The following is a 72089-nucleotide window of genomic DNA, read 5'->3' as shown; positions in this document are numbered from 1 at the left end:
AAGGATTAGGGTTAGGACGGAAATAAGTGGTAATTTGTTGCTATTCAAGTTACCGACACTGACGGTCTGTTATTCGTTACTTATTAAATCTTACGGGCGAAATCAAGTTCTGTGACAAACTGGTTACGAAAATTTCACCGCGTGAGCGATCGATATGCCTGTAACACCAAGTCGCGAAAGATGGTTATGTCCGAGACATTATCTCGTCAGCGATCGCGGGGTTTTGCAAACTATTTCACACCTTTTTTAAGTGTTAGTTTGTGAGCGTGGTTATTGTTGATATTCGAACGCCGTCTACGCCGGCTCTGTGGTAATCTAATCACCCAAACATTACCATGCGAGTAATTCCTAGATTTTGCAAACTATTTTCACGCCTTTTTGTTGAAAGTACGACATACCACCCGCGGTCTATACCCGAAAGTACGAATCATCGCTGCGTCCATAAGAATAACGATATATCATTGTCGTACTCACCGTAATTTGGAATATACACATTAACTAAGGACCAATCACATGACTATTTACTTGATACATATTCAACACCGCGCGAGAGTTGCCTATACTCGATAGTACGATATGCCGACGCACCCATAAGAACACATGGCGAATCAACACCACAGCCTATACGCAAAAGTATGACATGCGAAAGTACGACGTGCGAGAGATGTCTATACCTAAAAGTACGATATGCCAACACGAGTTTCCAATACGACATGCCAACGCAGCCTATACCTAAAAGTACGATATGCCAACACGAGTTTCCAATACGACATGCCAACGCAGCCTATACCTGAAAGTACGACGTGCGAGCGCACCCATAAGAACACATTACGATGTGCGACCGAGAGGGGGGTCCAAAAGTACGATGTGCCACCACGAGTTTTCCATACGATGTGCGACCGCACCATAAGAGCCCCAGGCAAATCACGACCGATCTACATAACTACTAACGATCGTACGTGATGGTGCTTTCAAGGATATCGAGCGAGCATAATGGTACCCAGAGTGGAATGATTTTAGCATCAGTCGTAACACTGCAACTTTTTAAGTGAAATAGGAGGGGCCAATATTGGTTTCACATCATCTTCTTTGATTGGACGCCATAGACTAGTGACAATTTCACCATAGTGTCCTACAGTAGCATGGACATGGGAAAATCTCGTTACTCACTGATATTGGATTACATCATTCTTTCGATTTACAGTGACCTGTCGAGATACCAATTTTTATCAAATACAGTGTTAATACAGCAATACAGTGTTAATAGTGTCATAAATTGCCTTTTTTGTATGATGTGAATGATGTAGCCTGATGGCAGTTAGCCATGCGATTTGCTTGTGTCCACAACACAGTGACATAATGCTTTCACATACACCAAACAACTTACTTTGTCAACAAACAGGAAGCTGCCATAGTTGTCATTGAAGAATTGAAGATCGTTGGGATCCCGACCATCCACCCCAGTTTTTGACGACCTGAACGAGAAGTGTCAGAAATCAACTCAATATATGTTTTGACGCGACTGCGACGTCGTAAAGTAAATCAGCGACTTTGAAACCTTGTGCGGGACCCTCTAATGGTGATAAAGATTTTCAGTCATCTGACAGGAGGTAACACGGTTGGGCAAGGGTGAAAACATGACATATATTACTACGCAGCAAATTCGATGACAATTATGTTACGACAAGCAAGTGTGCAGTCATGTCCTGCAAGGAGTTGCAGGTCGTCTTTGTATACCTCTGGGCTCATTTGACAAGGAATATTCCAAGCTTGGACATAAAAATATCAAGGTTGCGGCGAGGCTGCGTACATCGCGTTGTGCAAAGGTTTCCCCGCTGACAATATTTCTGCGAGTACTAATAAATATTATAATCAATTTCTAGAATCGCCTTGCAGGCCGAGGGTTGGTCGCCTTTATATCTAAGGAAGAAATGTCTACGTTTGGAAGTATGTGCGATTAAAAAATTCAAGAAAACTACAATCTGCCCAAAAAGAACAACGTATGTTAATTTAAAAAGTATCTTTAGGTCACTGACGAGTTTTATACATTTTGAAAACTGACTTCACTTTTTGCTAACCCATGGTAGTAATTAGGGTTATTCAAAGCCATATTTCGTTCTACGCATCAGCAAGTCGTGAAATCAATTTCAACACAAAACCGTATCCCTTTGAGCTATATTAAAGCTATGAAGTCACATTTTCCTGATTAGGTCATAAAGCTCAAAATTTACATTGAGAAGCGATTGGACAAAAACGAGGTTTAACAAATAATGGAGCTGCAAATACAAGACATTTCACCAGCGCTTTATGCACCCCTGCAGAAGTGGCAACCCACATCAGCGTTTGTGGAGCTCTCACTTTCCTTACCAAAGTCATTTTACGTCCGAATCGTAACTTCAAAGACTTAAACATTTCACACTGCTACTGTACTGCAACAGTGATTTAGAATAAAAAATGGACGTGTATAACTGTTGTTGCATAGGTTTTACTCTTTAGTTCCGTCAGTGCCGATATTTGCATGTAAAACTACACCATTTTCACATAAATTCATATTTTCCAAAAAATAAAGTCATATTATTGATTTTCTAAGGTCATATAAAAATGGCCCTAGTTATAATATATATGTAATTTGTTGTGTCATGAAAAATGATTGCGCATGCCACAAATGCCGAGGGATTGTGCCGTCAGTGACTTGATCATAACACTGCTTTATACCTACGGTACCCAATGCGCATCGATCAAGATCGGGTAAATCTCCAGCAGACTGTGTTGACATCCCATTCAGAATGGCCTCGCGACGCGATTCGAATGTTCTTTTCATCCTATCCAGAATCGTTTCCTTGTGAGGTATTCTCCACTTGCCTCTTATTGCGTTTTGATGTATCTCGATGCTGCGCTCGTCGACTGTGGAGAGTATACATGTTGACTCTGTAGGACAAAATAGATCCTAATCAAAACATGACCGGTTATCGGTGCAAGGTGCTACTTCTTGCCAATGTTCCTTCTAAGCTGCTCGCATGCGCACAGACACGAGAAAAATTAGACGTAACATTGTCTGTTGGCGTTATCAGTATCATATCAAAATATTCATATTGAGGATATCTAGATCAAGAAAGCAAGATACTAAAATGCTCACATTGTATGTTGTGACTCGAGAATTCTTGCAGCGTTGACTAGATTTTTCCACAAGCTGCTGAGATTTCCGTTTGCCGCAGCGTCCATGCTTCTGCTATTCCAAGTTTAAGATGAGAACTTCTTTTTCATGGTGTCTTCTCCATTCCCTCAACTTGTTGCAGAGCTTGTCTTTCCATGATCCCTGCAATGTGGCATAGTTGAAGTAAGGTTTGGATTAAGTTTGTACAAACTTCTGAGATGTGTGTCACCAACATTGAAAAATTGGAATGTAATGCCGCCCCTGCTGTATGATATTACACATTGATAATAATCGTCAATAATTGGTGCATGCATTGCATACGTTGTAGGACTAGCATATTGCATGAACGTGGTTAGGGGATGTCATTATCAGTGACTTGATCCCAACACTGCTTTATACCTTCCCAATGCGCATCGATCAACATCGGCTAAATCTCGAACAGACTTTGTGTTGATATCCCATTCAAAATGGCCTCATGACACGATTCAAATGTTCTTTTCATCCTAACCTGAATCTTTTCTTGTCACGTAGTCTTTTCGCCCACTTGACACTTATTGCTTTCTGCTGTACCTCGATGCTGCGCTCGTCTTCTGGAGAATATACCGATGCAGGTTGACTCTGTAATAAATATCTTCATTAAAGCCCAGCGAATTATCAGCTTGCCGGTAATAGCGAGTCAATTTATTGCAGAAAGAGCAAAAGTTTTTTTAGGCCCAACTATTTCGTAAGAACAGACAGTTCCAACCAGAAATGAAGATAAGCAGTAGCCTAAAATTCTAAGGTAATGGGGGAAAACAGGCAATTTACATATACGAGATCACAATTTCATCAAAATTAAGATTTATAGGGTTAAAAATGTCAAAATTGTCAGAATGTCCGATTTTATCGGTCAAAATCTTCGGTTTTTAGATAAAAATAAAATCACCCTAGGAGAACATCACATATTCGTTGAAGAAGTTCATATCAACATATTCCAACATATTCTATTCGGGAAACAAAAAAGTACTAACCTATGGTAGATTAGTAATCTATATAGACCAGGAATGGCCAACCTTTTCGGCTGAAGGGCCACATGCAATTGACGAGCGAGTTCGCGGTCCACTAGCCACGCCAAGCGAATAAAATTTTCGAAATTTATAAATAAACAAGGTCAATAATATTATTACTCGAGTATTGCGGGTCTATTGTATACCGCCCGCTAGACTCAGTTTGCAAGGACACGACTATTTGGCGTCTGGCCACATCGATATCGCCATTTCACCATTGACGATCTTTATGCGAGCGCAAACGCGAAAAGACTTTCTCCCGTAATTGCGAATACAGTTAGACTCAATCGGATAAAATAGGCGTTTTTTTCGTTTTCAGTAGGGGGTAGGCTACCAAGCAAGAAATCGTGCGAAAATTAAACACGCAAAGCGTGAAGAAAAATTTCGCTGCTATATTACTTTATTATAATGTACGACGACTTACTGAAAAGGTGACTGGACCCTGGATCTGCCAATGCGTCGGAACTGATATTTTAGTCATCAACATCCCAAGTGTCGCAGCCAGAATTGTAATTTTTTGTTGGCATTGCAAGTTCACAATCTGAGCAATTCATTTTCGATAATATAATAGGAAATTAGCTCACGGGTCACGCAAAACCCTCTCGCTGGCCATATTTGGCCCACGGGTTGGCCACCCCTGATATAGACAGGCCAATGCGATAATTTCAGAGCCGGAGCAGCAGCTAGAGCAGGAGCAATTTAAATTTGCGGCTGCTCTAAAGCCCTGCATAACACGGCGTGATTTTGGCTAAAAATCTATATTCGTTTCTATTACAGATATCGAACAAGACAAGATAATTTTAGTACAGTATGATTACCATGATCATCGCTTTACGACGATAATTCTGTTGACATGCATAGAATATAATTACTCACTTCCATCGTCAAACCAGTCATATTGTCCCATATCTTTGGCAGACAATTCATAAAAATCGCCGTTCAATTCAAGCGACTTGTCGTAATATTCCGTAGTGAATTTTCTGTCCAAGATGGTACTACGAACTGCACATCTCACAACATCATAAATCTCAGATAGGTGATCAACTGTGATCACCTTTCTAATATTACCATGGATGATCAGCATTTTCATATTTAATAGCACAAGAGTAATAAATCGCTAACCAGTCTGATGAATCTGAAAAATAGAACGTCATGTTCAAAATTACGCAATTTTAATTACCGGTACTTTTCTCTATCGGCATATAGTTCACTATTAAACTTTGAAACATATTCTATGATGCAGTCTAATGTAGCCATCTCACCAACAATGTTCCCTCTAAGCTGCGCACATGCACAAATGCGCAGTGCTAACACGGTCTCTGCGCACAAAAAATCCGATATGATGACCTTTTTTTAGTCTTTACGCAGTGTTGTCCAAGGGTCTGCGCAGTGAGTTCGTGAGTGTGCGCAGACTCGTCAAAAATTAGAGGGAACATTGCTCACCATACTGTAATTTACCAATACAGTATACCGGTAAATTAGAGAGTCTCTGGTAAAATATTTCACCAGGTTGTAAAACACAAAGGAAGCCGGTTTCCGTCATAGCCTCACAGGAATAACAGTGTAAATATCGCCCAAAGCCTGACTTGAGGATACCACAAATGTGACAGTGTCCGTCAAAATCTTCATAGAAAAATATTGTACCATCTTGATCCTGATTGACGACATGAATTCTTTTTTGCCGTATTTGTCACATAATTTTACAGAGCAAACTTGTCCCTCCATATCTTGCATTTGACAAAATGCAACATATTGGCATGGTATACACATCTTCCTAATATATCAACCGGCTCAACTTTCTTAGGTTCATTATTTACATAGTTAAGCTAAGACATTCCCCAACATGATATACTGTAATCGACTGGTTACCGTATGCACTCTGAAGCTATATATGGTAAGTGCTAAACGATATGCTGCCTCCACACGCCACACGTTACCGTACTGCAGTTAAATGCAGCACACCAACTATGCACACCCCGTAGGCGCGCATATGAATCGGAAACACTTTCCCCGATGAAAACTGATGTGAAATGCATGCTCTACTAACTGGACAAATACGATCAAAAACCGTCAGCCGGTAATAAACTCTACACTCAGTTCGCCAACTTTTCTGGCCGCGTAGTGATCGCCGATGGAAGTGGCTTCCCGGCACTGAAAGTTTTTCAAACCAATCGTAACGCATACGGCAATCACGTGAGCAGTGAAGTAGAACTTCCGTTTTTTTAACCAATCACGTCGGATCGTGAAATAGTGTGAGTGGTGAACTGAAATTTTACCGTCGTTCTGCAACCAATCACGACGGATACTGAAATCGAGGACCGTGAACTAAAATTTCCTGTTTTCCAACCACGGATTCGGAAATCGTGTGAGCTGTGAACTGAAATTATACCTCAGTATTTCAACCAATCAAGACCAATACTCAAATGTCTTTTTTTTTATAGATAACTAACCTACGCATAGATTCGCACCACCCATCATCACCCTTGCTCGCCGTGAGGAATTGACTACTGAAGTGCTCAGCAATCTGAACGCAGCATGATCGGTTATCAATAGCTGAAGACCCGAACCCTCAAAAGATGATCTCATTTGAAAGCTACCGTCACGCTGATTCTGAAAATAATACATTAAAATTTCATTAGGACAATGGAACTAACCCGAATTAGCCTTCAAAATCTGAAAATCGGCATCGTGCAGCGATGCAGCACAATCACCATAACAACGGCCTTTGCGTTGTTGCGATTGTTCAGAACAATGCCGATTTGCAGACTTTTGGGGTGCATTTCGAGGGGGTTCCATTGCCCCGATAAGATTTTAATGTATATTTTCGGAATCAATGCGACAGTAGCTTATAAATAAGCTCAACTTTTTTTAATTTGAGTGCTCGGATCGTCAGCGATAGGATTAGCAATTATCTTGCGTTCCAATTGGTGCAATACAATTCGAATCTGGTCCCACTGTATCAATATTGCGCAGAATCCGCGTCCCTGAAACTATTTCCGTGTCCGCCTGGTGCTCATCATAGTTATCTTTGGTTTTTATATATTCAACCAATATATTTGGTAGTTGCATGGTCTTAACATAGAATGTAAAAAACATGTTGCGTTTCAGTTTTGAACTTGATTAATGGGAAAACACGTCGCGTTTTCGGTTTTAAACGTGTTTATTTCAAAAACACGTCGGCGTTTTCCGTCGTTTAACGTGTTATTGGAAAAAACATGCAAAAAACACGTTGAATACACGGTTTATTTTTTACAGTGTAGCTACGACCCACGCTAACATGGTGTATAAGTGGACGGCTATGGCGGCAGGTACAAATGTTGAGTAAAGAATTACGAAATAACGATTGGCCCCCATTCAAGGATAGTAATATCAGAATAAGATTAGGAATAAGAACATAAAATTCTGCCATCCACTTAATTAATACAGATACTGCATGCTGCCGTTACGAGAAACAGCGAAGAACGGCTTGGTTATGATATATATCAGCAGCTGCTGATTTTTAATGCTTCGTTGTCGAAATCGTATAATGTATTATTTGACGAGTACAACTTTTCAAATCTTTGTCCAGTCAGTGTACTTTTGTACGTACTACATAGGCCAGCTGCTCGCCAAGCAGCAAAGGTAAAACTGCATTTAACTAAGCATAACCAAACATACAATAAATAGTTACTATTTGAAATTAGGCAGAGTTGTGATCATTATCCTGTTACGAGGTAATGGCGACTCAAGTGTAGTGATAACCTGATATACAGCACGGCGGGTGTAATTCTTACAATCACACTACCATCTACATCAGGGGTGTCAAACATCCGGCCCGTCAGACGATTTCATCCGAAGCCATTATGAGTCAGTGTTGGGATCAAGTCACTACCTTCGAGTCATGAGTCATCTCGAGTCATTGCAGATTTTGACTCGAGTCAAGTCGAGTCAATCGATTTTCAAAGGTGACTCGAGTCAAGTCAAGTCACTCGTTATTTGGAGGTGACTCGAGTCAAGTCGAGTCAAGTCAAGTCAAGTCACGAGTCAAGTCAAAATTCAAGTCAAAATGAATTTTCGAAGTATGAGTGATGATTTAAAGTCATTACATTTTGCTAGCTGTGTGAAAGACAGATTAATTGATCATTTTTCTTGAATCAAATAACGCATATCTAAATAAATATACATGCAAAAAGACGCTGTATCCCCCACGCACACGTATAACTGCTAATAAAATACGTGAGTAACAGTACAGCTACATGCTACAGTCAGTTATTATCAGCCAAAATATAGGACCTAAGCTTCGAGAAGTTGAGACTAATTGATATGGTACAAAAGCTTACCTACACTACCCTTCTACACATCCGTCAGAATATAAACGTAAAAACTATACATTTGCTCGATTTACATCCTACAAGAGGGCTGGCAAAGGTGAGCACTGCGAAACGTAAGCATTGGGCCGTGTAAGAAACAGAGACACATTTAGTTAAATGTTCTACTGCTACTAATGCTACTACGACAACGTAAGTTGTGATTGTTCGGTTTGCGGTCAATGTATTTGTGATATAACAATTGAGGATCAGTGAAACGTTAAGTCAGTGAATGAATGGTTGCTCTCACAAGTGACAACGGCGTATCTCGATCAATACGAATCTACACAAGATATTGTGAATTATTCGACGCCGGTTTACTTGATGACTTGAAATTGACTCGTAAATTTTGCTCCGAGTCACGAGTCAATGCACATTTTTCAAGCTCCGAGTCAAGTCAAGTCAAGTCATTTTTCCAAAGTGACTCGAGTCAAGTCAAGTCATACGAAAAAGTTGACTCGAGTCTGACTCGAGTCAAGTCATGACTCGAGTCATCCCAACACTGTTATGAGTAGATTGAAAATGTGTCCAATATCCAGCACATTTCTAACAAATGTTGAATTTTTTAGTACGGATTACTTCCATCAAACAATCCCGCAAGACAGCAAATGTCGAGCATGGTCAGGCCAAATTAAAGCCGTTTGACAGTGGCATTGTATTTTAACTCTATAGTCTAAACATCATTAGAAACAAAATCGGCGATATTAGCATCCAATTCCAACGCTGAATTTTGAGTTCTATGCCAAAAATTACCGAGACACAGTTATTCACATAAACGAAATCGCCAATGCGAAACTGTTATACTCAAGTTACACGAAAATATACTTCACATATCCGCGATCGCAGATTCGCAGTACTGTTTCCCTTCTTACTCAAAAGTTCCCGGCTTCAAGAGCAAACCGTATCAAGATTTCATATTAGCCTAATGAGCTAAATATCAACGTTCGACTTTACGGTTATATATCCCTTGCAGCCCGACCAAAACAAAGGGATCATCGAAATATGCCAACTTATATTGCCGTCCGTCTCGCAGGCGTCTGACAGAGCGCCGACCTCGAAGTCGCCTACGGTAGAGTGCCTACCTCGGATGCCGCCTGGGCTGAAGTCCCCAGCCCTTCGAGCCTAAGGCAGAGTGCCTGGGCCGTGGAAAAACGACAGAGTCCGCACCGCACACTGTTTCAGTGGTAATAACTGCTGTATTTAACCGGTACATCATCGTAATTGCCAATTTTGTTGTTTGGTACTAACGGTGTTGCTAGAATAAAACCCCTATGATCCGTAATACAATGAAAGCGTTCAAGTCAATGGATTTCGAGCTAACACTATGGCATCATTTGAATAGTGCGGCCCGCGAGCGACTTGGAGGTTTGAATCCGGCCCGCCATGCAAGTTGGGAGTTTGACAACCCTGACCTACATCGAATCTGTATTTATATGTGCGGAGACTTCTTACGCAATAGCGAGCAAAGCTAAGACTTCTGACGTAATAATAAGCAGTGGCGTTTGTAAATCAGACGTTTGCATCATCACTCACCTGTTATAATATATCTTCCTTGTTCACGAATGTTCAGTTTATGTCACAGTCCTTGTACAAATAAAAAGTAATCGTACTTTCGCAAAGAAATCGATTAGATATGGGAAGTAGTCGATTACGATTACGATTACTTCGGATTTTTTTCGAATGTAATCGATTGCGATTACGATTACTTGAAAATGCTGTAATCGTTGTAATCGATTACGATTACTAATCGCGATTACCCCATGTCTGGTTACGACTGATGCTAAAATCATTCCACTCTGGGTACCATTATGGTCGCTCGATATCCTTGAAAGCACCATCACGTATGATCGTTTTCTTACCTCTTTGCATGACCCCGACTCTCGCGGTAATGACTTATTAGATAGGCTTACCATATTTTGGAAATCTAAAAAGAGGACACTTTTTCAGAAATTTGAGACTTGCAAAACCGGAGAAGAATTCTCAAAAATCGGTGAATTTTCCCACTTTGTGACCGGTTTACTAAAAAAATATAAAAAAAAGGTCAACTTCTCGCTCAGAACTCCAATCACCGTTTTTCACTCCAAAATACCCGCCGTAGCGTCACTTCTGTGCTAATTTACGACATATCACTCGCATTTCACTCTAAATGTGACCTAAATTTTCAAAAAAGAGGACAAAATCTCAAAAAAGAGGACAAAAGGGCGTCCTCCGAGGACACTTTTAAAAAAGTCAAAAAAGAGGACAAATCCTATTAAAAGAGGACGTATGGTAACCCTATTATTAGGCCTCATACTTAATCAATTCTCAATCTCAGACCACATCGATAGTACTAAGCTAATATCATTTTTATTTATCAGGAGCCAAAGAATTATATCCGACGATCAAGTACAATACGATCCTGAATGAATGGAAAGTTCTCTTCTATGGCAAAGTTATCAAAGGGGTCAGAAGCTTCCATCATGCTATGGCCACAATACTGGCAATATACTGGCTGTTCAACATCAAGTTTGGTCCATGAGCCTCTAATTCATGGTCCGTCGTCACGAACTCTCCGAACGTTAAGTACACTGCGGCTGTTCGTAGCAAATCAATTATTGTTTCTGTACATACGTCTCGAAACTTTGTAACGTTAGGTAGACTTTGGCTGTTCGTAATAAATTAATTTGAATAATTCACCAAGAACAGGTCATTATTTTTAGCCGTTATAATTCTTGTTTCATTACATTAGGTACTCGGCGCCTTTCACTGTGACAATTTGTAATCACTTGATTAATCGCGGACCGGTCAATGTTTCAAGCCGGTATATTAATTCTTGTTTCATTACATACGTTTCGAAACTTTCTAACGTTAGGTGTGGCTGACTGTGGCTGTTCATTGTAAATTAATTTATTGAGGACGGGTCAATACTTTTAGCCGTTATTATAATTCTGGTTTCATTACATATGTACAAAACTTCGAAACATTAGATACTAGGCGGCTTACACAGTGGCATTTTGTAGTGAATTAATTCATTGATGACGGGTCAATATTTTTAGCCGTTGTTGTAATAATTCTTCTTTCATTGTATAAGCTCCAAAACTTCTTATCGTTAGGCACTCTGCGGCTTACACTGTGGCTTTTTGTAGTATATTATTTAATTTATGAGGGGCCAATATTTTTAGCCGTTGTAAGAATTTTTCTTTCATTGCATAAGTTCCAAAACTTCTTAACGTTAGGTACTCTGCGGCTTGCACTGTGGCTTTTTGTAGTAGGTTAATTCATTGATGACGGGCCAATATTTTTAGCCCTTGTTGTAATAATTCTTCTTTCATTGCATAAGTTCCAAAACTTCTTAACGTTAGGTACTCTGCGGCTTGCACTGTGGCTTTTTGTAGTAAGTTAATTCATTGATGACGGGCCAATATTTTTAGCCGTTGTTGTAATAATTCTTCATTCATTGCATAAGTTCCAAAACTTCGTAACATTAGGTACTTTGCGGCTTGCACTGTGGCTTTTTGTAGTAAGTTAATTCATTGATGACGGGCCAATATTTTTAGCCGTTGTTGTAATTCTTCATTCATTGCATAAGTTCCAAAACTTCTTAACGTTCGGTACTCTTCGGCTTACACTGTGGCTGTTAGTAATAAATTAATTCTTCATGACATGTCAATATTTTTTGCCGTTATAGTAATTCTTATTTCATTACGTATTATCCGAAACTTCCGCCATTTCAATAGTTTTTCTTGTTCTGATGCATTTGTTCTCAATATACATCATGTGATCCAACTCTGAATTCCTTGTTTTAATTCATATCCACGCTTCAGATTTTGTGCCAGTCGGTCCAAGGTGAAAGGTCAATTGAAGTCTCAGGTCAGACGTGTTTTCGAGATTACATGACGGGCAGAAACATGTTAGGCAACGAGTGGAACTAGACCTGTCGTATGGTTTTACATGACGGACATGTATTAAGAGGTACCAGGTGTAAACATGTTTATCGACAGGTTTATTTTTTACAGTGTATATAGCTTTATTCTCGGAAAATATAGGACATTACTACACTTGCTTTTAAACTTCAACATGTATGTTCTCCAGACAAAAGAACTGAAACTATAATTAGAACTCAACGTATAATATTCGTAATTGAAAGAAAATTACAAATACTACTTCTAAAAAGCGGAAATGTGTTTCATGTTTTTTGTCCAGAAAGTTTCAACTGTGGTCTGCTAAAACAGATCTGACGTAAAAAAGGTCAAAGTCCACTTTTCCAGATTAGGGCACGTTATGTAATGCTAGATATAATAGTTAATTGCTAGATTGCGAAACGGCAGTTTCAAACGTTATGGGGGCCATACTTACTGTGATTAAATATTTGATATAGGCAACAATGCGGTGTGAACGGAACCACGCAACCAGATATCTAAACTATATTCAGCGATACTTTCTCTTAAACATATTTGTCACTCAATATGTACTGTGCGCGAAGCGCAACGAAAATTCTGGGCATAACGTGACTATTATGAAAATTAAATAATGGTACTTCCTGAAAACAGCCCCGAAATTCCTTAGGCTATCTTCCTTATTGGACGATCAAACTACTTCTACTTGACAAACTGAAAATAGCGAAAAGTAAGTAAGTAGTTCACAAAATATTACGACATAGAAGTAGAAGTATCAAAAAAAAGATCTACCTGAGTAAGTACCAGAAGTAGAGGAAAACTACTTGAGTACTTCGAAAAAGTAGAAGTACTTCGTTACTGACCACCTCTGATAAAGATACATATACATATATTTTATCCCTACTATATGAAGCTTGTCCTTACTTTTTGATAGAATTCTCAATTGTTCTTTTCATCATCCCATTCAGGAACAAACATTACCGAACTGGTTCGGGAGTTCAATCAATCGCAGTCATCCTTGCGATCTGCTGTTACCGACTTCTACAAATACAATTATGACATACGAAACACCGAGCGAAATCACATCTATTACAATGAAATGTTTCGCTATGGAAATAATGTAAGTTTTCTATGCTTCTTTCATCAAACAATGACTACAATGTACATGCCATATTTCAGCTCTTTTACCAGATTGGCAGTAACCCACAGGTTCATATAACGTACAACAAGATTTACGGGTTCGTATTTCGTACATTCACTATGCGATGATCGCAGTAGGCAATATGTATAAGTATATGTAATTGGGTTGTTCAGAAATGACCGACTTTCATAAAGTCGTGGTTTACACTTTACAGTCTGTTTCCCATGCCTTATACCTGGAAAACGTATTCTAGCTAGTTAATTCATCCTTTGCATATGTGTGCGTGTGTAATGTGTGTGTTGAGCTGGCAGTGGTTCCCAACCGATGCAGTGAACAGATATAAGAATGTCGAGGCGACCGTAGTTACGATATCTCAATCTATAGTAGTTCAATCTGACATCTCCATTAGGTCATGGATTGGTTCTTTCTCTGGGCTTTTTATTTTAAAGACGCTCTGAGCACAGCAACGTATAGGGGGGGGGGGGAGAATCTAATAAATCTGCGGCGCTTTGTAACTTGCTACTGCACTGCCATGAATCCAACTGGAGCCTCCACCGTCAATATGTGTGATGTGCTAATTTGCCCATACCCAGAGTAGCATTTAGGACGGTGATAACTAATCTCTGGCAATTGATCCGTGATATTTAGGTGTGGCTGAAGTGTTCACCTTTCATTTGTCAATCCCGTCAGAACCTGAGGCAGAACAGAGACTTGACGCGCGTTGATGACCTTCTTCTGTTTATATTTGTAGTCGTATTTTCATGCCATCTCTTCATCATCGATGATCATTTTACGCCATACCGATATTACTTATTTTGATTCCTTAGATGCCAACTTATACCACGGGACACTGCCTTTACAGAAGGAGCCTACATCAGTGACGTGCGGTGAGGTTCATGGCTGGTGAGGCACGGACCCCCCCCCACACACACACACAAACAAACAAACACACACGCACGTAAAGTAGCCTACCTGATAAAGAGATCCAAAATGTGAAAAACAACAGCCGCGGGTATTGAGAGCATTTTCTTCGCACATGGATAGCCGTTGCAATTCCACATTATACAATACATGTAGGATTGGTAGATATTGTGCTAAATGGACCAGTTTAGACGGATAATAATTACTACCTCTTCAAGTACCGGTATAAATTATTCGAAGCATAAAGCAACGACAATGCAGCCTATGCAAGTAGGTATAACATACCACAATTTAACGGAAAATAAATAACAGGTAAGGGAATGTATTTGCTCCGCATTACGTATTGGCCGTCGCTACTATATAATTCCTACAAGACGGTCAAGACTTTTGTATTCCCAAATCGATAGCGCGTTTCTCTGTGCTGCGATTGTCCAATTGTTAGCGAATAGTGCATGAGGCAAATTCATTTGTGCCTCACCTGGCCATTGTTTCTTTGCAATGGCATTGTTTGTAATAAAGCCGAATGTCACCTTCCTTGGCGATTATGAGGGGGTTCTAGTGGTCTGACACTGTTAATATTTCGATTTTCGGAATCAGTGTGACGATAACATTTGATTGATACCCGTTGCTATGAATTCTGAGCTATTTATGATGAATTGGACTGTCGCAGGTGAGGCACGACCCGCCCGTGCCTCACCTGTGCCACAACTCTCCTTTGGCGCTGTATTTTTGAATAATGATTATGAAAATTGATGGTGTTGTGTGAAAAAATGTTCAAATTTAGTTATTTATGAACATCGATGGAAAATATCAATAATCATCGACTCATGGAGGGTTTTCACAATTTTGACTTATTCGCCCTGACGACAGGTGAGGCACTGCCTCACCTGCCTCATTGGACTGCACGTCACTGGCCTACATATACCTCCAATACCTAGGCAGGCATTCTCACCATCCAGAAATGAACTCATTTGGAAATGATGTTCACGTTTACAAATTAGAATTGCCAACAAAGCCAGCCATTCACATTTCGATTGTTAGGTAGCGTGCCAGCACTGCAGGTAAAATGTATAGGCACAGGGCGAAACGTTATGTTGCAGGCGGCAAATTCGAGAATTGAAAAGTAAAGTTGATCAAATTTATCAGTTAAAAATTTCCCAGCCGCTGAGGTTTATTATCGCGGTTTGTTGGAACTTTAACTGCGGGTGGCCATCAGTAACACTATTGCGGTATCCAACCTTACAGGTGCTATTACACGATCTGCGCGGAAATGCGCTTGGCATCCATGCATAATACACCTCTACACCTCTGCGTTTTTAGTGGCAATCGGAATTGGACATTCGTAGACATATTTGTGAGATGTCCGCAGAGATAAAAAAAAATACTCAAGCAGAGAAAAGCCTACTTGAGTGCTCCGAAAGGGTAGAAGTACATCGTCAGTGACCATACCTCTGTAAGACTATGGTTGCTGTTATACGCCTCCTGGTAGTTTGCCTGTGCCGTAAGCCAAAATAGTTCAGAACCACTGTTCTAGTGTGACGCGAACCATTTTTATTTTGAAAGTGTGCCGCGAGGTCAAAAGGGTTGAGAACCACTGAGCTGGAAGGAAATTGGGGATTCCCCTGAAATTTGGGTGCCTCGATTTTACCTATAGCCTACTAAAAAGCTATATATGCAGACTGCGTTATTTTTGGCAATTTTTAGTTTTTATTTTCGGGCAGTTTTCGCATCGCCATGAATCCATATTTGTATACTCGAACTACCGATGTAAAACGCTGTATAGAGTAATCTATCATATCAAACGAAAGTCGCAAGACGTGCAGTATCCACTTTGTGTCATCAAACAGCGGCAGTATAAACTGAAATGACAACGGTGATGGAAAATCAATTCACTCAATACAAAACGGACCGACTACTTCTGCAATATCTAATGCGAATATCGATTCGATATGCATGCACAATTACCTGCATTCACACAGATCACAATACCATAGATGATAACAATTCAAACTGGTTGCTGATATGTTTTAATTACACAGCCCAACACTCGCGCACGAATGGTTCACGAATCACGAGTGGTTTTAATATCCAATATAATATTAAAAAAATAAATCAAACGGTCAAACAGAAAACAATAAAGTACTGAATGTTTGCAGGCCTGTGAATGGTAGGCAATGATGGTGGTACTTCTTGACGACTGAGAAATTTTGCACTGTGTAAATGTGTATGTTCAGTTGCTCATTCATGAAAATATATCCATGTTGTCTAGGGTTACCAGATTTTGTAATCGGAAAAGTTAGTTTACCGAAATTGAAAAGAAGAAACTGATTTTGAACAATTTACTGGAAATCTTGATGTGTTGACTAAAATAAACGTAATCACTTAACTCGATTCCCGAATTACCCACTTTTTATATTTGTATTGGCTAAAAAAACGAAATTCGGGCGCAGGGGGACATTTCTTCAATTAGGAGGACAAATGTACGGTAACCCTGCTATTGTCCAACGTGATTGCACGATATGCTGCCATTTTTATTAACAAGTTGAAAGTGAATGGAATTATATATTATATAAATTACATATATATATATAATAATGATAAATGCAGCATTTGTTGTGCGTGTCGGCTTCATGAGGTAACGGAAATGCACGAGAGGTCACAATAGGAAAATTTCTTGGCATCGAGCTACATCCCTCTAATTGCTTGATATCATTTACTGCCCGGGTTGATCAATCAACAGTGTATCGTAAATCCAGATTTCAGTACTCGTCTATTTTGCCTTGATGCTAAGATTTTCATTTTTATTACGTAGTTCCTTTGAACGGCAGACCGCGTCTTTCCGAAGGGTTCACGGGCCTCAATTTGGAATTTAGCGCTACACACATAAAAATTTGACGTGCTAGAGAAAAACGGAAGTCATTTTTAATTCAGCGCCAAACAGTTAGTCCAAATCAATTGTCTGATCAAAGTCAACAAAAATTTTGTTGACCAGTGTAATTAATGTAATATGTGGATTTTATGCTTCATACGCGTACTTTTAGATTGCAAAAAATCTCTCTTACAGTCCCAACACATCAAACAACAAAATGTTTCGAACTAGGTATTGTGCCTATTTGATCGGGAGAAAGAGGTTTAGTTCAGCATGATGAGTTCTATTCTTCCGTTATGCACTATAAATTGATTTTAACATCATAGCTATGCGCCACTTTGTAACCGTTAATGTCACAGGTAATGTCAAAGTAATTGAAGTTCATGATTAAGCGAGTTGAAAACGGTCACTATTAATATGCAATGAATTCGCAATACGGGATTTACTTTTTATGAAATTAATTTTGCTAGACAGCGTATCTATCCACCAATTACCGTAATTTCAGACCCAGGGCATGATAATGCGGTTGATTCTACTTAGAATCGCCTGTGAACAAACCATTCACATCTTTGACATAGGGAAAGTCATCAACTAATCAGAGTTAAGAGATAAGTCCGAGTATCTCTTCCTGTATGCCAGGGGTCGGCAACCTTTTGCTAGTCGCGGGCCAAATTTCGAGTGTACAACCTTTCGGCGGGCCGGATTTTTTCTTAGTACTATATTTTACGCTCACTTAGGTATATTATCCTACATTGCTGCAATCTCAACCATACCAATCCGAAGACACATGTATTTACACTTCAACGACACAGAATAATTGTGACAATTGACGCAGCTTGCTTTGTGAACGGTTTTCAACTTCTGGTAACAAGTCAGATGAAACAAGAATCAGACCCTATTCAAAATGGACGTCCGAAATACGTGATTTTAGCTTGCTCTTCGTGAATTTCATTGTTCAATTCTATTGTTGACATGCGTACGTGCTTTCAAAAATCGATGCAATTTTTTTGCATTGCTGGTCAAACTGGGATAAAGACCAATTTCAAGAACGTACTCTTTGTCAAAGTCATGCAGCGATATGCTCTTTATATGAAATTTGTCATTCAATTCAACTGCATCGCATTTCAGAAAGGCCCATTTGAAATTTTCAAGCAATGGTATTGGCGTCCATATCAAACGGAGTACTGAATAGTCAGAATTCATTTTGTAGACAAGGAATGTCGGAAAAGCGGGTGAATATTCAGTAGTTAAATTTCGTATCACAGTTACAAATGTAGTGTTGGTACTAGGTTTTCTCTCCTCCAGTATAGGAAAGTGAGCATAATTTTCGTTGTACTGTTGACATTTCCAGAGTCACAGATTTGTTTTGAATGCACCTTAACATCTCATGCATGTAGTTGTTTTCCCCCTGAAGTTGCAAGTTCAATTTGTTCAGATGTGACGTTAAATGTACCAGGAAAGCAAGATGAGATACCCATTTTCGATTACAAGATTATGAGTCGGCGATATTTGTATTTTCGAGGAAAGTTGCTATTTCATTTCGCAGATCATACACTCGTGTAAGCATAGCTGCTAGACTCAATGAGCGAACATGACAGATATAGGCCTACATGACATCGCCATACTGATTCTCTGCATCTAGTGATATATGGCGTAACTGATACAGTTGATGAGACAAAAATCATATTAACAGTTTTCACCATTGTGGCCAAAACACTATTCAGGTTTTTTGTCTTGGCACACGATGCCTTCTGGAAAATCAAACTATGGACAGGCTAACTGACATACGGAGGCTAGTTATCTATAATTAAATAGTTTGAGATTCCGTCATTGCGTCTGAGATGCTCCAAGCGCTTTTGAAGCTAAGGAAGAACACCTTTATTGTCACACCCCGTTAGAGTGATCAGCCCTCTAAAAAGCATGGAACACCTTCGGCTGCGGGATACACCCGATTGATAAGCACTGATCCAGTCTAGTCTATCTCCATCTCCTACTTCAACCACCTTCGTTTTATGGCGTAACAATAGACTAATACGATGTAGGCTACTATTATATCGTAGCAATGCCGCATTTTTTTTCATGCAGCGCTGCACTGCAGATTGAAACTCATTATGAAGCGGCCGGCCGTATTCTTATGATAACTAATTATCATGTCGCGGGCCGGACGATTTCGCTTGGCGGGCCGGATCCGGCCCGCGGGCCGTAGGTTGCCGACCCTTGCTGTATGCAATTGAGTTAACGTCATCAACCTCTTTATCATGGGTCACTAACACGCGGCCCGCGGGCCGCATGCATCGTCATTATCTATCAGATTCCCCCGATACTAAATTCTGTTGTCATTATTGTCCTTATTTTCGGCAATGACGTCGGGATGATCTTGCTTCTACGTCCCGGTGTTATGACGTCATAAAATGAAGGTGCTACCGTGCCGTACAGTTCACAGTGTACTGTTGTTGTGCTCGTAGATCTGCGTCGTGTTGTGTCGTTGAGGTTGGACTGATTTGGCGTATGACACATTTTCTGCTCCGCCGGTGTAGTGATGTGTTAGTGTAGTGATGTTTTAGATAACTCGGTTTACGCTGTGATAATGCAATAAACATTCCAGAACAATGCAGAAAGACCACTAACAAAATGATTGATAGATTTATTCGCTGAGCAGGTGCAATAGAGGACGGTATAGGTAACTTGGATAAGTCAGTGTTTCTCCCCATACCCTTTCGTAACTTTGCTTTGTTTATCATTTAAAGTTTTTGTCTCTCTCCGTTCTCTCGGAATGTTAAACGACATAACATTTCAAGCGGAAACTACACAACTGGGGTTGCATATAAATCGTCGGTGTTTTAAAATAATTTGTTTGAAACATGTTTTAAACAGCGTTTTAAAAAAATGCCTTCGAAAAAAAGTTTTTTACAAACGTTGTCTGATTATGCCATAATTGTCTAAATACTTTAAAAAAATATGCAGTATGAGCCATTGAGCCTACGGACGATTTGTTGCTCCGAGCATGTAGTCCGACGTATACAACGCGGGTTGGCTGGCACTCTCGAAATCGTCGTCGGTTTAACAGTTAGTGTTATAGCATGCAGCTATGGATCATTGGTACGGAATCGGTGTTCTGATGATGAAGACCACCGACCGTAAAATCACTGCATAACGATATAGTCCTGGTCAAATATATTTTGATCCGTTTATGACAATGGTAGAAGCCCTTTTCGACGATGGAGACATTTTAACCATACATTCTCGATTTCAATTTCAATGTCAGCCCAATTTGACTTCACAATTGAAGATTCGTGACATCATGACTAAAAAAAAACAGAAAAAAATAAAAACTTGTTTTAAACAAAGGTGGTGTTTTAAGCATGTTCCTTCCAACTGATTTTTTGTTTTAAATGCAACCCTATCCACAACAGACCTTCACGATAGCATCGGCAGCCGCTACATGTTACATCCGGAGACCAACCCTTATCTTAACACTCTCTAGGTATCCCAATAATTTAGTCTAAAACTTGCTATTTGATGTTTATGCCCCGACTAAAAAAGGCGTGCTAATCGCGTGCTAATCGCGTGCTAATTATCCAAATTATTGAATAAATACACGGCACCTTTGCGAGATTTAGATATGCGATAATGGATTTGGATTGTGGACCATGTGACAGAGTATGATCTTCGCGACACGAATCGGTTGACTTATGGCGGGCAGAACATTCGACTGAAAAACAAACGTTAAATGTTCGGAATTACATAGCCTCCACCTTCGACAACTGGAACAAGGTCGCTGTGATCATGTTGGATGTCTGCATGGCCTTTGATGTAATCGACCAAGCTAAATTGTTGAAAATACTTTATCACGTCTTCGGTATTTCTGACATGTCATGGAATGAATAAGATGGTACTTAAATGATAAAAAGCAGAGTGTATATGTGGACGGCGTCTTTTCCTTTGATATTTAGATAGAATCAGAATTATATCAGAGGGTTATGTTATTGGTCCCCTACTCTACGTTAAATGATATGAGGACAGCCTGAGATATTTCCTCCGTCATTGTCACGCAGATGATATAGCCTACGCACGTCTACGCTCTGCTAAGAAATCAAAAGGATTGGGAAAGTCATCACTCAAGTTAAAACCTTTTATTGACAAAATTCAGTGCAGGATGACACAGAATCTTTTCAAATTGACCAAATAGATAAGTAAACTCAATATTTTTACTCAAACCAGACGCCAAATCAATTTACCATCAGATTGGACCAGACTTTAACCAAGCCAAGAGACTTGTGTTCGCAATCTTGGTATTCACTGTGACGACATGGAAATGTTATCAAATATACCTCAAATAGCCGTTTCATGTGTACCCCCTAGAGAAGTGGTTCCCAACCAGGGGGATTCCCCCTAGGGGGTAATTTTGAGATTTTCAGGGGGGAATCTGGCCTAATTTTTTTTCAGGGGAAATATGGCTTTGGCATTGTATCGCAAGATACACTGGGTTCGCAAGGTTTTCAGAATTTTATGGTATAGAGCTGTTAAGCAGAAATTTGTTCTTTACAATTGTATGTTTCTTTGGCGGATTTCAAGCTAGATTTATGTTTAAATGCCTTCCGTATGTATTACACCCCCCGATAAAGGGAAGCTCACGAGACAATTTCGTTGGGTCCGTGGCAGCCTCCCGACCAAATTGCTACTAGGCAGTAAAACGTTGAGCCGAATTCAGCACAAGGCCGCTAGTGAATTTGTTTAACTTTTTAAGCCAACATATGAGCTAACGTGAAAAACATACCGTACCAAAGTCATCGATTCAACTCAAGTCCAAAGCAAGCGGATTTATTTTTCGTCAGCGGCTACCAAATTGGTCCAAAACAGGTCAAATTTGACTGTAATTTACCAAAGTTTGGTGCGCATTCGCCATATTTCTTACATATCTGAATATTTTTGGCCATTAATTGCTCAGTCAACAAATGGTTGCGCGTTAAAAAGCACATTTTTTTAGTCACAGGCAACTTTTTCATAGGGGGGAGGGGGATTTTAGTTCAAATATCGGCCAAGGGGGGCACGAGACGAAAAAGGATGGGAACCACTGCCCTAGAGGTAAGGATGTACGGATCATGGTTTTTAGAGCTCCTATTCCTATCGGGTTCGCTACATGGAATTATGATTCAATCCGGATGATGTTTCCGTCGGTAATGATAAAATCTAGATCCAAAACAATCCTGTTTAGGTGTAGTCGACAGAGGTGGTCAGTAATGAGGTAGGCTACTACAATGTTTTCAGACTACTCAAGTATTTGTTTAGCTTACTTGCGCAACTTAGTCAAGTGATTACATTTTCAGACTACTTTCACTTTTATTCCCTTAAAAAAACACTAAGACTTTGTTACTAATTTTTTTTTGCCTATTTTCACAGTTTGAAATACTCAAATTTTCGGTTGGGAAAAACGAGGCCTGTATAGATTATGATATCACTTTTACTTGAGTAGTCATGACGACTCACTAGACCACCAATGCCCGTAGATATTTTATAATATTATCTCCAGCAATGCCGTTGAAGTTTGCTGTTTAGTATTATTGTAAATGGTGCTGCGATGCAGAAACTGGCCGGGTTAAAGTTCATAAAAAATATCAAAGTACACAAATACCAGTTACTTTCTTACGCTAGACATTTAGAATCCTATGCTGATCCGGATCCGACACTCGGAAAAAATGCGAATCTGGATCTCCTACTATTTCGGAAATTCTAGCCGGATTCCTGTACGATTGGAATCCTAAATCCTGATCCTGTACATATCTAGTACCCGCAACAGTAGAGTCATGAACTACCTATCTGAGGATGCATGTAAAGCCATAATATCATCGTAGGGGATTTCACGACTAGACAATAGAATTGCTCTGATCTTCGGGGTACACCAAAACACATCGATAAGCTACAGAACATTCAAAACATTGTGGCTCGTTTATATAATCGCTCGAAGAAGGGTGATCACGAAATGCCTATTTTTAGACGCCTGCATTGGTACCTTCTTTACGCATTCAAATGCATTAAGGAAGTAGACTGGCATATTTTTGTGAGCTCGTGACAATATGCAATCCCAGAACGGTATTACGATCCAAATCGCACCAACTTTTTTCAGCCAAAACATCGACATTCGGTGACCGAGACTTTTCTCCTCCGCCTGCCCATCTGTAGAACAATCTTCCAATTTCAATCAGATTGACCGACTCACTATATGTTTACAAGCCTAAAATCATTTACAAGTGCATTGCAACTGTACTAGCGTCCATTAATTCCATATAACTATACACTCAGTCTTTTATACATATCTTCATACTTTTTTCATATCTTCGGCCTCATTTACAGCCCCATAGTGTATGAATGATATATTGCTATATTCGTCATTCTATAAATTAATATATAATAATATTTATTATTAATATTTGTACTGAGACAGATAAAGTCCGGGGTCTGGATGTAACACTAAAAATGTCCACATTCAAACCGCTCTCCGCGTGTTTTGCACCTTTGTTACTAATAACTTATAAAAAGAATCGTGAAAAAGCTGTGCGGTATGATTTATCGTAATCGTGAGTACACGCGTGGACAGACCAACCCATCATATTGTACGGCAATATTGGCATATTTTACGAGCCTGGTTATGATTGTTTTTATGACTATATAACCACTGTGACAGAAACACTAGTTATCCAATTACTCTTCTCGCCGCTACCTCGCATCCTTTCAATGCAATGATGTGGGTTTACAACCACGATCGAGAAGTGTCCACATTTACTTTGCGGGTAACAATTTCAATTTAATTCATTGTCTCGGTGCTAATCGTGAGTCTTGTAGATAACCGGAGAACAGCATAGATATGTTTACGTAACAACTTCACGGAATGGATCAATGAGGCTGGGAAATTTTGTGCTGCAATTCCACTCGGTCTGCATGTTTACTAACAGCTATCCGTCTATCACGAACGTTTTCTACTATGTTTCTAATGTTGTAGTAAGTAATCAGCGCTTCGTGGAAAATGTATAATACGCATGGTGTAAGTATCGTTTCAGGACTGGAATTCCGTTTCACCGACGTCATTCATTAGATCATCATGGACGGCACACCACTACAAATATGGCCATGCAGTGCAAGCTACCGGTCACCCTCGCAATATTCTGATGGGATATATGCTGTTGTCAAAGTTAGTATCCACATTCGATACGATTCGACTTTTATTAGAATGAACTGAATGATCCAATCCAGCATAAGTTAGCGCTACAAGCATGTGCAGCTATGCAGCACGCTTGTATTTTTATAAAGCTACTGGCCGACGGGGCAGCGTTGCGTATAGGGTATCTACTTCTCGTGGCTTGGAATCCCATCTCGGGGCGACCTAATTTTTGCTTGTAAAACTGATATACCTAACTTCTAGACCTGTTAGTGAAGTTATCAGATCAACAAGACTATTTTACTAAGCTACACAGAGCTCGGGATGTTGCGACCAAGACCAGATCTAATATCAAAAACACATTTTGTTGTCCTAATATATACAAAAAAAATAGTGTCCATGAGGTTAATGCGAATAAAAAATACATTTTTTTTTGTGAAATAATCCTCCCATTTCCATGACCTAATAATAACACATCCATACACTTAGAACAGGGGTCACCAACACGAGGCCCGCGAGGTCATATTGTGCAGCCCGCGATCCGGTTTAAGATTTTGGAAGAACGCTTACTAAAATATTTCGAAATGGTTAAACTGATTTCAGTTTCAAAATATTATTGTTATTTTAAATAAACCATTATCTTTTATCCAATATCTCTACACCTCACTAGCTGAAACGACCGCGGCGATGGCAACATCATTCCATCGAGGAAGATTCATCTGATATGAATGGGTATATATTACCTTGACGTGCAATGGCCCTGATACTGCCACGACCGAGCCGACTATAAAACGACTTAGGACTCCCCCAAAATATCAATCATTGCAAGATGATAGTCTTTCAGCAAGTACCGTATATCGATTTCTTTTAGTCGCTGAAAAGCGTCGTCAGGTATCGTGCGCAGTACATAGTAGAAATAAAAGTGATGATCATGATACTTTTTGTTGTATTTGGAATTCTTTAATAAAGTTTCTTTCGTGGTAGCTACTGACTATTCCTTTCGCCCATGTTACAAAGCCCAAAGCACAGCGTCGTACAGAGGTTAGGTTTTAAAAACGTGGTTGTTAAGCGGTGTAGTATATTTCATCTCGATATTGCATTCTTGCTGCCCGTGGCCTCTGCGAAATTGGCAAAGTGGCGAGCGAGCCGATTTGAGTTGGCGACCCCTAACTTAGAAGCATGTTTCAACAATGTAATTCACTGCTTTTCATTTCGAAATAAAATTATTTCATAGCGTTAGTACTTTTGACTCAGTCGGACAATATATTCTCTGCTTCTCGTCTGTCCCGTCGAAAACAATAATTGCCCACCCATGGCATAGTCCAGTGGTTCTCAACCTTTTTGTCTTCGCTGACCCCGTGTGCACCGTCGCGGACTCCCCACGGAACATCCAAGTTTTTTGTACAAATTTAGCTCTATTATCGTACAAGTGTCATCTGTCGTGTGTAAATTTTAGGTGTAGGGTAGTGATGGACAGCAATAAAATGACTATTCTTGAAATTAACATAATACTACTTATGTGGAAATTGGAAAAACTTTTATTATTTCAAAAGCCAATTCTGTGGCTGCATTTCTTGAAATACGCTGTCGAGTCTCAAAAATCCACGCCGTCGATTCGACATGAACGAGTGCCAAAAATCCATTTCCACAAAGATGGTGATGAATGTTATAATAACGCGTAACGCTTCCGACGACATCTTCGGGTATGATCACAAGTCGCAATATATATGGCACCAAAACTTAAAATAACATATTTTAATGAACATATAACGTCCAGCCTAACGTCTAGCAGCTAATTTTGAACTTATTCTGGTATAGCGATTATGTATATCACAGGAAAAAATAGATTTTTGGAAATAAATTTTTCCAAAACCCTAACAAAACATCTCAAACAGCAATTTGTTTAATTAAGCTATTGGCAATTTGGCAATTAAAATGAGTTTGTACAGTAGAATATTTCTTCTCAGATGGCCTTTCTGTTTGTGTCATTTGAAGTTTTAACAGTAATGGAGCGGACCTGCGTCGTGATTTCTCTAATTCCAAAATTCAAAAAGTTCAAACAAACTGATATGATGCAATACACAATTCGTCTACATATGGTACCAGTTCGGCGTACAATTTGCTCTGACGAGTAATATAAATGAATAAATTGCATATGGCCTATAGAGCAGAGTCGCAGGTAGTTTAGCGTGCAGGGACATAGAAAGAGGATGTGCAATACGACTACGCCACGACATCAATGGTGGCTGGTTCGAACCCCAGTTCGTGCTAGTTTCTATGTGTCTCAGGTAATATGCGCTCCTCCTCGTCGATCACGCTGTAGCCTACTAAGTGTGTCTTGAAAAAGTACCAGAACACCGTAGCCAAAGCCACGCTGCAAAAAGTCTGCACCATCAAAGACCCGAAATTGGATGCGAGGGAGTCTGAGACTGAACAGTAGAAGTGAACTATTATAGTCCTTGCAAGTGAATGAAGAAGAATACTGCGAGATATCGAAACTGATCCACACTACAAAGTCTCGATACACAAGCCTGGAATGGCGATAAGCGTCACTGAAATGTCTTGAATTAAGACATAAATACAAACCTTCTTCAAGTTGCTTGTTGCTATATACGCCGCTTTGTTCCTATGGTTGAATTTCCATTCATGCTATTTATAAATTTTCATTGTTGGGTCATAATTCGCCATTTGGTTTTGAATCCATCTCTGTTCTGTATCCTTTATCGTGCCGGCTGCTCTCGATAAGAGGCACGCGAAAAGTTCTTCGAGTCAATAAATATGAATTTACTGTTAAAAGCCGTATAAAAAATGGAGTCTTGAGGTGACTTTGTGTGAAGTTGTTGCTGTTGACTTGCATTGGATCGGAGCGTTTGATGCATCTATTTTGCCTTCCTCCGACGTAATATATCCGCCGAATCTGCAATGTGTTTCTGGGTCCAATCGAACCTGACAGTATTTAGTCGTATTCAGTCAGAACTATGCGACTAAACGGCTACAAAGGTCCGAATAAATACGGGATTTTAGCTAAGGTAAGCACTGAGCAGTCCATAGAACGGAAATACATGGCTATAGATAAAAATCCACTAGTCTACGACAACGTATACGCTCTAAAAAATGTCTAGTGACTTCCTTCGAGGTCAATTTATTTCTGACATATCGACGGAGGTTCAATAAAACCATGCTGCGCAATCGTTGAAAGACTGGTCTCCCACACAGGTCACATCAACGTGTCGAGAGCATGTACGTACAGGTACAGCGAGTTAGACGACACCGATTACTTGATGACTTGAAATTGTCACGAAGATTTTGCTTCGAGTCACGAGTCAAGACACATTTTTCGTAACGCCAAGTAAATCAAGTCACGTCACGTCACGTCACCTGAAAAAATCGACTCGAGTCGTCCCAACACTGACATCATGTCAAACTAGACTTCAAATCAATTCCGATGTTTCATTTTCACTATACTCATCGCGCTGAATCCGGCTTCACATGGCCATGCCGAAAACGTGTCTAAAAAAGTTTGAGAACCGCTGCACTAAAATAAAAAAAAAATAGTCCGAACTAGCATCGATATTTTTCCCGATATTGCGTTGTATTTTTCGTGGACAGCTATTAAATCCACTGATTTCGTTAAATCCTTGGCGGCTCTGTATTTACATTTCCTTTCGCATAACCACAGTTATTTACAATTGAAAATATAAATATCCATCGCAATAATATAGACGGATTATATATCTACGATTTACGTTATATTCATCCTTTCGTTCACAGGACAGTTGGAGTGGAAGTAAATGAATCAGATATACGATCAGCTCTCTATAAGACGATGGAAATCATAAATGAAACAGGTTTGTATGGGTATTGAATAATAGCGCAGTATTCCGATTAGAATACCGATTAATGAATGCATGAGCCCAGGAATCATCTGAGCCTTGATTGCGCAAAAGAGTTTTGAATATCGTTTATGCCAATATAGAGTGATTGAAATTGGATTAGAAATGCGGTCTGCTCGAGTGCTTTATTTTGAGTAATAAAATTACTTCCTTTTCTTGCTGAACTTGAGTGTGAAATTATGGCTTCGTGTTTGATTCGATATTGTATTCGTGATTTATTGGTTTAGTGTTTGATGTAAACCCTCGTTTAGCTTGGAAAGCTCTACTGCTGCAAAACACCATCGGTATGACTTATACATGTGACTATTGACCGTGTTGCTTAACAGCGCATGGGACCTTAAACAGAAATAATCGATATTCTAGAATCAATCTCATAAACATCATATATTTCTGTTCACCTCCATAAAGTAGGCATAGTTGGAATAGTGAAAGCCAAAGATGTCAAACATACGCCACTGTGTTAAACTTAGATACAGATCGACAAATATATAATGCAAATATCTTCTGTAGCACCGCGACATAACTTCCGAGTCAAAAGATAGCTGGTATCGAAAATACATTTGGTCTCTCAATTCCAAGTTATGTAAATTACGTTAAATATAATTACTTCAATACTTGACCATTATTAATCTAGATTTAAGTTGATTCACTGCTGTTGTGCAATGGCCTACTTATACCGTGACTCAGCATAGTATCCGTGGAAATGCGAATTTTGATTTCAGAATACTGAACCATTGTGCACGGTTGTTGAGTGTACAGAGTAGGGATGGTGTGAACAGAGGTTCACGTTCGCGTTCTGTGTGTGAACCTCAGAAATTTAGAGGTTCACGTTCACAAAGGAACCTTGGAAGGTTCTGCACTGTGAACCTTTTTCATATACTACAATTTTCACTTCATTATAACATCTTTGATTGAAATGTATTGTATTTCAACTGAGGGTCACTCTATGTATGGCGCTGGCAACATAAAAAATTCAAGACTAAATGAGCATGCATCTTGACAATCTCAAAAATTTTACTTTCTCAGTTACAAAACTTTGCTTGAATCATCCATCTTTCAATTTGTTAATATTTAGTGACTCTCCGCTGTGAGCTTGACCCGCAATGACGCAACATCATCAGGGAAATACACCACGTAGTCAGTAGGGCTGGGCACAATGATTCGAGTACTCGAATCTGAACCGAGTAATCATTTTAATGATTCGAGTCGAGTAGTAGAACACCATTTATTTGAGTACTGAAATTAAACGCCCATCGCCACTGAAATATATTTTATCGACAGGAATTATGGTTTCGAACTATTTTCCACTGGGGAGGCCTTGAAACCTTGATTGGCCGTATCACAGCATACGAAACATAGTACAAAGCTATACGAACGATACCGGAAATAACACATTTCTGAAGTTATGATCCTTCGACAACATTGTCACAGAGTGAAATGAAGTCGGTAGGGTCGAGATAATACCCAAATATCTTTAATATGATGGCTAACAGATATTATATTCTTTGTGATGGCATAAAAGGAACATATTTGAACCTTGACCCCTTACATACTGCTATTACGTAATAATGAGTGATACTCGAATACTCGACTCGACTCGAAGCATAATACGTGATTCAGAATCGAATCACTCAGGTACTCGATTTTGCCCAGCCCTAGTAGTCATAAACGATGCTTTTGCAACCAAGCAATGGACTTGATATCGTTTTGATGTAGAAAAATCTAGCAGGTGTACGGGATCAATCTTGACTTCATATTATGTTTATTGTATCATAAAAACAAAATCGGTGTGATTGGGGTGTTGGCTACTGCTGTATAACTTGATAATGTGGTAATATCGGGAGCAAGTATTATAGAAACTCGTTTTACACTCCGCTTCACATCAACGTCGCAATACTCAGACGCCGAATACATTGTACGATCTGGAGAAGCGACGGAGGATATTGATTTTATGGGATTGTTATATCACTTGAATACCCCAGTTAACACATTTGGCGACGTTTAAAACGTCACTATGTACTTCGGCATAGTGGCATTATTCGGCTCGAGTCGTCGCTAGGTATCGTGTACAACTGTACATTAACATAGTCTATCACTTCACTGAAATGTAGGGTTGGAATTAGCAATATGACGTCACGTAACGTCATGATGTTCACGTTCACGTTCACACAAAACCTTTCAAAAATGTTCGCGTTCGCACGAATCTGAACCTTTCAGAGGTTCACACCATCCCTAGTGCAAAGCCACTGGTGATAGTGTTTTTATGAACATAAGCTGCGACCGCCTGTATGCATAGTCCATATCATTAAAAAAGCAGTTCCATCTACGAATGTGCAGAGATGAAGGAATCACTGAAGCGGAATAGTCACTGTACCCAAGGAGTGTCAAAGTCTACTTGGGTGACGGGCCAGAGTCAAATTTTCAGGTCGTTCGCAAGCCGCACCATAGTCAAATCGTTCCAAAATGTTACCACGAAATCCACTGCTATTTTCACCTAAATACTATATTATCAAGATTTATATTATATTGCAGTTCAATAAGAGTTCTATTCTAGCAACAACGTTAATCGCAAACAATGGAACTGGCAAAATACGGGGAATAGGCCGGTTGAATACAGAATAAAAACCGCTAACACAGTCGCTTTAATGGCGATATAAGTTGGAATATTTCTATGCTTATTTTCTTGTAGTCGTAATCTGCGATTTTTGCCTTCTTGTCAATGTCACTTATGGTGAGTGAAAGTGTAACACCACTGTCGGATGGATATCATGTGGCCTATGAACAGGCTCGAAATTTGCTGTCTGGCGGGATTTATTTAATGGAAGTATTTTGTATTCAATATTTCCACATTTGTTGCAAATGCGCTGGATAATACACGCATTTTTTCAAACGAATCAGAATTGCTTCGCGGGACGGACGAAATCCGGGTCTTATGTTTGACACCCCTGCTGTACACAAATACGTAGATTACTCGATGGTATAGATCTATATTCTAATTCCGCTCCTTACTGTTTACATCAGTGGCGGCTCGTGACAATATCGGGTGGTGGGGCAAGGGCTGCAAGCGACTTTTTCTCAATATGACGTCATAGTTACGTTTTTCAACGTTCAAAAGTAACTTAATGATGGTCACATGAATTTCCCGTAAACAATGATTTTTAACGTAGGTGCCGCGAGAAGTTGCCGGTGCCGTGACTTGAAGTGCGGTAACTAATGTTTTATTCAAATGATTATTTTACAAAATGTACGCGAACTAAGAATCGTTCCCATGTCACGAATCAATCATCAGGGTATCCTTAGTAGCATGCGTTATGATTTCGTGGTAGAGATTACGCAAGCGCCGAGTAAGACTATACCAAAACATACACAGACTAACTACCTACAAAGAGCATTCGCATGACTCTTTGTGGCGTTTTAGTCGTACCATTCTGTAAAGTGCTGCAGCGCCTCCGACCCGATTTGTATATGGTAGGATTCGCGTCCCGAAAGGAAGTCAAATCGATTTGCCCTCGTTTTTCTAAGCCCGTCCGAAAGTGTTTGGTACACGATCCTGATGCGTTACGACCAGGGGATAGGCAACCAAAGCGGTTGCACCTATAAACGTAAAACATTATAAAAAGCCAGCTGTTATCCATTGAAGATGAATTACGAGTCTGCCTGCCATCATTCAAGCAGGAATCCAAGCATTGTTTTTGAAATGCGAGCACATATCGCATTAAACAATTTCATGAAAAAGCAATTTCTAGGCTGATACGGACCTAGTCGCTTTACCTCTACTTTTTGCTCTAAAGGCAGCTGCCTAAACGGGGTATGGAGCAAAGATTCAACACGATTTATGTTCGCACTTGACCTGACTACTTTTCTGCAGAAATGGAAATGACTATAACTAGAGAGATTGCGTAAGCCTAACTGGAAAGGTCAACGAGTTCGGACACATACGCAATTGTTATCTCATAGATTGGGCCTGTCATATTGAATCCAAAACATCATTTTGAAGAACTACGGATAGCAGCCTCGGAAATTTGGTCCCGGTACAGCATAGGAGATTTTGGCCTTGAAACTGGAGACTGCCACACGACACATACGGCTAACGGTATATGGTGTCTATATGTTGCCTGCATAATCGCCTTTGGAAAATATATTACCGAATAAATACGTGGATGAAAGCCGTAAACTTAGTACACTGTTACATGACATCATCGAGAAGTAGCCTCATGACCGTTTTCGGTATGGTACACTGTCAAAATTAATACGAACAACCAATATATACGACCAACACCGGGTTTTGCGTAAAATTTACTGAGGAATAGGCTGATCAAGTGATCAGCTGTTAGCCGCCATCGAAAACGAAACAGCTATTGCGCTAGACAGGGGGTTGTAATTGTAAGCAAATGGCCTGAAGGTCACAATTTCACGGTGAAATTGACTTTGGAGAATATAAAATAAAAGTAAATATTTGAATGCAAACCGAAAATGTTAGTAAACTGTTATCATCATGATATCATCATGACATGATATCATCATCTCACCACCTATCTCAATATGGAACACAGTTAACGTTAACACAGATACACCGACTTTTGCGTGAAATCCGCAATGCGTTTGGTAGGTCAAGTGTCAGATCAGCGCACATCTCCACCATACTCGACCTTGATAACGAAATAGCTGCCCTAATCATTGAGTGCCAACCTTGAGACTTGGCACAGCGTTCGGTACTAAAATCAAGACATACCGTGCAAAAGCTCATGACGGATCTAGGTAAGGAGCATCGTCAAAATCAATGGATAGCAATACCGGCTTTTGAGTAAAATCTGTTTGCGATACATGACGAACAGTACACACTCAACTTCGGTAACGGAATTACTACCCTAAACTTCAAGTAGAAACCCTGAAACTTGGAGCAGTGTTAAATACTACCATCACGACATGGCATACCAAGTTTCAAGAATTATCATGGTGTGAAACACCATCAAAATCGACCTATTCCAGCAAAGTTCGACTAAACGCATATGACGGAAACCGAGTTCAGATATAGATATGATTGTTACATCACACCTTAAGGGCAACCGACCTATGTTGCCCCACTTGCTCTGTAATTCTGTGAATAGGAGATAGTAAATCACCGTTTCTTTATAGTGCGCGGCTTTGAGAGAATAGACAGTGAAAGCTTGTTATGAGCGCTACCGGGGCATGCCCCGGCTAGGCATTCGCAAAGCGAAAACACATAAGAGAACTCGATTTTCGCAGAGACTTCACTATATCTGGGCATTTACAAGCGAAAGGACAAGGAGGATGCGATTTTCGCTGTGATTTCGGTATATTTAGATTGCTGTGCGTCTATAAATGGTATAGAATTGTTATTGAACAGAATTGTAGGTGGGGCAGTGCCCCAGTTGCCCTATAGGACGAGCCGCCACTGGTTTACATCCATATTTTACCATTCCTGTTGTGATATTGACATTAACATTTATAACCAGCCTGTAAAAGATCGCTTTATCTACATTTCTGAAAAAACGATGGCATGATAAACATTTACGTTTATTGAGTACATTAAACACAAAAAACAATGTACTGTGAAGTTTTCTGGAATTCAAGTTGGTTGAATATTTTCAAATAATATGAACGGTAAAAACGAGTGAGAGATATGCCACTGACGGAATTCACCTAATTTATATCAAATGATAGATACTCGGTATATTCATCACCAAAGGAATCTAAGACGGTAAGGACGGCTTCCGCTCCACGGTTTTACGTCGGGAGAAACGCATTTTTGTGGAGCCAACATACTCGTCACTTAGTGCCAAATACCATAATACATAAAATAACATAGAACAAATTTATAAATGGAATGTTTATCGAAATCCAAAGATGTTGTGTAAATATTCTTATTATTCAGATTCCGACGAGAACTCGTTTCGGAGATGAATTTATTAAAGCAGTAGACAAGCAGTTACGTATGTCTCTGATAAAGGCTCTCATTTCAAACTTTTTCGTGAATCCCTTCATCATAGTACACCACCTCTTGAATATCGCATAGGCGATCGAATATTATTTCGATTGCGCTCAGGTCATTGCGGACTGAACGCACACTTGTTTGTTTAAGATTGGAATCGCACCCAAAACCACATTGTAGCTCCTGCAATGAACCTGAGACGGTTGAGCACTTTATAATGAACTGCCCCTCGTATGAATTTCATAGAACACTCCTGTGTCGTGCTTGTGTTTGTATGAATATTCCATTCCGCCTCGTGAACTTACTAACGGAACAAAGCATTTTGAAATACGTGGTAGAATATGTGCTGAGTTGTGATCGATATATTTGAATAGCTGCTAAATTGAAATTGAGTATTGTCATGGCGCACAAGACCTAACGGTGATAGGTGCCACTCTTTTTCTTCTTCCAATAAATAAATAAATAAATAAACCTATGTCTCAAGAGCTAGTTAATCTTTACAGGGATTTTGTCAGATATTCGTCCATTGATATTTGCATGTTCTTGAGCATATCATCATTCTTAGGCATAGATGCTGCATTTGAAATACTTTTATAATTAATTTTTAAACTCGCGTTTATAGTGGAAGCTAATCGCGAAGAAGACCAGAAGAAAGCCCTGGAAAGCAACTGCAGCAAAACGAGTGGATCACATGTAGAGCCGATTATTTACCTGAAGGGGTCTGACGAGAAGGTGATGGAGGGGGTTCCGCCATTGTCCAGGAATAGTACAACTCCAGGTTACCTCCAATTCAGGCCATACTCTTGGAAAGGGATTCCAAAGGCAATCTGTCCTGCCGTTAAGTAAGTGCTCAAATATTTTACGTAACATCAGATTCACTGAAGAACTGGTCTCGGAATCAGTAGAAATTCCTAGTCATATGAACTAGTATAGGCCTAACCAGAAAATAGGTCATAATGACACCTGAGAAATCTGTTCCATATAACATGCACATTGCACATGCTTGCTTGAGAAAATCTTGCTCGCAAATCCAAATCTAACTGGAAAGGAAGAACAAATGATTTTCCATACATTTTTTGGTAGTGCTTGGTACGACTTTACCATATTAGTCCAGTCCAATATACTAATATAGCCCGTTTTTCATTGTATAATCTGCAGTATCTAAACACCGAAGATTGCAAATGTGATAATCAAGTACCCTTCATAATAAGCAGATGACATTGTTCCTGGTAGAAGTATTCCGAGATTTACAAGTAAGCTAGGTAAGAACTCCCATCACCCCGATAGTATGGAATAAAGTATTCACTATAGATGGTTGAACATTTATTTGTATATTCGTATCTCATCAGCTATGCAACTCGAGTTACGTTCAAAAGCTAATATGTCTGTTTTAATTTCACTTGTTTTTTTTTAGAACTGAATCCAATCTTCCACAATCGGTTTGCGTGGGTGGTATCAATTCCATTTTAGCGGACGAAAGATCTTGTGGTGACTTCGCTGGTCAGTAAACTAGTCTGGGCTAGGCATACTATCAAGAATTCCTACGATATGTTTCAGGGGATGATACGAGTATCTGTCATCTAATCAGAATTAGATTACTTTGGCATGAAACAAATACAGAACACTTATGCTCATAAGGAAATAGGTAAATAAACGGGGAGGTGATAGCGAAGGCGAAATTGCGCTTGTTTATAATTACCCCGAACATAGCTACGCTTTAGCTAAATGAAACAGTTGAATGTGGATTGACTGTATAAATGCTACTTAATTCGAACCAACATGACATAGGACAAGAAAAAATCCCAATACTTCGTATCTGTCACTGTAGTACTTTAACGTGTATAAGCTGCAGTAGACGCGTCTGTCGATAATACATGATTTCTATGATACAATAAACCTATCAAATGAAGATGGAACCCGTACATCTGCTAGGTTTTTTACACTATACAATGATGTATTCTTATAATATATTTCATTGATTGGTTGAATAAGCATCACTCGCTGACTTCCTAATGTCGTGATCGTTCATGATGCTGTGTGATTGCGGGTCAACCTCATAGCAGATATAGTAACTGAATATTCACAAACGGAAACCTGATTATTTCGAGCTAATTTTTGCAGCAGATCAAGTAAAGTTTTTGCGATTGGCAAGGTGCATGCTCGTTTAGTGTTGATATTTGTACGCTGTCAGCGCCATGCATAGCGTGATCCAAAGATTAAATGCAAAGTATTTCAACCAAAAATGTTATATTGACGGGAAAAATGTAATATATGAAAAAGGTTAACAGTGCAGAACCGACCAAGGTTTGTTTGTGAACGTGAACCTCTAAATTTTTGTAGTTCATACACATGCTTGTATAAGCTTCAAACCTTTCCTGGTATTTTCCGCAGATTGGGTATTCCGTGGGCTAGCGCGAATCTCATGGTTCTCCATCGCTGATTACGATTACTCGTCGTTTACGGTAATGGCAAATAACTATCGGAACTCAGCAATATACACCTCATGTTTTTATATCACGTCTTATGCAGGTTGGGACGGACAACCAGGTGACTCACCAACTGCGGATATGCCGGATGGATTCGCAAAATCGCTTAACGACCAGAAAAGTTCCATTCTACTTTTTACGAGGGACTGAGCATAGTCGTGAACGACTCATTATTCCATACCATCACTATAAAGAGCTAGCAATATTTGATGATTGTAGATCATAATTTCGTCATTGAAGTGAAAGTTTTATATGTAATCCAGTATTAATACAATAATCTTTATTTCAATAATGTTACTGTATGCTAGCTTTCATGCTCCTTTGCAAATTTACCCACGCCTGCCTCGGGAGACTGCCTTCCCTGACAAAGACACCCACTGTATATTGACCTATAAATATAATTATAAATTTTAATCGTCACTTTGCTGATATCGTTTTGGTTTTGACGGTTCTTCGATTTATGAGACAAGATAAGACAAATATAGGCCTCCAATATTATGATTTCACTGCTGGGCTGCCTACTTACGGGTCGGCCAACGCAAGTTCTCGGGTAGTGCTCTTCAACCTTTTTCGTTATGGTACACCTTTTAACGTTTACTCAAAACTCGTACACCCCTGACCTCATAAAGATTCCGTATAGTAAGAGTAATAGCAAGCGTAATCCAGGGGTGTTCAAACTTTCTGTAATTCACGGTTGCATTTTGATTGCATGTATAGCATGGGCGACGTTGCGGTGAAAAGTCATCCATCTATACGTAATATACTTAGGGTTGCACTTAAAACAAACATGTTTGAAACAAGGCCCTTATATTTAAAACATGTTTTTTAAAGCCATGACGTCACGAATATCCAACTGTGACGTCATAGTGGATTTACATTATCGACTATTATGACGGTAACAACCATTCCATAACTAATACCTCGGCTATACCTGGTGGTAATTGTATGTAGGCTCATACAACATGATTTTGGAAGGTATTTACACAACTATGGTTTGATTTTACAACTTGATAAAACACATTTTTAGAAAAAAAAGGCCTTTGTTTAAAACACTGTTTCAAACAGGGGTCACCAACTCGTGGTTCGCAGGAAGTTTGTTTCTGGTAAGCCTACGTATAAGCGAATCAAACATCGTTCCACTATACCGACAATTCTGATGATGGACCATTTAAATGCGTATCTGGTACACCCCAGTACACCGCATCTGAGTGGGACACTTTTTTTAAATTTCGGTACACCCAGGATGTAAGATGAATCCGATTGCGGGAGAGATAGCGTAGTGGTGACGATAAACGCCTACCGTACATGCGCCAGGGTTCGATTCCGCCTCGGAGGTTATTCTGGGCTCCTCTTGCAGAGATGAGCGGATTCAAATTGCTATGTCCTAATCCAATGCAAATTCGAAGCTTGAAATCCTAATCCTAATCCAGATATTTTTTTCATTTTTCAATCCCAACACTTATCCGATTCAAACTTAGATTTCCACTCAGAAAACCTACATCTTATGCCTATAATCAGGGTTGCCATAGACATGGACCCAAAAATAAAGACAGTCGAAAAATTAGATTAGCATGAAAAAGCGTTTTTGTACATACGTTGCAGCCTATTTATTCGAGCCGTGCCATATCACAATACATACTTTTCGCCAGAAACAATCTGCTCCAGAAACACCTTGCTATTAGAAAGTGCTTCATGAATCTCACGACAGCTCATAGGTCTAGGTTTACTTGGGCCCGAAACAGCACTTCACCCCCCACCTCCATAGGGTGATAAACCAAACTTCTTCACCTCGTTGTGATAAGAGGCGTCAACCAAGATGGAAAAATGCCGTACACCAAGTTTAGACAAATTCATTTTTGAGCGCATGGAGCAAGAACTCCAGTAACAATGCTTGTATTCTTGGTGCTGGCCGGAGAAAACTTATTTGCGACGCTGGAGTCGGGGAATACTGTTTTGAACATTTGCGATGTGCAATCTTTGGTGAGGATTGATTGCTGGTATTTGACAGTATGGAATGCCCAGGTACCCTCTGCAGCATCTGCCTTATAGTTTGTGGTCGTTGGTGCTGATCGACTTGTGGAAAAATTATTCATAGACTGGCTGAAATTAATCATTATGACACAGTTCTTGTGTTTTTGGTATCAATGTGAGTTGAAGTAGCGGTCTTTCCTATGGCCTCCAGGTTAATGTCACAATTGCAGATATTAAAATATGCGAAACCTTTCAAGTTTCGTTAGATACCTTTGAATTCTCTCTCATAATCGTCACGAAAAACGTTTTTGCGCCTGCTCATTTTAACTAACCAGATTTAGTCTTATTAGTAGCTAATACTATATCCACCAGTGCAATATAACTTAGAAAAATTTATCAATGATTTATAGCTTTACTACTTTTTAACCAATGTGTCGACTGCACTGCGCCTTTTTTCACTACGCAATAAATGCTGCCTTCCCCACAGCTTGAGCTTACTCTGCTGTAGACAGAACAGCAGGAACCTGGTACTGGTGCTAAAATGACGCCCGCTGCGGTAGCTTGGTACAGACGAAACTGCTACACAGCCACTCACACTCACTGCCCTAGCCCTCACCAGTTAGAAGTCAAATCTTGTGGTGTGTATATCACGAGAGTTCATATCATTTATGATGTCATAAAATCTCAACGTAAAAGCATAATTTTATAATATTATTTTACACTACCAGAGAAAAACGATCGAAGTTCTTTAGCGGTTTAAAATAAGACAAAAGAAGGACGCCAGTCGAAAATAAGGACATTTCTTAGAAATAAGGACAGTTGAGTTTTCTTAGACGTGGCCCTTCAAAATAAGGACAAATCTTAGAAATAAGGACGGTATGGCAACCCTGCCTATAATTTTGTAAAAAGAAATAAAATCACTAAATGAGTGCCAAAGTATACATGAAGTAACTTAGGTAGTACGAAAGACTTTGTCGCCGTTCGCCACAGGACATCAATCTCCCCGAAAATCGGTAAATCCAATCCTAATCGTAATCCACTGAGAAAAGATCTCAAATCCCAATCCAGTGCTAATCCGTCAGAATCTCACAAATCCGGTTTTTCCAAATCCCAATCTTAATCCATGCTCATCCCTGTCCTCTTTCCCCGCGTCGCTGTTCTTACGGCACAGGAAAAAGACATGGAAAGAGAACGCGTTCACCAAGAATGGAAAGAGCAAGAAAGAGCTGTGGAATAAAGACTAACATCGACAAACTAACTGTGACATCGGGCTTGAGAGTCCGCAACTGCAACCGCAACTGGTCGTGACGCATCCTCCTATCTGCTGTTCATTACATCGTTTTGTGTCTTTTCGCATTGTAAATTGTATGTGTCTTGTTCAGATGAAAAAAATAATCTGACGAATATTGATTATCATGACTATGACTCTCTTAAGGTAGCCAAAAGCCTCGCCATCTAATTAGTGACGCGCATGAATGCAATAACGAGATTCACTCTCTCCCTGTCTGCTATCTGGCGAAACCACAGCTAAGGGAACGGGCTTGGCGGAATTAACGGGGAAAGAAGACCCTGTTGAGCTTGACTCGAGAAAAAACATCCAGTGAGATATATCTTATCAACATGGTCAAAATGCACTTGAAGACGGCTTATTCTGCATTTGATGAGAACAAAAAGGCGAACTGAACGGAAAGTGTACGGGAAACTGGTTTCCCAAGCACCTAAAATTAGCCTTTTATGTAAATTCACAACGACCAGAGTTAGGTGAGTACATTCCAAGATAATATGTCCTCTTTTTCGCATCCGTAAATGTGGGGGGTGGAAATTTGTGTCGAGATTGATAAGGGGATGATGAGTCGTAAAAGTTTGGGAACCATTGTTCTAGGGCTTTGTAAGACACAACACATTGGCTTCGTATAGGAAGCAGTGCTGGGATGAATCGAGTCATGACTTAACTGAATCCTGTCTGCTCCACTGAAATATGCTTTAATTCGGAGTCGAAATAAAAAGAATTGCAAACTGATTCCCTCAAAGCAGTCCCGTTCACAACATAATATCAAATAATGGATAACAAGCGCAATCGTCAAAAACTTGACTCCAGGCACGTAACAAAAATGACTTGACTTGACTTCGGCATTTTAAAAATGTGAACTTACTCGTGACTTAATGCGAAATTTTCCATTCGATTTGTGAGAGTAACCAATGACAGTCATCCACTGATTATACGTTTCACTGATCCTCTATTGTCACATCCCAAATAAATTGACCACTAACGAAATGATCACAGCCTATACGTTGTCGTATCAGCAGTAGATTAATATAATAGCAACGTATCTCTGTTTCTTTCGCATCTCTGCTCAGTGCTTACATTGCGCAGTGATCCCCTTTACCAACCCTCTTGTATGATTTAAATGGAGTGAATACAGGTTATGCGTATATTTTACCGAGGATGTGTAATTGTGTATATGTAGATGGGTAGTGTGTATTGTACCATATTAGGTTGTTTCAACTTCTCGAGGCTTCGTATTCGATCCTATTGGCTAATAATAACATACTGTGGCATAGTGAGCTATACAGTTACTCGCGTATTATATTTGCAGTTCCACGTCTGCCGGTGTGCGTGATTGATACAGCGCCTTCTTGCATATTTGATTCAAGATAAATGGCCAATTATTCTGTCTTTCACACTGCTAGCAAAATGTAATGACTTTGAATCGTCACTGATACTTCGAAAATTCAATTTTACTTGAATTGTGACTTGAGTCGTGACTCGACTTGACTTGACTTGACTTGACTCGAGTCACCTCCAAAAAACCAGTGACTTGACTTGACTCGAGTCACTTTCAAAAATCTATTGACTTGACTTGACTCAAGTCAAAATGTGCGATGACTCGAGATGACTCGTGACTCGAAGGTAGTGACTTGATCCCAACACTGTATTGAGATAGCACTGAATCAAGAACCTGTCCGGGTTCATATTGGCTTTATTTAATATATTCAAGAGATATTGCAACGAGTCAGCCAAGTAGTTGAGACCAGAGGCATACTCAGAGTTGCAAGTTGTATGAGGAAATTTCAATAAGCATATCTATAAATTGTCTGATACAATCATAATGATCAAAGTGCAATACTTTTTTGAACTACAATTTCTTTTATGCTCTCAGAATTATCAGAGTCTCCGGTAGAGCTGAGTGAGGTGTCGTCTTGGAAAATTTAGGGCATGTAATCAAATTAAACATATTTGGAAAGGACTGTAGCAATAGTTACTTCGTTGAGTGTCAATAATTCGTGACCCACTGTGTGTTATATAGTGAATAGATATTGAAATCGCCCAAACGAAGTAAGCTAAAAGACGCACGCGATTCCAAATTGCTATTTCTTTACTGGAAAATAACTCTTGCTAGGATAACGAAATTCGGCTCCATTCATTACAAAGTGCAGTCGTTTCGGCCAAGGTTTCAACGCGGTCCTGTGTTACCCGTAACTTCATCATGTGCTGGTGCGTCGTGGCGCGGAAATGACTGACGCCGAAAATGCCTAATCTTATAAATCATGCGTATTTCATGGCAGGAGGGCCCCCAATAATCAAGGTTATTTAGTGACACTAAATCGTACAAAGCGTGAAAAAAATTGAAGAAAGTTGGATGAAGTTTCACCTAAAACACTCTATAGTTTAGGTTCATACAAGAAATAACTTTGGGCCCCCTTCAAGCTCGGCCCCTTCAATTAGGGGTTTGTGGTGTGGCAGTTGCGATAGGGCCTAGGCTACCGCACAAAATGAATGAATGGAAAACGAATCATCGTGCAAACTGCGAATTTTAGCGAGTGATCTCGTACTTGTCGCTCGCATGTCGTCAAATGACACGGCTTGAACTTCAAGGCAAATGTTTCCAGACCTACTGTTACCTCGCGACGTTCTTAATCAGTTTAAATTTTGATGTTTTATATATTTTATCAATGGACAAGCCTTCAACATATTGCATCTTGAAATTAAGGTATAAAATTGTAAAATGCCTGGCGGACCGGCAGGAAAAGTCGTCGCGGACCGGCGGTTGAGAACCACTGCCGTAGACGGCTGCCACATAAGCATCCCCAAACCAACAGTCAATGGACCTGACTATTTCAATCGCAAGGGTAGATATTTAATCAACATTCAAGCTGTAACAGACTCCAAGGGGAGGTGAGAAATAACTTGATAATGTTTAGTTTGTTCACTTGTCCATTTATGCCAAGTCCAAACTTGCAGATTTTGGATGTAGTCATAGGATGGCCCGGTAAGTCCTAGTAATTATTTTTGAAGCCTAGCCTGTGCAAAAGGAACATTTAGCTATATAATTTGACTCTTCAATTTTATCATACAATTTGATTTTATCACACATCCAGGTAAGGCGTATGACGCTAGAATGTTCTTGAACTCGCCCATTTGCATCAAAGGAGATCACGGCAATTTATTTCCACCAGTAGGTCCTTTAACCTTGAGCTATTAAGAGCCCTGCGCAGGACTGATCATCCTTTTTTGAAACAGAGTGACCTCTTTCTGAATGATGTTAATATCCCCTACTACATAGTTGCTGACAGCGCCTATCCTTTGCGCCCATGGGTGATGAAAGTTTACAGCAACCCCAGTAGCCCCTCTGAGGAATATTTCAACAAGGTAAATACAAGCCTGATATGTTGTTATGTTTCACTAGGCTATAAGCTAAAGTATATTTATAGAAGTTATGTTCTGCAAGACGAGTAGTGGAGCAGACATTTGGACGGTTGACGCACCGTTGGCGCTGTTTGTTGACGAGGTGTGATGCTTTGCCCGAGAATGCTCGGTTGCAGATAGCATCATGCATCAGATTGCACAACTTCTGTGAAGAGAACATGGACTACGCAGAGTTGCCACCTACAGACGTAGTGGATGACGATATCGAAGCTACCAGCATTGAAAGTGATCTGGAGTCTGGCATTCGTGTACGCGACACGCTCAAAGATGCCTTGTTTTGATTGGACTTGACACGGCTGACGCGCATACAGCTTCCTGCTAAAAGCAGTTTATCCTAATAAATGAACGATGAAACACTTTCGTCAATGGCTGAATAGGACTTTATCATACCAGACATAAGCAAGACCAGAGATTGCAATAGGCCTAGTCAAGCAGCCATAATCATAAGCAGATGCCTCTACACATTTTAGCTCATTGACCGAGAAAGACTGATTTAAAACAGTTATTGTAGCAGAGTCCAGTAACGTCAAGAGTCAATTTAAGCCTATGCACATGCCATATACGGTAACGAAGACTTCAGAGATGAGATGCTTATTCACTTTCGATCACTGCATGTACGGCAGGAGTTGAAGCCTCTTCTTCATTTTCTTGTCTGCTGCTGCAACAAACAATTATAGATTTGGCAAATCCACAGCAAAGAAAACATTTATCTGTTCGGAGAGCTGGTAACGCAATTACTGGAAATAATAATAACCCTTTGCGACTGCTAGCATTGAGGTGAAATTTTCTACAACTTTGATTGCCTGTCACTATCATTTACATACGAATAGTTCAAAAGCTGCATAGGGTACCGGAGGAAGTTAGTGTTTATAGTCACTGACAACTTACATTGAATAGCTTTCAGCTCGACTTTCAATGCCAAGTAAGCTTCGTAACATCTCAAAATCGTGCTTCCCGCCTTTCTCATTTTCTTCTGCCTGAAAATTTTCAAACTTTGTTACATACTCATCATGGGAAGTATCGTGGCAGCTCATGACAAGCCTTTTGATGAATGACTCACCTGAAACTGCATCCACTGTTTATACCTCTTGTCTTGTCTGTCTTCAGCATTCTCGATCATTGTCTGTATTGATTCACCTGCATAAAATGACACAGTTCACAAGACTGATGGCAAGAAAGTTAGCTCATTAGTGATTACATCTTGAGCTCATTAGTGATTACATCTTGATAACACAAGCTTCACATAAAACCATGACTGCATATAACTATATATACCGCTGCCTATAGATAAGAGTGTCACTATGTATCAATCAGACGGTCTATATTTACTTGAAGCATCTAACCTCCTCTTTCTTCTTATCTTCACTTCACTGCTGCTCGAACTAGTACTCGCATAAGAATCTGAAACAACATATTAGGTTTGAAATTAAAGGAATATAAAATAATATGATTGCTTGCTGGTTTGTCTCAGTCTTAAGGCTTCTATAAGGAAAATGACATATCTGTGACATACTGTGACATACTGTGTAACATGACATACTGTGTGTGTTACACACTTTTTACCACATCTTTGTCACAGTTGTAAAAATGAGAGCGGTGTTGTTTTTAGAGCAAATTCATTACACTTCTGCCATTCCAATAACACATCTGATCCATCTATGTCCAACTGCATCACTCGTAAAAAAAACTTACCATCGAGATTATCCGAGGTTATCAGCGATGGTATAGTCAGTGGGTCTTTCCCAATGGTTTCATTCAAATCTTCATATACATCAGCAATAGACGCGGGAGGATTAAGGTCGCCTGCTTCACCGCTGCTGTTAACTTTGTCTTTATACTTTCTGAATTCCCGCTTAAGGGCCTGTAACTTTTTTAAGCAGCAATCTGGAGATCTTTCCATTCCCAGCTTGTTCAAACTATTCGAAATTATGGTGAATATTTCTTTATTCGGATTTCCGATGAGTGTCATGGCCTGAATTCTGTCAGTCTTCCACTCCTGCACCAGTTTTACAACTTACTGCGGTCTCCACAAAATGCCACGGCTACGCATTACATTACCCTCCATCTACTCTGCAAAGATACTGGATAGTCAGCGCACGCCCAAACCAGGTTGGAGAGCAGGTTTGACGAATCTCGCACCAACGCCAAAATACCGTCCACCGCAGATGTAACGTCGCGTTAAATAGCGCGATAACGAGCCCGCAAAACGGCTAGTCTTCGTAACCATGCTCAAGTATGAACGCTCATGTTCTGAGGCCAAGATATCAAAATCACTCGAGTGTGAACGCCAAAATTTCGTGCTGGTTCGAGAACTTCATGCTATGTGAACGGGTTGGTTTTGACGACTGGTTTCACAATAGGTATCAAAACAAACGATGAACGCAGCCTTAGCATTCAAACACGCGTCTACGGTGTGTAGAAAAAATATAAATTCCCTAATTCAGGGGTCGCCAACTCAAAATGGGTCGCGGGCTACTTTTCGAAATTCGTAGAGGCCGCGGTCCGCATGACGTCAGTATCGAGATAAAAATAGGCAACGCAGTCAAACAACCACGTTTCGATAACTCTACGTCATTACAACGCCGTGCTCTCTAACATGGGCGACCGGCATAGTTACCAAACAAGAAAAATATTCTTATTGAAGAAATACAAAAACAAAAATATCACGATCATCAATTCCATTCTATTCTGAACTATGAGCTTCGCACGATACCTGACAATACTTTTCAGCAACTAAATCAGGGGTCAACCTCAACTAAATCAGGGGTAAACCTTTTTACTATTCACGGCCATATTTCGATTACCTATGTTGCCTACGGCTGCATTCCAGTGCATAATCGTAATGAACTAATTGGAGGCGAAATACCCACGCTAAACTGTCCATTATAACCATTGCCAGTGAACTCCAAACGTATCATACTACTCATATCAGCTTACTATGGGCACTGAAATCGTCAGTAGTCATGTTATGAAGAGGTGCAGAGATTCGTTCTGTAATCGCGCGAAGCGCAAAAGAAATCATATCCATGACTGAATTTCGTCAATAATATTAGTATAGTTTCACTTATTACTCTCAAATGTTTACCCGATCTCAGCCCATATGATCAGTTTCACCGGTAGAGTTGATGCCGAGGGTGTCTTCGACAATTCAGGGAAGTTACTATTGCTGTGCTGCATCTTTGGGTGAGCCAATTGTTATTAGTACCCTTTGTTGCAAGCTGTTATTCCTTGACCCCCCCCCCCCCCATCAGGATTGTCGGTATAGTGGAAAGATATTGGATTCGTTCAAACCAGAAACAAATTTCCTTCGTGATGAGGAGAAGACGATTACAAATTGGTATTTTTTATGTGGTTCATCATTTTCCTCTGCTGTTCGCATTCTGTACTGTGGGGATCAGATTACGAATGACACTACTACACTGAACTCGAAAGTCAACTCGCATTGAACCGCGCGTACAATTTGCATATTGACGGCCGCCAACACATCCTAAGTGAATTAAGTTTCGACGGCCACATAATTTTCCTTCTACTACCGCAGATTGGCCACTCCTGGACTTGAGAATTGTTATTGGGGTTTGCTAGACATGGTACTTAAACAATCTCCCCGTAAAGCTTCGTCTTTTGGGGAGTCCGAAGTCGATTTCCAAGCGCCTCGGTCTTGGCAGTGGTGGGCAATTGCATGTTATTATTATTATTATATTCTTTATTCACAGTAAAACTGGTAGATACACACATAATCCGGGGAGCAACCTGCCCCCAAAGGAAAATGGCGAGATTGGAGTAAATTTTTAAAATTTCAGTAATACATTCAAATTGTTATTCCTATGCAATACACGGAGATGTCAGATTACAGAATTGCAGCAGATGAAGAATTGGCAAGGGTTACAGAGCAGAGGTAGAGATGATTGAAGATGAAGAATCGAAATTACAGAAATTATGCTGTGATACACAAGTGTAATTTTAGTCCAGTGGTGCATTCAAGGCCTTCCGAAGAATGTGCACAGTGCCCCATAATGTGATCTTCTGGATCATGTCGAATCGAACGTTACCCGGAATTTGTTGGATATGCCTCATGAGTTTTTTTGCTCACGACCCCTGTTGCACCAATGACTATCGGTACAATGTTTATTTTGTATCGCCACATTTTCTCACATTCCATTTTGAGGTCTGCGTATTTAGAGTGTTTTTCTGATTCTTTTTGCAGTAGGTTGTGATCAGCTGGGACAGCCAGTTCAATGAATAAGCATTCTCTTTTCTTTTTTAGTTTGACGATTATATCCGGGCGGTTGCTCCTGATTTCTCGGTCAGTTATAACTGGTACATCCCACAGAATTTTTACTTGTTCGTTTTCTGTCACTGGTGCTGGGCTGTAATCGTACCAATTTTTTGTCGAAGTGGTGATGTTAAAATGTTTGCATAATTCAAGATGAATGTAGTGACCAATCCTGTTGCGTCTCCATGTGTATTCGGTAGCTGCAAGTGCACCACAGCCGGACATGAGATGTGCTACAGTTTCATTTTGGTTGTGGCACATTCTGCATTTGCCGTCCGTGTTTTGCTTCAGAATTCTTTTGCGATAGTATTTTGTAGGAAGCGATTGGTCTTGTGCTGCGAAAATGAATCCTTCGCTTGCCGGTTTCAGGCCAGAGCTGGATAGCCAGGTCCATGAAAGCTCGTCTACATGGGGCTGTGAAGTTAACTTGTTGTGCTGTCCATGAAGAGGCATCGATTCCCATATCGTTTCTCTCATTTTGAGCATTGCATTTTTGTACTGAACTCGTGCTGCTTTTGCTATTGTTGTGGGTTTGGCAACAGTATTTTCAGCAGTGTACAGGTTAGCTGTTTCCATGTTGACTTCTCTGACGTACTTGTCGTGACGATAGCTCAGATTTTGTTTTGCGCTCTTTGTCTTCCTGTGCAATGAGTATGCAGTAAATGTTTTCGCTGTTGTTGATGTACTGTGACAAGCCGATGATTTCTGTTTTGAAAGTTTGTTAAATTTCTTGTAGTCCTCGACCACCTTTTTTTCTGGGGATGTACAGTCTTTGTGTATCAGATTTCGGGTAATGCATGTGGTGCATTGTCATCAATTTTCTCGTCTTTGTATCCAATTTTTTAATTTCATCTTTGCGCCAGTTCACCACACCAAAGCTATATCTCAAGACAGGCACAGCAAGACTGTTTATGGCATTGATTTTGATTTTGTTTTTGGAATTGAGTTCTGTTTTGAGAATTGACTTGAGCCTGCTAATGTATTCCTTTTTTAGACTTGATTTCATTGCAGCATGTTTAATGTTGTCGCTTTCACAGATCCCTAGATATTTATAGTGATCTTCGGCATTCAATACTGTTATGGTTTCACCCAGTTTGAAGTTCATGTCGCCAGTGCTGGTGACTCTTCCACGTCGTATGGTAAGTTTTGAGCATTTATCCAAGCCAAATTTCATTTTTATATCTTCCGAAAAATCATGAACAATTTTCATTTGGTTATTCAGGTCTGCATCGGATTTCGCGTACAGTTTCAGATCATCCATGAACAAAAGGTGATGAATCTTTTGACCTTCAGAGTTTGCTGCTTTTTTCATCACGTATCCTGTTTCATTTTTTCTCAGCAACTCACTGAGTGGAGCTAAACTGAGGTAGAATAGAAGTGGTGAGAATGAGTCGCCTTGAAAGATACCATTCCGTATCTGAATTGTACAGCAGGGTTGTAATGACTCGAGTCATGACTCGACTCGAGTCAGACTCGAGTCACGATTTTCGGATGACTCGACTCGACTCGAGTCATTTTCTCAAAATACGGAAATGACTCGACTCGATTCAATCTGTGTATTGACTCGACTTGGACTCGAGTCATTGCGCATGACTCGAAGCAAGTCATTGACTCGAGATTCAGACGGCGAAAACCGACATTTCATTGTAATTTCGAAGCCAACAAACTATTGGGATTTCGTTTGTTGGTACTGGTGCTACTGCTAAAAGTAAGGAAAATTGATATATTATAAATGCGAACCATTCGATATCACCAAACAGAGTTAGAAAAGTGGGTTTAGGAAGACTTTAACTGGAAACTGAGCAGTCAACACAATGACTTGGACTCGGACTCGAGTCATAATACCATGATTCGGACTCGATCCTCTGTTCGCTGACTTGGACTCGGACTTGACTCGGTGGGAATTTTCATTGAAAATGACTCGACTTGACTCGAGTCAAAAATATAAAAGTGAGATTGACTTGTGACTCGGAGCCTTGTGACTTTGTTACAACCCTGTTGTACAGGTTGCTGTTTCGCCTTGGTCATGTTTGATCAACACTTTGGTATGCCAATTTTTCATTGAATCTTCAATAAATCTGATGATGATCAAATTCATTTTGTACATACGCATTGTTTTCAGTATCCATGTGTGAGGGACTGAATCGAAAGCTTTTTTGTAGTCTATCCATGCCATGCTGAGGTTAGTGTGTCTCCTCTTGCAGTTTTCAAGAATGGTTTTGTCAAGGAGCAGGTGGTCCTTACAGCCAAGGGCACCTTCCTTGCATCCTTTCTGCTCAGGCGGAAGAAGGTTTTCTAGGTGTTTGTAGCTTCGTTTTGCAAGGATTTTGGTCAGTGTTTTGTACATGGTTGTCAGGCATGTTATCGGCCTGTAATTCTTGGGGTAAGTGGTGTTTTCATTTTTTGGAATAAGATAGGTGATCCCTTGTGTGAACCAGGCTGGGATCTCGTGCGAGTTGGTTGAGGATAAAAGCTCATTGTAGGTCGCCGCTAGGTAATTATGTGTTGCAGTTAGTTTTTTTAGCCAAAAGTTTTTGATCTGGTCAGGACCAGCTGCTTTCCAGTTCAGTGAACTTTTTAGGGCGTCCTTGATTTCTTGTTTTGTGATTACTGACCATTGTTGTTCTGGTGTTTGTAGGTGGTCAGTGTGGAGAGGTCTTGTATCCAAGTTGCATTTGAGTTGTGCAATTTTTCGGTTTCCCATATTTCCTTCCCAAATGATTCCAGTTCTGAAGTGGCTGGAATTTTGCTGCTGGTAATTTTGTGGTCTGACTTTTGTTTCATCATTCGGAAAAATTGGCCAGGTTTGCGAGTAAATAACAAGTTTTGGCGATATTTTGTTTCTCGTTTTTTATTATTTACGATATTGTGTTTCTCGTTTTTTATTATTTAATATTATTATTAATATTATTATGGTTAAAAGTTGTAGTGGCGCTTATCTCCCTTAAGGGTCTGGTGCACCACGGTCTGAAGTTACCTACTGGTATAAGTACCCTTGCAATGTATTTCAACCTATATAGTCTATACACGAATCAAATTTTAAAGGATTCTACGACATGATAGCACGAATTCAGCCACAGGGGTTAATAGCTCGGGCTGGACTAATAGGTTATAAGTCGTGAATGGCATGTCATGATTACGGCATGACTCAATGAGAAAGGACCGTTGAAAATCGTATCTTGCACAATTCAGTAGAAAATGGTCGACGTTTTTGGCGATATTACAATGGAGACATAGCGGAGTATCTGAACATCCTATTTTGAACGAATGGGCGTTAAGCCTACAACGGCCGGAGCGCAGACGGAACATGATCACCTCGAATTGCCGACATGCATGCATTGACGGGAATTTATTTGAAATGCAACTATGGAAACGCTTATAATGCATCCCTTTATCTTCACATGCGTACAGTTCCTGCCAGAGAATTCGCGAATATTGGCGGACAAGTGACTTAGCTTCTCCGATGGTCACCTCAGGGACCTGACGATTCTGGCCGGACAAAGCCGCGGATGTTGCTTCGCGGTCGGCGATCTCGTTGCCATGGATACCTTTGTGACTGGGAATCCATCCAAATTCTACCTATATACCTCTTCCAGTAACCCGCTCAAGCAAGGGGAAAAACTTGTTACAGATATCTGTCGGCGCAGTGAGAGGGTTGGACATCGTGTTCAACACACTAAGCGAGTCTGAAAGAATCACATATTTGTCTTCTTTGCATCCATAATCGGAAACCCAGGCCAGTGCATGATGAATCGCTAAAAGTTCAACATGAAATACGGAATGATAAACAGGACAAGTTCTACTAACCGATACCGAACGAGAGGGGATATAGAAAGCGTGAGCGGTTGCTATTGAGGTCTTGGACCCATCGGTATATATCTCGATAGCTCAGTCGTGGCATTCAAACATATAGTCGTGGAAAGATGCTTTTATGACATCTTGAGTAACATTCTTCGGGTGTAAACGTAGCAGTCGCGTATTGACGATTGGTGGCCGGGCCATCCACGGAGCTTGATAGTGGGAGAGGGTTTTCTCCACTGAAATTTCCCGAAACAACGGGGCGTTGGAGTGAATGTTATACGTGACAAAGCTTACGTGACAAAGCTAGGTCTAATTAACCCATGTATCTCGTGCCATGACTCTTGCAATAGCCCAAGTGCGGAATGTTGATCTGTATTTTGTTTGAGTAGGTAACAGCGATAGTTCATACACAGATATTTATGTCTAATGTGAAGAGGGGGATCATTACATGCTGCTTGTAACGCACAGACCGGTGAGCTGCGCATTGCTCCACAACATAAACGCAATACTTTGTTCTGCACTACTTCGATCTTTTTCAAATGACATTTAGGAGAGAAGTAGTATGCTGGCATACCGTAGTCAATAACAGACCTGATTAGAGACCTGTATAACTGTAATAATGACGATTTGTTACATCCCCAGCTCGTACCACAAAGTGCACGCAACATGTTGATTCTTTGACTACACTTTTTAACAACATTTTCAATATGGAATTTGTACGAAAGATTTTTATCAAACGTGATTCCCAAATACTTGAACTGCTCAACCACATTGATGTTGATTCCGTCAACGCACAATGATACTTCGGGAATATTCTTCTTTCGGGTAAAGAGCATGGCCACCGACTTGGTTTTTGAGACAGCGAAACTCCACTTATTACACCACTCCTGAAACGAATTTAAATACATTTGAATGGAGCCTGTAATGCGAGTAATGGATAGGCCACTCTCCCACACTGCGCAATCATCGGCGTAGACGCCTATACTTCCGTGTAGGATGGGGGGAATATCGTTCATCATTACAGCAAATAGTAAAGGACTCAGTACACTGCCCTGAGGTATGCCATTTTCTAGGGTACCGACATCAGAGAGGGTATTTCCAATGCGAACTTTATAGGTTCTCTCTCACTGAGGAAACATTTAAGCCACCCCAACATATGACCTTTAATACCCAATCTCAATAGTTTAGACAACAATCCGTGGCGCCACACCATATCATAAGCCCGTTGAATATCTAAACACGGCCAACGTAGAACGTACTACGACCTTCTCGGAACCCCGACTGTGACACAGTCAAAAGTTTATTCGACTCAAGAAACCAACGCAGTCTCCTTGCAACCATCACCTCGAGAATCTTGCAGAGATGACTAGTTAGTGATATAGGTCGGTATGATTCTACCGCAGCGCTATTTTGCCTGACTTGAGAATTGGAACCAGTATAGAATGTTTCCCAGCACTTTGGTAGCTGCCCCTTTGCCCAGCACACGTTGAACATATGCAGTAGTTGACGAGTCGCTTGTTGGGAAAGGTGTTATAGCATCAAGTAACTTATCGAGTCGTGGCCATGGGGTAGAGTCGTTACGCGACTGAATGGCAGCTTCCAATTCAGGGACAGTGAATGGCTCGTTTATAGGCATATCATTACCACATTCTGAATGGCTCGTTTATAGGCATATCATTACCACATTCTATGTCGGGAGTTATGAGATTATCTTTTTCGAAAGCAGATTTCTCCAGGATAAATTCAGCTGTGTGATTAGAGTTGCTGCTGATCATGGAAAATACGGTGGAGAATGCTTCGGACTTAGATTTATCATCGCTTAGCGTGGTGTCGTTGTACTGGATCGATGGGATGTATCTATTGGAGACGGCCCCAGACATGGAAGCAATCACTTTCCATATTTTAGAGATTCCTGTTCGCCTATTCACTGACTCGCAAAAGGTTTCCCAACATTGTCGTTTAGCTGATAGTATTACTTTTCGGCATTCAGCGCGCAGCTTTTTGAATTTCAAGACGCCGGCCATACTGAACGTTCTTTTCATTTTTAGATATGCAGCCTTTTTTCGTCTTAAAGCTCTATCACAGGCGTCATCCCACCATGGTACCGGAATTTTTGCAGAGTTGCGCGACCGAGGAATTGAAAGCTTTGCGGACTGGACAATGCATTTGGTTATGTCGAAATTCAGCTGCTCAATGTCGTCTGACATTGAGGTGGAGATTCTCGAGTCGACATGGCAAGAGAAATCCATCCAATTTGATTTCCTGAAACACCATTTCGGTGGTTTTGTAGAAGAGCTAGCCACTCCGTCATGTAAATACGTGAGGACAACATGGTGGTCACTTCGGACAAGGTGCTGCGTTACTTCAGTGTGACATCTGACTGCAATGTCTGGTGACGTGATGGTGAGGTCAAGGAGTGACCACCGGTGGATAGCATCCACAGAAAGGTTGATTCTTGTTGGACATGATGAATTGACCATGACTAGATTGTTTTTATCAAAGGCCTCATACAGTTTAGCGCCACGTTGATTTGTGCGGTGGCTCCATGACCAATGATGTGCGGTAAAGTCGCCCACTATGATCGTTCGGGCTGTCATGTTTTCAAGGAACGCAAGATCGTCCTCCCCCAATCTACAATCTTGAGCTATGTAAATGTTGCAAAATGTATATATCTCGACCTTTATACACATAAGCTCGAAACATCGTGACGTATTCGAGGTATCCACCCTCGAGCTCAACGTTTCTCTAACGAAGGCTGCTGCACCGCCCTTATGTACAGTGTTGTCGCGCCGATAGAGTTGATATAACCTTAATTTGGGTATGTACTTGCTGATTAAATGTGTTTCTTGAAGTAATATGACGTCGGGTTTCGATTCCATGTTTGATACTAGTTTCCTGAATTCGTGCAGTTTTTTATATATACCTCGACAGTTCCATTGGAGTATTGCAAGTGGTTTAGGTGGCATGGCCAGCTATTTCATCCATAGGTTCATTTTGGCTTCGATCAATTTCTGCATTGGTAGGGCTTGAAATTCTATGCAGGGCACTGGAATCGAATTTCTGTCCTAGGAACTTAGAAGCGGAAAGCGTCGCCTGCACTATTTCGGCAATGAGGGCCAAAAGACTGATCGGGTCAGGCTGGTTTTTCTGGCCGATGCCAGACTCGTTCGCGGGGGGGGGGGGGGGGGCTGACGGCCTCGGGTGTTGTGGAGAGGTCAGATGACGTCCCCTTGAAATAACGTAAATCCCCGTCCTTCGGGGCGGATGTGATAATCGGTCTGCGGATTTTGTTCACACGGCTATTCGCTTCTCTTGACACTTTTTGTGCATATGATACTCGACTCGCGGTGGCTCCGGTAACGGTGGCTCCGGTAACAGACTGGGAGCGCACGTGTTCTCTCGCCTCAGGGAAAGATAGGTTTGACGTCTCTTTCAAAATCTATATTTTTGCTTCCTCCTTATATGCGGGACAGGCACCGTAAGCGGCACTATGTAATTGGTTGCAATTTATGCACTTTCTTTCGCTAGAGCATGCCTCATATTTGTGTTCCTTGCTACCACACTTTGAACAACTAGTTTTACCACGACAAGATTGTGCAACGTGTCCATATCAGTTGCAGTTGCAGCACCTGGTTGGCGGAGGATTATACCGCTTGGTAGGAAAGCGAAGATATCCAAATGTAAGATGATTTGGAACCTCTTTACAACTGAAGCCGACGAGGACCGAGAGGCTATTCACCAGTCCTGTTTTAGCTCTCATTTTCAAACGTTTGAGGAATACGACGTTTGATTCTGACATACTAGCTAGTAGCTCTTCCTCTGAGATTTCCAAAGGGACACCTTTGATTACGCATCTGCTGACGTAAACTCTGCGTTCAGCGAGTGTCGTGATCTTCACTGGGATACTAGTTTTGGTTACCGAATCATTAATACCTTCACACGATAGCAATTTCTTTTTTTTGATTATGACATGTTAACTTCAACTCCCCTGATCGCAGGGGTTTGATACTTTCGTAATTTCCTATCATTGCGTGAAGAGCCCTGTTTACTTGAGCAGAGTGATAATGCGTCATTTTTCTTTGTGTACCCGAGATTAGAATATCTAAACCGCTCTCTGTCTGCTGGATGCTCGATAAGTTACGATCCTGTATATTTGCGCCGATATTTGCCTCGGACTCGGCCGTTGCAACGGATGCGCTACTACAAGGCGTGTTCGCAACATTAGCAAATTCCCGCATTGGGATTTTTGTATTACTACGCGAGAGGCCGTCGGATTCCAAGTCATCGCCATCTGAAGAGATGCGATGCTCCGACCGCCTCTTGGCTGCCCCAGTTCCCTTCATCTAGCCTACCTAAGTAGGTAGTGAGGGATTCGTTAACTACCCTCACTATGTCACTTTTAAACACCTATAAAGCTTCAATACAATATACCACTACACTCCGAGGTGCAACGGCTCAAGCACCGCACCCAGTCTGTCTACACGACACGTCGGATGCCACTAATTACTCGATAACGACCTCCGCACGCTGACGACCTCCGCACTCGACGACGGTCAGAAAGCAACTGGGGCAATTGCATGTCGAGGCGATATGTATATCATATCATCAAAATCTTCCACCATAGAATGATATTACCATAGCCGTACCTAGCCGTATCAGCTAGTGAGGAATAGTGATGTTGGGCACAGTTTACTTTGAATAACAACAATAACATGTTTAAACTTTAATCAATTTCAGCATATCCAAGTTCTTTTCCAAACGTTCTTCAAAAATTTCGAATCAGGTCGCTGGCCGCGTGTTGGTGACACCTGCCCTAATTCTACGTTGCGCATACAGAGAACGAATCTACCTAAGACACGCGTGAATCGTTTTTTTATCAGCATATCACTGAAATAATCAAAACTGGAGAAACTGGAGTGGCCAATCTGAAATCACACTCCGTGATCCGAATTATGTCAATCTCGTTTGGAATTTTTGGGATTATTAGCAGTTGAATTGATACATTTCAAACTGCGTGAGCTTTAATATTGGCTGTCGCGCCAGACATTATAAAACATAAAAAATAAAGTAGGAAGTATTTAACTTAGAACAGTGGTTCTCAAACTTTGCAAGTCACGCCCCCTTATGATTGTGAAAGATTTCGTTTTTCCCTTATCGTCATAACACAAAACGCAACCAGGATGCTAGCAAAGGTAACGGGTAGTTTAATGGCATGGAAGGCTACGATTGTGGATGAGAGACTTTTAAACATGAAGTTCAGAATAAATACAGAGGAATAATTGTGAAGTGAATGTAAATCGCGCCGGGCGCGAAAAAATGTTTTCAGTTGATCTCAGCTTCGCGCCCCTCTTCAGATGCTTTCAAGCTCTCAAGGGGACGCGTCCTCCAGTTTGAGAACCACTTCCTTAAAATTATCAGGGTGAAATATACTAAAATGTTTTATCAAAGTCCCTGCATTAATTCGATTTTAGTACTCATTTTATCAATATTTTGGAGATGTTTCTTTAGACTCTCGCGGGCCGAAAAGAACGGTGTTGCGGGCCGCATGCGGCCCGCGGGCTGTAGTTTGCCCTACCCTGCTCCACCGGATACCGCACGGTCACAGAAATCGGTTTTGCAGGATCGTCATTTTTGACTAGGGGTGGGCAATTATTTATCTCCGCGGGCCAAATGACAAGTAGAAAATATGTTGGCGGGCCGAGTCAGAAATTTAGTTGTATTCTCCAGCGTATAGATTTTATTTCTTAATTGAAATAAGTGAATTACTCTCAATCAGGGGTGGGCAAACTACAGCCCGCGGGCCGCATGCAGCCCGCAACACCGTTCTGTGCGGCCCGCGAGAGTCTAAAGACACTTTTCCTAAATATCGATGAAATTCGTACTAAAAATCGACTTAATGCAGGGACTTGATCAACTTTTTCTTAGTATATTTCGCCATGATAATTCTAAGACATTTGTTGTGAAATTGGGGGCATGAAAGCATCTGAAAGGGGGTGCGAAGCTGAGCTCAACTAAAAATAATTTGCGCGCTCCGCGCGATTTACATCCAATTCATAGTTATTTCTCTGTATTTACTCTGAATTACATATTTAAAAATCTCGCATCCACAGTCGTAACCGTTAGGTTTGCTAGCATCCTGGTTGGGTTTTGTGATATGACGATAAGGGGCCCCCGAAATCTTTCACCGTCGTAGGGGGGGGGGCGTGTCTTTAAAAGAACAACTGTTCTAAAGTAAATACTTCCTATAATATTTTTTATATCTAATTTCTGTCGCGACAGCCCGATCTCAAAGCCCACGCAGTTTGAAAGGTTTCAACTGCTAAACATCACAGAGATCCCAAACGATGCAGCATTTAGAGATTAATGTCACAGCGGGATAGCTGAAAAGAGATTGACATAATTTGGATCACGTGTGGGATTTCAGATTGGCCACTTCAGTTTTATTTATTTCAGTGACGTGCTTATAAGAAACAATTCGGGCGTGTCTTGGGTAGATTCGTTGTCTGTATGCGTAGAATTGGGGTATTTATATTTTATCTACACATACTCGAAGCGTGTTACATACGTGAAGCGTGTAACATGGTTATGATGCTGTCAGCATTGTGTGTCCTGCAACTGAACCAAAAGTGAAATTAGTAAATCTATGAACAGATCGCTGCTCAGAGATTTAAATTTCAATCCTGTTCTAAGAATCGGGGCAACCCACTTTCATCTCTATAGTTTTGAAAAATTTGTTATTGAGGTTCACAAGCCTATGAAATCTCGCCACTGTAATGTTTCGGACGCGAGTACGATATCGTCAAAGCAGTGTTTGGCTTGTTTTAATTAAGCACATATATAATCTCCATGTCCTCACTATATAATCAAATATCAATATTGCGTTTTGGTGGATAATCCCAATTTTAAATAGTGCGACCCGCGAATGGATTCAGATGTTGAATGCGGCCCGCGAGCTCAAAAGTTTGCCCACCCCTGCTCTAAATGGTGTTCAGTGGAAGTGTTGATATTGGGGAACGAGAAAGTGACGGTTAATTACTAAAAAAATATTCATTTGCCGTGATATTTCGAAACAATGTTAAACATGATCCATTTTGAAGTCTCTTTACCCCTATCCACGTTTTTCTATCAATACACGTTGGTCTTGGGCCCCATATATAGTTGTAAACCAAAATTCTTGGGGGGGGGGGCGTGGCTCCCCGGACCAGACCCCAATCGGGATGAACGTTTTTAACACTAGTTCCGAGCGAGATTTCTTGTATACACTAATTGGTAACGTTTTATGCCCTAATCGCGCCAATCGCGGAATTTTTCCATGATTCATGACTCAATCGGTCAATAGTATTGGTAATTTTATATTGCTATGTTTTTAACATCTCTCAGCTCACGTACTCAGTTATACCGCTATAGCTGAGTGAGGTATTGTCTGGGAAATATTAGGGAGTTGGTATAATTACTCCGTTACATGTTGTTAATTCTGCTATACGAAGAAAAAAATGAAATCGTCGAAGCGTAGGCTACTAAACTAAAAGACGCACACGATTCCAAATTGGTATTTCTTCACTGCCAAATATTGCCTATGCACTGACATCGTGGTTTTAAGCTGTCGCACGTTTTTCGCTTTACTAAGTTAATTTGATCAGCAGTTTCAATTGCAATGCCCTTTCGGAGTCCCGTGTTGGCCTAAACCTGATATGTCTTGGTGCGTCGTGACGCGGTAATGGCTGACGCCGAAATGCCTTACTATTGAACTCTAAATTGCGCGTGGCGGGAGAAAAATTTGATAGTAGTTGCATAAATTTTCAAAGATATATATTTCTACTTCTCACTCTATAATTTATATTCATATATAATTTTGGGTCCCCTTCGAGCTCGCCCTCAAATTTGCGGGTTTGGGGTGCGACAGTTACGGTCATGGGGATACTATAAAGCTTATTGTCTTTGTCGCTAGCTTCCGAGCAGTGTGCAGCTTGGCGAAATGGCCTTGTTGTTGGGCCAAGCTTGCAGTTCTTCCGAAATTCGCGTTCCCTTGACTGACTGTATGTGTTTTTGTCATAGAACCGACTTAAATTACTCCTTAAACATATTCGTGGCATGTAAATGAACAGGCTTGATAGTAAACGAATTTGTGGTCAGTTTATACATCCTGTGGTTTTAGTCCACGCAGCAACAATAAAAAGTATTTTTTATATTTTGAATTTCAAGCAACCTTTCGCTGGCCGCACAGTATAGCTCCGCGGGCCGCACTTTGCCCGGGCCTGTTTTTGACTGATCTTTGCCCTTTGAACTATGGTCAAAGCAAGTGTGTTTAATGGCTCGATCCTAGGACCCAGTTAGCGTCTCTGTAGTGGATCAATTTGGAATTCTTATAATAGTAATATTATAGTGAATAACTTGGTTGGGTGAGAATTCTAATGCTTCACGATTAGAACTACTCTCCTTAGACCGTCATAGGTGCGCTTGACCCTACCGACGAAAGTGAATTGATTGGATTGTTTCGCTTGTTGTTATGTTAGGAACTTTCCTGTTCGAAACAGTAGGTAACGTTAAGTTATGCATATATATAGGCTATTATCTCCATGTCTTCGGTAACTATATAATCGAATAAAAAACGATTTTCGCTCAAAATTCCAATTTTACTATAGTACGACCCTGGAATGTATTCAAAAGATGAATGTGGCCCTCTTAGATATATAATGACAGTCTACGCCTGCCTAGATTGTACGATTCTCCTAATTGAAATGCATCGATATAGGCTGCAGTCCATAACATATATTCTCTCATGCCTACTCTGACCAAAAACACGAAAAAGAAATAACTCGCAACTATGGTAAAATTGTTTGAATCCATGCACAAGTTGAAGTGCAAATATTTACATAAATATCAACTTAATTACTAGTAAATAGGATATTCCATCATTGAACCTATATATTTCAAGTGGAAGTTAGAAGTACTTTGTACTAGGGTATTTTTCTACTTATTGTCAATCATCAGAAAAAACTATAAAATTACAACAAGCATCTCCGCAGTCAATGCCAAATGGGTAATGGTATCCACACATCTACAATTTCAAAGTTGATGACTGTAAAACAATAAAACGACTCCCTTATTGGTCACCTATCTAAGTATAATGATATTCATATTATACATACCAAAGGAATGGTAGGAAGGCTCTTACGGACAACAGAATTTCATAATGCAGAAGCAGGTTGTATCGATGGATAACAATGACATTCAACACTATGGAATAACAACACTGTAAATATTCACGGTAAATATCTTTACGATATTGGCTTGACCTTCATTTCGACAGATTTGAGTGAGTAGTAGTATCCCTTCCATGCGTACCAGTTCACGCCATCAGCAAATGAGTTGTGCGGTCCTCCTTTGTAGTAGATTCCGTTTAAATTGGAATGGTGACAATCCGCGTACCACCATGCACCCTTGTAGGTATTTGCGCATGTATAATTTGGACCAACTTCGTGATCCTTCGTGGAAAATTTTTGTCCGTTTTGAACAGTTAACGAATCCCCTGCAGTTCCAGAGTATTCAGCGATGTTCAGAGTGAAGTCATTCTCCAGTGCGCCGATATCGAACTGCCTGTAAATGTAATACATATCTGTAATTATTCGCAGCAATTAAAAAAATTCTTCTTTTTTTGGGGAATTGGGTATATATTTTAAGTAACTAATGTCTAATTTTTAAACAGAAATATTGGACATTTAATATAAATCACGGACGTATGGCTAACCATTTGTACAGTTCGCATACCTTAGTTGTATAATCTGATAAAATTTTGATTATTGATAGCAGTGATATATGTATGTAAATCTGGCCCTATCAAGGCTTCCAGTAGTTCATCACGTATTATGGTAGAGATAATTAAAATTTGTTGTAGTAAAACGAAAGATACTTTTCTACATTCCCTGGTACAAAGTGTCTGCCCTTACTACGTAGCTTGCCAAGAATGGAGAAAGAACGTTCAACAGCAGCAGGTGTTGCCTGGCAACACTGAAGTTGTGCGTACGCTGTTGGTGACACACCGTGTTGCTTCATTCTGACGATGTTGTCTACACTCTACATCACAATTTCTCATCATGCGCTTCTTAACGTTAAAACCAATGTCCAAGTAGTCTTGCGTCAGTTGGGATATTGCAATACGTTGAGCATAACACCATGAAAACCTATTTGTTTCATTTCACCGTTTATGATTCGCAATGAAAAAACAATGGGCCGTCTCATCGGCTAGCCTATATAAAGTAGGCTACATGTTGTAAATGTCAAATGATAAGTTCACCGACAGTGCAAACATCTACGATGCAAAAGAAATGCAGGTTGCAAAATTTCTTTGACTTTGTAAACAATTTTGACAATTTTTGACCAAACGCTCCAATTTTTTACTAAATCCGGACTTATTTTGACAAGTAAAAAAAATAATGCAGTAAACATATTTTACTTACGAATACTCAGCAAACCTCTTCTCCCCATCCCAATCCTCCATGTCTATTCGTAATTGGAACATCTCCGCAGTTTGTAGTATCTTGTACAAACGGTCCAATCCTAAAATTGTGGTATCAATATGGGTCCAAACATGGGCGTATTGAAACTACATGCGACTTTAACATTTCTCTTCCATTCCCACCACAGAAATCTTGAATAACAGGTCACCAAATATATATGAAATTTTTAACCTAGCCAATGCTCTCTACTAGGACTCCCAAATCCGTTGACGTATTCAGAATGATTTCGAAAAAAGTCGACACTGCCGTCCACACGCCGCTGAAATACCTACAAAATAACCAAGGAAGAGGCATCATCATGTCTGTAATTATGAAAATATGTTTAGTGAAAGTCATAACGATGGCAGCGCAGCAAAAAATGTTGCACTGTTTCGAGTAATTTGCAGTAGGGATGTTGTGAACGCGAGGCTCACGTTCATGTTCTATCTGTGAACCTCAGAAATTTGGCTGTTTGCGTTCAGAACCGAACCTTGGTATAACTTCTGCATTGTGAACCTTTTTCATGCATTACAATTTTCCCGTATTTTCTTTGGTTGAACATCGTTGCTTTTCAACATAGAACCATACTCTCTACAAGGTGGAGACAGCATGAAAAGAAACTCAACTCTAGATGAGCATGCCCCTTGCCAAGTTAAAAAATCATTTGCTAGAAAGTTTGCTTGGAATATCCAGCTTTCTTTAGTGACTCCCTGCTGTCAGATTTGTCTGCAACCGCACTATAGCAAGAACGAAACATACTAAATGTAGGAAGTCAGCGAGTTGAGCTTAATCAAACAATCAATTATATTTACATCAACGAAATTGATATAAAGAATGCATCGATACCTAACGTAAAAGATCTAACAGACGTACGGGATCTATCTTCATTTGATATCCTTAGTGGATACCCGATTATGTTATATAGGCTACTAGAACTTGTTTTAGAGAAGATATCGGGCGCAATTATAGCAGCTGGCGTGACACTCTTAAGAATACATCTGTTCTGTCTAGCCGAGTCCTCGTTGAAATTGTTGGCAAAGGAACGGAAGATACAGATTTAGTTGAATTATTGTAACATTGATTGCTCCATTGGATACATTAGGTGACGTTTACAAATTCAGCATTTGCTTCAGCATTGTGGCGGGAAGGTGACCCAAGTCGTCGCTACTTATCAAGTACATAAATATAGTACTTTACGCGTTACGGAAATGTTGTGCAGGAATTGGGAATATGACGTCACGTCGCTACATTGCAGTATTCGCATAGATCGGTGCCGCGACAGCCAATTTTGTGTAAGTGCGCTTTTAAGCAGCCATGACCTGAACGAAGTTGATATAATAAGCCAGGCTTTCTCAATCTTTTTAATAGGGATGGTGTGAACTTTTGAAAGAACGCAAACGTTAACCTCACGCTCACACCATCCCTACTTTTTAACCTCATGGCAGCCTATCAAAGAGGAAAATAAGTTTGCGGCACCCTAGCACTTCGTGTACACTGAGTTGCGAGCAGGGCATGGTATAAAATGGAATGGGAAATTTCCATACTCCATACCCTCACCAATCTATCACTACCATACTTAAAAATTTACCATACCATAGCAACATTCTTCCATACCATATTTGATAGTTTTTCCACTTTCTCAACTTGAACAATCTCTCAAGTGATATTCTATTTTTGATATGTGGAAACGTTACGGCGTGTTTAGTCTGATTCTTTTAAATGAAATTGTCCATTTGAACATCTCCGGTGTATCAAGAAATCCGCACTTTCTTCGTATCATATGTCGTCAGCAATGTATGTTGCCTGCCCTCATTACAGATGATATGACATATTTCTTTTCGACTTGAAGTAGCGTGTGAAAGTGTAGCTTATGGCAGCTTATATCTACCATACGCATCAGTTCGTCAACAGCAGGAAGTTTATCCGACCCATCCCTAATTAGCGTTTACACTTGTAAATTGATGCTATTATGTTATCAGTTAGCGAGTCCGCTATCTCCCGTGAATACATATTCATATAGATATGAACTCTTATTATAACGATTCAGGTGATTTCAATCTCACCAATTCGCACACGACTGAATAACAACATACATGCGGGAGAGTTGCAAATGAGCAAATAAGCCTAAATATTGGAGATACGATCGGAATTTCATACAGTCGTTTAATAAATGAGGTTAATAATGTAAAGATTTTTTTACAAGTGGGTCTATTCCCAACCAGCAACCACTAAATTCCCCACCGGTTAGAAACCACTGCATTAGAAGACATCTTGAAATATAACGTACATCACTACAATCATTTTGGTACACCGGATGAAATGTCCATTTTCCCCGCCAATCTGTGGGTCACACATTAGATTCATTGGCTAACATCGGGGTGTCCATTCGTTTATCAAAGATAACCATATTTCATTAAGTTTAAGGCGTGTTATAGGCCTCCAACGTCGCTCCAAGACAAACTACATATTTTTTAATTACTATGATCTATATATCAAGTAGATATTACTTCATGATCATCCTACCAAAGCGCAGAATATTATTTCCAAGCTGAACCAATTGATAAAAATATTCTCGTAACTTCTACATTGTCAGAGTCTATGATTTTAAAACTCCTATGGTAGTCTACGGAGTGGAAGTTACGACAAGCGAGATGCAATTTGTAACGCGAAAGCGGTCGATTAACATTCGTGTCATAATATTTAGATTCGAATGATCATTATTAATATTTTTTTCCTTCATGTGCGTTACGCAGCTTTGTTGTCTTCAAATAGACGTCGACAGGGATGGGTGAGTTATGAACCGCAATTTGAGATATGAACATAGGCAGTGAGCGATTTTCTAAGGCAGTGGTTCTCAACCGGTGTGCCGCGGCACACTAGTGTGCCAATTGAACTGCTCAGGTGTGCCGCGAGCAAATTATGTCGAAGTATAACAAAAATCCCAATTTTGAGTGGGTCATTGTTGGTTTTCTATTGAATTTACCCGATCAAGACACGCGACGCACCAACCGATGCAGTGAACATATATAAGGATGCCGAAGCGATCGTAGTTACGGTATCTCAATCTAGTATTTCAATTTGGCATCCCCATGAGGTCATGGATTGGGTCTTCCTCTGGGCTTTTTATTGCAGTAAAGACGCTCTGAGCACAGCAACGTACAGGGGCGGCGAATCTAATAAATCTGCAACGCTTTGTAACTTTATACTGCACTGCCATGAATCAAACTGGGGCCTCCACCGTCAATGATGGGTGTGATATGCTAGTTTGCCCACATAGTAGCATTTAGGACGGTGATAACTAAATTCGGGTAATTGGACCGTGATATTGAGGTGTGGCCGAAGTGTTCAATTTTTACTTGTCTCCCATCAGAACCGTAAGCACAACAGGGACAAGACGCAGGTTGATGACCTTTTTATGTTTCTATGTGTAGTCGTATGCTTGCCATGTCTTCGTCATCGATGATTATTTTACACCATGCCGATATTACATATTTTGATTCCTGAGATGCCAACTTATAGCACGGCCCACTTTTTGTAAGACACTGCTTTTGCAGATCGGAGGACAAGTAGGAGTCTACACAAATCCCCAACACCTAGGAAGGCATTTTCACCATCGAGAAATGAACTCATTTGAAAGTGATGTTCACGTTTAAAAATTAGAATTGCTAACGTAACCATTCACATTGCGATTGGTAGGTATGCCTAGCGTGCCAGTACTGCAGGTAAAACGTAGTCTCAGTGCGCAATGTTATGTTGCAGGCGACAAATTGGAGAATTGAGAAGTAAAGTTGATCAAATTATATTAGTTACAAATTTCCCCGCCGCTGAGGTTTATTATCCTGATGTGTTGGAACTACAATTAAACTGCGGGTGGCTGCCAGTAACACTATTGAGGTATACTATCCTAACAGGTGCTATTACACGATCTGCGTGGAAATGCGTTTGCCATCCATGTATATTGTATAATACACCTCTACGCCTCTGTATGTGTTAGTGGCGATCGTGATTGGACTCTTCGATGCGACGGTTAATTACATCGACAATGCGGTAGTGGGCACACTTTATTGTCAAGTCAATCTTATGAAATTAAGCTGAACCTGAAGTTTAAACGAGATCTCAGCTGGCCAGTTATGTGGTAACAGAGGTAATAGCTGATAATTCAAAACCTCACACGGAAACGAAGAAAGCTCTTCTTCCGGCCTGCAATAAAATTGTAAAATGTTTGGGAAGAATTGAAAACGATTCCCATGTCAAATGATAGACGTTTTGCAGCATGTCCGCAGAGATAAAAGAAAACTTAAGCAGAGAAAAGCCTACTTGATTGCTCCGAAAAGGTAGCAGTGCTTCGTCAGTGACCACCTCTGTAGGTGCTGCTATACGCATTCTGGTAGTTTGCCTGTGCCGTAAGCCAAAAGAGTTCTGAACCACTGTGGTAGTGTGCCGCGAACTATTTTTAATTTTCAAAGTGTGCCGCGAGGTCAAAAAGGTTGAGAACCACTGTTCTAAGGTATGCAATCAATTTGACAAATCGAAATTACGATCATTGCCATTATTCTGGCAAAACTGTCAAAGTATGGAAAAAGTATGGAAGTATTGAAGGAACATTCCACACCCTACCCTACTTGCCATTTTCCATATTCCATACCGAAGTTTTGTTCCAAACCATACTTCCATACCATACCATGTTCTCGTTGAGAGTAGTGTAGTGGTACGTTGGGTTGCGTTGCAAATGGGTTGCGAAATTCGCGTCTGACCGAGGTCGACTCTAAGTCAGTGATTCCCAACCGCGGCCCCCACAAAAATATTAAAAAATAGATTTATGACATACAAATTAATTTTATTTTTATAAAATACTCCTGTTTGGCTTGGAGTCCGGAGATTTTAATTAGGATTGCAGGAAAGTTGTGAGTATACTGCTAACGTTACGTCACTGCTGCTTGAATGCAATACAATGTGCCCTAACTTTTCAGTAGAACGAGAAGTAGCTATAGATATAGGTATTGATAACTAATCTACGGATAGATGTACATTGTACAACACGTGACTCATGGTTGAATACGCCGAGATGCGTACTGCTGAGCCGGCTAACAGCAGCATAATTGGTAGTCCTAAAGCTCGCGACCCAAACATTCGAATAATTTGATGCGCCCGGTGTTTATCGAAAGCTAGTGCTTCACTGATTCCAAAAATACGATTTGAAATCTCGCCAGGGAAATAAAACTACTCCGAAATAGCCGCCGAAGGTGGATCGGTCCGAACAATGGGATAGCGGCAACTCTATAACAATAACAATTGCCATTGGCGTCGAGCGATTGTTCGGAACATGCGAATTTTCATATTTTGATAACTATTTTGGGTTCGTTTCATTGCCTTGGCCATATTTACATTTGTGTTTTGTGAATCAGTGCGTGATGTGACGTGATTACCTGAATGCAAGCGTCGACGGTCCTAATATTATATACCCATTAGCCAAAAAGCGATCTGTGGACAACGGTAGGTTCAAGACGTCTCATGGAGGTACCTTCACCAGATATTACAACTTTCAATTCGCTAACTGATTATAAGTCTATGGCTAGCGATTTCATCTGGAGTTCCGCTAGTAAACGAAGCTCACTGAGCTGGAAGAGTGTCCCTTGATCCCTGACTAGCAAAATCTAGAGCTACAATTTTCGCACTGGACACGCATGCATCGCTGTCACCGTCGCTATTCGATGTACCAGCAGAACCACACGTCAGTTTTTACGCTTCCCAGAGTAAGAAACCTCCATGGATTCCTCCCCAGTGGCAACTGCTAATGACTGTCAATCCATTGATAAGTGCTGGGTCTAGGGTAGGACAATAGGTCCTTACAAAATGACAACTCGGGGAAGAATGAGGGATGTTGAGTAGCCTATTTCTGCATCAAGTTCATCTAATGAGAGAGCATTAAGTGTATGTGGGGACATGGATTTTGGAGATGAGATACTTACAGTCACTATAGTTTAAATCAGTGGTTCTTAACCTTTTTTCCTCAAGCGCCCCATTTCAAAAATTGCCAGGCTCTGGCGCCCCCTATTTTAAGGACTGTAGTAACAAACAATGGGTAAGTGGTCGAAGTGCGATTTCGTGTTGGGACTTCAATATTAGCAATATTTGACGCTTGAGTTGCGCCCGAGGACCACTCGATAATTAACCATATATTAATTGTATGAGCTATATTCGGGATCAAATCATTGTTGTTATAATAACCATCGGGTAGGGCCTACGGGCTCACACCATTTGGTTCGAGCTCGATGTACACATCCCGAAATCAGTGGAAATGGAAATACGGTGAAGTTAATTATATTGGGTCTTATATCATTGCTTTGTGTGACTACTAAATCACCTGAGAAGGTGGTAGAGATCTTTGCCCATATTAAATTTAGTACTGAACGAAGCTCTTATCTTGCTCATGAATGTGGGTCACAACACTAAGCAGTATTATCATCCTTTATGATACGATGAAAAATATTCTGTCGATTAATTTTGTAGCTCTCAAGGATATTTAGGTAATCATGTTGGCCAAAAAGCTTCAAAGCACCTTTATTGTACAAAGGGCATCACTCTCAAAAGTGGTACAGTTCCTTTTCGATTTTGACCCCCTGTGCGCTGCATGATATAATAGTTCGAAACATTTTGTGGAAAATAATCCGAGCTAACTCGACGGGAGCGTTATAATGGGGAATTGACAATCTAAAAGTACGCGAATTTCATTTTACATGAACTAAAATAAACCACTGCATTCATGGAAACATCGTCGGGGTATATTACGCCGGCGCGCGACGAAAAACGTCGTGATTTGCCATTTTTCTTCAGCGCCCAGCATACCGCCCACTGAGCCCAGCGCCCCACATATCGCCCCCTGAGCGTTTCCGCCGCTTCGAAATCGCACGTTGGGGGGGCGCTGGAGACAAGGTTGAGAACCACTGGTTTAGATTTTTCGGGAAAGTGCTGGTGATGTGATTTTCAAGTTAAGAATGAGATGTTTCAAGCTACCTTAGACTGATTGAATTGATCATCATCTATGTGTTGCTCAGTATATGTTGACTATGGCTATGCTGTATCCACTGATAAGGGGTACAGCTATGCTAGTATGCTATATAAAGGTGCAGAAGTATTTGATAACTGGCGACGTCAATGCCATGCAGAAAATCAGTGGTTTCCAACCTTTATTGGTGTATGAGCCGCATTTCAAATTTCAGAGTACGTTTGGATCCGCACGAATACACACGAATACACATTAGGTATAACAAAAATTATAAAGCATGGAAGTACATACCAACGAATAGCAACACTAACAAGAAAAACATATACATAAATCAATTTAAAGTCCAACTGGCATTGACTTTGAGAGCTTCAAGAAGTGATCAAAGCGATGCACAATTGCAGACAATGCAGTACGCAGTAACTGCTTGAGGTGGTCATCGGTCAATCGATTGCGATATTGATTTTTGATTCTGACTATATTTCACTAAAAAGTGCTTCACATACATAAGTTGATCACAGTGGAGAATCAATTTCTGGGCATTGGTTAGCAACTTGGGATACTCTCCCTCTGAAACTTGACTCCAAAATTCAAGTAAGTCCCCACTCTTAAATAATTGCTTGATCTCAATATCTGACTGCATGTCTAGCAACTCAAGTTGAAAATTACTAGGGGTAATTGCCACATTAACTGCAATAGGATATTAAAACATTTTCATCATGGGCAAAAAGCAATCATTCCGTCGGTGCGGCGGTTGAAATCATCAATGAAGTTGCTAATAAGCATGCTGTATGCATCAAATAATCCATCTGTTTTTGATGTTCAGATCCCGTTTGAAAATGTGATCTAACAACACCTGCACTTATGTCTGGTGGGGATCTGATTAAAATTTGAGCGCCGATCCGAACGCATTTGAGTGTGAGTAGTCTATACTTTTTGGCGTGAGTTGAGTAACGAAATCGTTGCTGAATAGAGAATCGCCACTCGACAGCAGAGGAATTGGCCTACACCCTTAATTATAAACTCCAGATTCCAAGCCAAGCCAAGCAAGGGTAATTTTTGCAGTCGTGTAGGCAAGTCAGCTCAGTATTTTGAAGTCGATAATGTCTTCAACTTATGTTGATATTTGTTTTTCCAGATATCACGCATGGTAATATAGTTCCAACCGCATATCGTACACGTAGTTGCATGGGTTAAGAAGCAGTCTTCATCAACAGAATTACTGTTGGACTATTATTTCAATATGCGATTGGAACAAGATCAGCATTAATATATCATGAATCAGGATCGGACCAGGATTCAAAAGTGTGATCCGTACATTTTTAATATCTGTACTTGTACACTGTACAGACGTACAGCGGGGCCTACGATATTTACGGCCTTATCTGGTACATTACACCTGGGAGAGCTAACAGGCCGATGCTCACAAAACAGAAATTCGCGATTACTCTTGACGTAATAATGGGCGAAAGTTTTGATAGGACGATTACTCTGAACGTGACAATCGGCGATTGTCTCGATTTCGCTTCTCACACCGGACTCTTCGCATTTTGAAGCGAGTTTTCGAGTTGAAGGTTGACAGCTATGTTTTAAGCTGCCGTTTTTACCGTCTTATACTATTAGGCAGGCTACGGTAATGCGATTGAAATACTCTGTAGCAGACCCCTCAAGTTTGAGTTCAAGTTTTTGAGCTCGTCGCCGCGTTTAAAATGGTACAGGATGATATGATGCCGTGATTAGCTAAATGCTCCAGGGACGATATTCCGTATAGTGTAGTGGAAAACGTTTAGCTGTCGTTTTGACCGGATTACAGCGTGACGTAGGATACCGCTATGCAGTGGTTTAATAATTCTTCATGGTGCGTATTATGTATATGGTGAAGAATTGTTGGTGAGCTTCATGTGGCCTTTCTTCCAGTTAATTTTGACTGATTGTATATACTTGGTGACTCAGGTAGCTTAAGGTAAAATAATTGATAATGGTCAATAAATGCTGTGCTTATGGTTGTATGGCTGGATATTTGACAACTAAACAAAAAGTTTCAATTTCCATTTGAGGATTTGGAGTTACAAAAAAATGGATATCTTTCGTGAATGGACGTGATTAAAAGCCAACGAAGAATTCTGTAATTTGTGCGTTGCACTTCGAAGCAAAGTACATTAAAGACTGTCGATTTCGAAAAAAATGCTCTTGGATAGAAAACCAGTTCCTACCATCCGACCAGAGCATGAGCTGCAACGGCCTTCATTGATCCCGACTATGACCCCTTGCAGAAAACCACCGAAGAGAAGGATATTTCAGAATGATCAGTTGAAAGATTTTGAGCTGTCTGATAAAATGAGCAGTTTATAAGATTTGACCGAGTCCCACACTCCAGAAAGCTATACCATGTACAAAACAGGGTAATCAATATGTAATTTTCTACCATATGGAATTCAATGATGACTAGGTGTGGCGTGGCGCATTATTCAACTTCCCGAAATATCTCAAAAATGTATGAGACAGATCCGAGCGAGACAAATCCAAGCACAATTTACTGGAAGAACTTTTGGAGCAAAGAAATTTGTCTTTCCTCCATTCTCATTCGCCGTTGATTCTTCAAGTGTATCATCACCCAGTGGATTTATTGCATGGAGCGATCTTCACAAAATCAGGGAATCTCATGATGATTCGAATTTGCGGGAAAGCGCCAAAAGGGATATCTGCCTCGTTACATCCAAGCAATAACAAGCAGAATGTCAACTTAGCTCTTGCTCCATTCTATGAGTCGACTATTGCAGCTTGTAAAAGTTACTTGCCTCTCACGGAAGATATGGCTTCATTCTTGAACCTGATTAATGCTTGATTGACGATTCTCACGGTATAGGCAAATGTGTGGGGGGAGGTTTCTGGTTGGTTCAACAGAAGTTATGCGATCTCGCTTCCCATGACATGACGCCCTATTTCTTGTCGCTTCCTTTATTCCTTTTCCTCCTCTTTACATCGCCTAGGCCAAGGTGG

The 72089-nt window shown here is 40.4% G+C and overlaps 3 protein-coding genes and 4 long non-coding RNA genes across 12 annotated transcripts in view; 5 read left to right on the top strand and 2 right to left on the bottom strand.

The window, feature by feature from the left end:
- The window catches only part of LOC145439873 (uncharacterized), a 20405-nt gene extending 14593 nt beyond the window's left edge, over positions 1-5812 (bottom strand). The window contains exons 1-5 of one of the 6 annotated variants that reach the window (XR_013915368.1): positions 5077-5796; positions 3663-3772; positions 3137-3316; positions 2716-2904; positions 1388-1475 (exon numbers count right to left, since the gene is read on the bottom strand). Coding sequence is in view for 5 of the 6 variants with exons in the window: in XM_080317533.1 (XP_080173659.1) it covers positions 1319-1475; positions 3663-3772; positions 5077-5127 (318 nt within the window). In the remaining variant the exon portion in view is untranslated. Of the gene's footprint in view, positions 1-1279; positions 1476-2715; positions 2929-2983; positions 3317-3662; positions 3773-5076 lie in introns of those variants that run through there. The other 5 variants (XM_080317536.1, XM_080317537.1, XM_080317535.1 and 2 more) reach the window with 5 other exon arrangements.
- Positions 5813-12324: 6512 nt separating this feature from the next.
- LOC145439885 (uncharacterized) lies at positions 12325-43872 on the top strand. Its single transcript, XR_013915384.1, has 2 exons — positions 12325-12542; positions 43727-43872. It is a non-coding gene; the product is annotated as an uncharacterized LOC145439885 (long non-coding RNA).
- Positions 24037-24533, top strand: LOC145439884 (uncharacterized). Its single transcript, XR_013915383.1, has 3 exons — positions 24037-24140; positions 24193-24348; positions 24408-24533. It is a non-coding gene; the product is annotated as an uncharacterized LOC145439884 (long non-coding RNA).
- Positions 27484-37204, top strand: LOC145439950 (intelectin-1-like). Its single transcript, XM_080317616.1, has 5 exons — positions 27484-27534; positions 34295-34352; positions 34974-35193; positions 35766-35851; positions 36881-37204. Exons 1-5 carry the CDS (start codon positions 27484-27486, stop codon positions 36985-36987), a joined length of 522 nt encoding a protein of 173 aa, XP_080173742.1. The 3' UTR covers positions 36988-37204.
- Positions 43135-43569, top strand: LOC145439829 (uncharacterized). The gene is made up of 3 exons (XR_013915367.1): positions 43135-43265; positions 43331-43459; positions 43522-43569. It is a non-coding gene; the product is annotated as an uncharacterized LOC145439829 (long non-coding RNA).
- A 186-nt stretch (positions 43873-44058) lies between the features above and the next one.
- Positions 44059-45485, bottom strand: LOC145440000 (uncharacterized). Its single transcript, XM_080317663.1, has 2 exons — positions 45209-45485; positions 44059-44174 (listed from the first exon to the last, which is right to left on the bottom strand). Exons 1-2 carry the CDS (start codon positions 45483-45485, stop codon positions 44122-44124), a joined length of 330 nt encoding a protein of 109 aa, XP_080173789.1. The 3' UTR covers positions 44059-44121.
- Positions 45486-48715: 3230 nt separating this feature from the next.
- LOC145439370 (uncharacterized) lies at positions 48716-50623 on the top strand. Its single transcript, XR_013915174.1, has 4 exons — positions 48716-48928; positions 49012-49059; positions 49129-49213; positions 49796-50623. It is a non-coding gene; the product is annotated as an uncharacterized LOC145439370 (long non-coding RNA).
- Positions 50624-72089: the final 21466 nt, after the last annotated feature.

Source organism: Botryllus schlosseri, chromosome 5 (assembly GCF_051294905.1).
Source record: "Botryllus schlosseri isolate E-star chromosome 5, Bs_hap1, whole genome shotgun sequence".
Lineage (NCBI taxonomy): Eukaryota > Metazoa > Chordata > Ascidiacea > Stolidobranchia > Styelidae > Botryllus > Botryllus schlosseri.
Note: the sequence above shows the minus strand (reverse complement) of the source record. Positions and strands in the feature narration are given on the sequence as shown.

Excerpts from the sequence above, each read along its gene's own strand:
- LOC145439950 (XM_080317616.1), top strand. The coding sequence starts at position 27,484 with ATGCGACTAAACGGCTACAAAGGTCCGAATAAATACGGGATTTTAGCT. Across the intron at positions 27,535-34,294 it reads AATACGGGATTTTAGCTAAG|ATTCCGACGAGAACTCGTTT; the intron begins GTAAGCACTGAG and ends CTTATTATTCAG. Across the intron at positions 35,194-35,765 it reads GCAATCTGTCCTGCCGTTAA|AACTGAATCCAATCTTCCAC; the intron begins GTAAGTGCTCAA and ends GTTTTTTTTTAG.
- LOC145440000 (XM_080317663.1), bottom strand. The coding sequence starts at position 45,485 with ATGACACTCATCGGAAATCCGAATAAAGAAATATTCACCATAATTTCG. Across the intron at positions 44,175-45,208 it reads AACCTCGGATAATCTCGATG|CAGCAGACAAGAAAATGAAG; the intron begins GTAAGTTTTTTT and ends TGTTTGTTGCAG.